Consider the following 72,089-nt stretch of genomic DNA (forward strand, 5'->3'; position numbering starts at 1 on the left):
TTGGAAGTTCATCACTAGGAACCCTCAGTGGCATTTGAAGATGGGGCGGGGCAAGGAGGCATTGGTCCCTTCCTTCTCAAACTTGGAGTAACCATCTCCCTTGCCAACCACTTGGCTGGGACAGGCCTAGGTCCTGCTCAGTGGCAGTGCCTGGCCAGGAGCTGGAGGAAGCCTCAGTCAAGGGGCTTCATGAAACTTCTTTGCTCAGGGAACTTCTCTTCCAGCTGAGCACCTGCACGTTTGTAAACTACTTTGGAACAGAGATCCCCTGCACTCCTTCTGTAGCGGGTGTAACTTTGAACAAGGTTAGCCCTGACTGGAGGTGCTATTACAGTTAAGCTACAGAGAAGGGGATTTTAATCCTGGGGAGCCTTGCAGCGACTCAGAACCCTCTCACCTTGTTTAGGCCTCACTGGGCATGGCTCAACAGTGGTGAGGGTGCTTTGTTGCCACAGTGACTTGTAAATGTTGCTGTGGTGATGCTTCTGTGAGGTGATGCTATGGTACAACCATAATGAATTTGGGATATATGTGCTGTGAGTCATAGGACCATGCTGCAGGGACCACGTTCACATCTTGCTTAGACTGGGTGACCAAGGGCACATGGCTTCCCACTTTTAGAAGGGCCAAAAGTAGCAATGATGGCAAAGCCTGATGGTTAGGATCCCCGTGCATCTATTTATCTCCCCATCTCTTTTGCCCTCAAGGGTCATCCTCGTGTGGGTCGTGGTTAGAACAGTCTTTGAGAAGCTCCAAGTGACACGGAGCCTCTACCCCATAGCTGGTGGCCATGGGCATCTTGGGCAGTCGGGGTGGGTGTCCTTCAGGGTTATTACTGGCCTGGGTAAGGTCACACTAGCGTAAGGTCTTGGGGGGCCTTAGCTGAGGGGAATTGAGATCTTTGCCCTAAAAGGCTCTGGGGTTGGGGGAAGGGTGGATGGACCTAGTTTGGAAAAAGAAACTTTCAACTTGGACATGGGGGTTCTTACTGTAGCCCTTCCATCCCTCCATGGATCCCCTCCCACGGAGCTTTTAGGGAAGGCTGATTGGACCAGAGAAGTCCAATGGTGTAACCAGCAGGGCTCACCTCTTAAAATTTCCTACATTTCAGGCCTGAGATTCAGGCTGGTCTGAAAGTCTTGGCATCTTTTGGTTAAAGGGATTTTTCCAGCCTTTCTCTGTGCTGAGCCCGGCCCGTGATTATGAAGCCCACCCTGGAGGGAGGCTAGCAGTAACATTCCCACTTTTTTTTTTTTTTTTGCGGTATGCGGGCCTCTCACTGTTGTGGCCTCTCCCGTTGCGGAGCACAGGCTCCGGACGCGCAGGCCCAGCGGCCATGGCTCACGGGCCCAGCCGCTCCGCGGCATGTGGGATCTTCCCAGACCGGGGCACGAACCCGTGTCCCCTGCATCGGCAGGCGGACTCTCAACCACTGCGCCACCAAGGAAACCCAACATTCCCACTTTACAAGTGAAGGGGGCCGAGTTGTAAAGCGGCGCCATTCCTGCCCGAGTGTTTAAGAGGGTCACAGAGCAGCCCGAGTGAGAGTTGCAGCACGCCGTCTTCACCGGGCCTGCGGTAGCCTGGGCTGCATCACCCGTAAGCACAGGCCAGGAGTTTGGGGTTTCTCCTGCTGCCATGGCAGGAGACCCTCGCGGTTGGGGTGATTCCACCATTCCGGCAAGACTAGATGGGGATCTCTCCCACCTTGGGATACCCTTGGAGAAAAGCTAAGTGTGTTCCACCCTTGAGAACACAGGTCAGGCTAGCCCAGGCCAGGGTGAGGTTCATCCCCACAACTGGCTGCCATTAAATGCTGGGAATGCTCCCAAGAGAGGCTGATCAGGGGACCAGCCTGCTGAGCAGAAGTGGGAGTGATACTTGAAGTGGTCTAGGGAGAGGAGGAGGAATGCGAGCAGCATGTGAGGGGTGTGTCCATGATTTCATCTAGAAAAACGGGCTGTGGGAGCTTAGCTCAGGTGTTAACAAAATACCAAACTCATACACCCACCCCCACCCCCGGCCGGTGATGGACACAGGGTCATCTTCGGGGAACTCTTTAACAGCACAGTGATCATTATGGAATTATTTGTGTGTTAGAAACAATGTGACTAGCAAAGCAGTTGAACTGTTTCTTTGGCTAGAGCAAAAGTGAGGAGTGATGTTAGGCTGGGGTGATTGGAGGAAAAGCCCTAAGTGGATGCTAGATTGAGCAGAGGGGCAGGAGCAACACAGGCGGAGCTGAGGTGTGAGTACTTCAGCCCTGCCCGCCGCACCCCCCCACCCCACCCCCACGAAGGGGGTTGGAGTCTTGTCTTTGAAATGTCCTTAGATGCTTGTTGCCTGGGAAGGAAGGCGTGGAGACGTGCCAGGTGGGTGACTGGTGTCACTGTGGGCCTTCTTCCTAGACAGGAAATAGGAGCAGCCCCTCGATGGCAGTGAAATGCTTTCCCCCCACGGGTGTGGAAAGAGGACAGACGGACTTGTAGCAATCTGGTTGAGTTCTTTGAAATTGCCCTTGACCCTTGTGTGTGCACCAGGAAGCCTTTCCTTTCCCTTTGCCAGGCTCCTCTTGCCTTGGTCTCCCCAGCTTCCCAGCCTCCCACCATTCTTTCCCTACCCTTTTTCTTCACCCTCGCCCCTGCTGACCCAAGTGAACATTGGTGCTATGTCTGTGTAGATGGCAGTTGGGGGCTATTTGGTCTCTTGATGACATCAGCCTTTTTTGTTGACTAGCAGCTGTTTCCATAGTCATTTGTAGCTCTGCCCTGATTGGTTGGATCTTACTGTGAGGTCACTCACCCCCCGTTGTAGCTCTGCCCTGATTGGTTGGATCTTACTGTGAGGTCACTCACCCCCCCTTTAAAAGTAAGCCACCTTGGAGAGTTAAGCAGTTAGGGAGTGATCTCACATGCCTATAGACGGATGGTGTAGATGCCTCACCTTGACCCTTGAAGGATGGATTGTGAGTGGGCTACGCGCCTCATTTTCTGCTTTCTTTGCTGGTTGTGTTCAGCTGTCCTTCCTTTGGGACGTCTTTCTGAGGGTTTTGTGCTTGCGGCGTGTGAGGCCCCTGGTCTCCAAAGGGGGGTGGTCTGTTGGTAGCAGATTGCCTTGGGCGTGGGGGTCCTGCCTGCTCCTGGTGACCTTTGTTCCCTCCTTTCCGGGTTGTCTCCCCTCCCCTAGGGGAGTGTTATGATGGAAGCAAACCTGACCGCTTTGAAGCCCCAGAAGACAGTGATCTTCCTGAGGATATGGACACGGAGCCCCCCAGAGAGTCCCCCGCCGACCAGGCGGCCCCGGACGCGTCACGCAGCCCCACCCTCCGGCTGAACAGAAAGCGCAAGGTGTCTGGCAATAGGAACCACACTGAGACCACTGTGCTCCCGGAGGACTCTCTGCTGAAAGCCAAGCGGAGACGGGTCTCCAAAGGTGAGCTCGGTTTGGCTTCGGGCCCGCAGGGCACCCTACGGAAGTCCTGGAGCGGAGCAGTGGAAAGTTCCAGTCCCACCCTGGATCCCTGGGGGGAGCCACTCACACCTCCCCACCCCCCACCCCCATCCCACCCCCCACCCCCCCAAAGCCAGGTGGCGGGGCTGGAGCCCAAAGGTGGCCAAAGGCAAATAGACCCCCTCCCGAGACTTGGTGACAAGTTCCAGCCAACACAGTGAGCACACCCCTCCCCTCCCCCACCCCTGTTAGTGATGTGTAAGACAGTTTGTTCCCCGCACCACCACCCCCACCCCGGGGGGCTTCTTCATTAATTTGTAGTTATTTCTCCATTAGCTGACTGGCCTGAGAGGGAAATGACAAACAGTTCCTCTAACCACTTAGAAGAGCCACATTATAGTGAGCTGACCAACCTGAGGTGTGCATTGAATTAACAGGGCTCCATCCCAGAAAGCAGCGCCGCTTGCTGCACCTTAGAGAACGGCGGGAGCAGAGAGCAAACCTGGCCGGCAGGGCAGGAAGGAAGTGACCCAGGAGGTTCAGCCTGCGGTCACCCCCCAGGGCAATAGCATCTCCGAAGAGAAACCTGGCAGGAAAAGGGCAGAGGCCAAAAGCAACAGCAGCTGGTTGGAGGAGTCCCTTAAATGCAGTGACAATGAACAAGGATACGCACGGGGCGGGGGGCGCTCCTGGAGGGTGGATCACCCGCCCTCTGTGGGAAACGGCCCTGGAGGGGACCTGAGCGCCATCCAAGTTGACAAGAGTAGCGTGTGGCGAGCGGGGAGTTTTCTTCATGAGGTCCTTTCAGCCTGCACACTTCCTTATGGAATGGACAGTGAGGCGGGAGCTCGACTTCCTGGGCTGCTCCTCATCACCCAGCCCGCGGCTGGGCAGGAAGGGAAGTCTTGGGTGACCCCGGGCGCTTGTCAGTGCCCTCATTCCAGCCTCAGGCTGTCCCCAGTCGCCCTGTCCCGAGCACCCAGGCCCCCCACGGGTGGGGACGGGAGCGCACGAAGGGCTGGCTTCTGCCCTCTCTTGTGGCCCCTTGAAGCGACTTGCCATTTGGCGTTTCGTGGGTTAGCCTATTTGCCGGTTGAATGTGGGATGATTAACATATTAGCGCTTTGAAAACATAATTGGTATATCTTTAAAAACTGAAGCTGCTCCAACGATCAGTGCTAACAATGGGCTTTTCTTTCCTCACCGGCTACAACTGTGTAACGCCCGCTGCTTTTCCCCCTGACAGATGTGCTGTGCATGGACGAAGAAATGGATTGGCAGCCTTCGCCCCTGCCGCAGAAATACACCGACAACAGCGAGAAACCATCCGGGAAGCGACTGTGCAAAACCAAGCATTTGATCCCTCAGGAGCCCAGGCGGGGCTTGCCGCTGCCAGGGGACTCCTAGGTGGACAATGCGGATGGCAAGGTACCTCTTGCCCCTGGCTCTCCCCCGCCCCCTGGGCCCGTGCAGGCACATCCCGCCTGCCTGCTTCTCTGCTTCTGGGGACAAAGCTTTCCTTTTCCTGAACCCCTCCCCCCAAAACGTCCCTGCCCCTTCCTAGGGGACGTGTCTCCTGGGTGGTGGTGAAGTTTCCAGCTAGTAAAAATGCAACCCCTTCCTCGCGCCCCGCCTCCCCCAGACTGAGAGGAGGAAAAGTGCTTTCCTCCACTCAGGTTTGTAACTCAGGGAGGAGGCGAACCAGGCAGGTGGAGGAAGGACAGCCTGAAATGTGTGCGCTGCCTGGTTTCGTGATAGGTGACCGTCCGGAGATTTTGAAAGCGGCCTGAGCCCAATTCCGGCTATGATCTTTCGCCGGCCAAGCAGGACCAGAAGGCCTTGGACTGTTTGCAGCAATTGTTACCAGCTTCCCAGGCCTCGCAGCTGACATGGTCAAGCTCCCCTCCAGAGACCACCCAGTCCCGCCCGATGCCACCGGAAGCGCGGAGACTTATTGTCAATAAGAACGCGGGCGAGACCCTCCTACAGCAGGCCTCCCGGCTTGGCTACGAGGTGAGCATCCTTGTGGGTGCCCCGGATCAGGATCCACCGGCTGCTGCTCCTTGGGTGGGGGACACACTGGCTGGGGATGGGGGGCGGGTCTCAGAGCCCAGCCCCCTCCACGTGGTGGGCTGGGCTGGGTGTTCCAGCAGGGTGTTTGCGTTGGCTCCCGCTCACACTGCGGGCTCTTTGGTGGCTTGTTCAGTCGTGGTGTGAAAAGAAAGGCAGGCCTCTCTGATGTTCCGTTCCCGTTCAGGCAGGCAGGCTGCTTCGGCCAGTCTGGCTCTCTTATCTCTGATATAAAATCTGACCTAACCCAGGGCTTGGCGACCAGGGGAATTTTAATGAGCCCTTTTGGATTCTGAATAGCAAGAAGGAGAGTAGGAGAGTAGTTATTAGCTCTACTAACTTGTGCTGTTTGGGGCAGAGTGATGCCCCTGTGGGGTAGCGGGTGGGAAGTGTCTGTGCAGAGTAGGGGTGGGAGTGGGGCAGACCTGAGCAGTCTCTTTCTGAGAGGGCACGGGAGCCGAGGGCTGATGGGCGGGGAGCAGGGCTTGAGCCTTGCACAAAACTCCCTGTCCACACTGCTGTATCCCAACCCAGCACGGCTGATGACAGTGATGGCCTCTATTGCTAGAGCAACATAGAAAGATAGCTGATATCTGCCTAAGCCCGTGTGATCTGTAGTAACTCCTTTCACCCTTTTAACATGTTCACTTGGGAGTAACGCGTACTAGCCCACTCTCGGATGAGGAAACTGAGCCTCAGAGGGGTTAGCTGATACCCGTACAGGTAGCAATCCAGCAGTGCTCCAGAGCCCACCACGCTCCTCAGCAAGACTGGCTCACACTGGAATTGCCCTTTTTACAGTTCAAAACCTCTGTGAGACAGATGACTCTCCATGCCCTGTGCAGTTCCCCCACCATACTTGTCAGTAGCAATTGTGATGTAATAGCCCACAGGGCAAAGGCATTTTTCTGTGCTGGCATCAGCCCTCTGGGAGTTGAATGGTGACAGTAAAACACGGTTCAGCAGGCTGAGCGTGGAGGTGTGGCTGAGCACTGGGGTGGCAGGACCCAGGCTGGCCCGGAGCCCTGGCGCCCACACCCTCAGCCAGCTCTGTGCCCCTGTCCCCCGTCTCCCGTCGTGTCCCCCCACCCCGGTCCATAGTGCCGTGAGCCCTTGGAAGTGTGCCTGCCTTGGCCTTAAGGCATGACTGTGGGTGGGAAGTTGGAAGCACTAGGGCTATGCTTAGTTTGGGGTGTTTTGTTGTTGTTGTTGTGGGTTGAATGTGCTGTTGTTTATATCTACACGTCTCTTGGAGACCTCTCCATTAGCTAGAGAGCACTTTCTGGTAGTTAGCGCAGTTACTTGCAGGTGAAGTCCAAGGAGCACCCAGTTGGTTTCCCAAGAGCTGAGAGCGGGCGCCTAGGAGGACAGAGCAGATGTTGCACATAGTGTTGAGCTAGACACCCCCGTGGTTGAGAAGATAGTCTCCTTGCTTCCAGCAAACGCTGGAGGTGGGGGGGAGACCCCTAACCCCAACTTTTGGGTTAGGGTTGAGAAAGTAGACTCCCGCTTCCAGCAAATGCTGGAGATGGGGGGGCGGGGTGCTGCTGCACCCGCCGTGGAGGGCGGGGCTCCGAGCCCCACCTGTGAACTTGGCATCATTTCCAGCAGCCTCCCTTTGGGACCAGAGAGGTCAAAAGACCCTCGTTGGTCCTCTAAGACAGTTTCCATTTTGGTTTGGTGGCTCTGAGGCCTGGACCAAGGGGCACTTGATCCATCCTTTTTTAGGTTACCTGGCCTTTGATTGCACAGGAAGCCTTGGGAATGTTTACGGTGGGATTTGTTTTTTTCTTCAAATGTAAATTTCAATATGTAGATTCCACACATCACCAGTGTTGATGCTGAACATTGTGACAAGTAGATGAACGCTTTCAACTTTGAATCCAACTTTCTGGGATTTCTCTGGGCAGAATTTTAAATGTTGGGATGAAGGCCCAGTTGGGAGATGTGGCAGCTTCAACCTTTTCAAATTGAAGGACAGTTTGCTTAAGCAGATAAGGGTGTGGTTTGGGAGGGTTTTCCTGAAGTTTTGTCTTCAGCATTCTTGGTTATTTTCTTCTGCTTAGCCAAAGATACCATGTGCAGTATAAAGGCTGTCTGAGCTTTATGTCATGATAATGTGGTTCTAGAAGTTTAGAAACACACTCTGGCTTCAGATCCGAGTTAAATAGATCACTTGCGTGGCCAAAGACCTCAAACCTTTCCCTCCTGGGAAAAAGGCTTCTATTTCTTAGGCTAAAACGCTAGTGTGCAACCACATGCTTGTGCCTTTAGCGGTGATGGTTAAATTTTCTATGAATTGAATAAGTCATGTTTTTTAAAAAGTTAATGAGGCATTTAATTAACTCACAACGTCGGGCTTATGGCCTTTATGGTTACATTTTGCGGGTAGTGGCATTCGGCTTATAGCCGCTGAACAGAGAGCTGTCCGACAAAAGCAGTTTGACTTTGCTCTGGAATGGCTGGGCTGCCCTTCAGACACTCCCGTTTATTTCTAGCGGAGAAAATAAACCAAGGAATGTGTTGCGTCGACAGACTCGCCCCGCCTCTTCACCTTTCAGTTAGAGAAAGTGCTGGTGGCGACGGTTGCCATCCATTTAGAGGCCATCACCCTCTTAGCTAGGAGAGTGTAGTTAGCCCACTTGACCCCCAACAGAGAAGGCCTGTGGGGTGCTCGTCACAGCTGGATTGCATCCCTCTAACTGGGGCCCTCTTGGGCCTTTTGAATCTTCCCAGCTGACCAGGTACCAAAGACCTGAGTTTTAGGTCTAGTACTTCATGTTAATTGAACTTGGGGTTTAATATTTCTGGGCCTCAGTTTCCAAGTGTTGAATGAGGATAGTACTACCTTCCTTTCCTGGTAGCTCCTGGGTTCCTGTGGGTGACAGAAGACGTCCTCATCTGGGTAATGAGAAGCACTGTGTAAACAGTGGGATCAACGTGGTTGAGTTAGGACAGCCCGTGGCAAAAAGTCTGACCTGGCCGTGGGGCTACTGCTGCCTTTGCTGCCATCTTCCAGGAGAAGAGAGTTGACTTACCCACCAGCTTGGACGGCCTTTCATTTCTAGGTACCCTTGAATCTGCCCTAGTAGTGATGAAGGTTTCCAGGTGAAGGCCATGATTGTCACAGCAAATAAACCCTGGGTTGAGTAAATTGATGTGTGCACAGCAGTTGGTGGCGTTCAGACCTGATCCCAGAGCCACGTGACAGGGCCTCTCCGTGGCTGGCGCACACAACTCATTAGCTTGCAGCCGTCCACTCAAGTCTGGCTAGTGAGGGCCTGCTAAAAGAGCAGCAGCTTCATGCGGTATCCTGGATACCAGGGCTCGGGGCAGGTGGCCTGGGAGCCCAGAGGATTGTGGGCTTTCTGGCAGGTTGGGATGTAAACGGAGAAATGCATTCGTGGGCGTGCCTTTTCTCTTCCTCCTCTTGTTTTGGAAGGGAGCTGCTGCAGTGACCTGAAGTAACAGGGCACCAATGGCCAGGTTTACCAGCATGCCCCATTAGGTTCACGTGGTAAGCAAATGGAACATTCTAGTTCGCTCCCAAGTGAGTGGTCACCTTTGATTGGCGTGTCCTCCAAAGGGCATAAAAGGTTTTACAGAACCCATCTCGCACTTATGGGCGGCTAGAATGACCCCCGTTTTAGGTTTAACAGATGAGTTACCTGAGAGATGTCACAAGGAGGCCTGTGCTGACCCCATCCCATCCCCCCTTACCCAGCAGACCATGTGTTGGGCCACATGCACGTTCTGCCTACTCCCAGCTCTCAGAACCTGACGGCTCTCTGCTGGGCACGACTTACCCAGTATAAACAGTATAATGTGTTTTCTGGTGGCAAATGCTTTCGATGTGTCTGAAAACTTTCTTAAGGTAATAAAACATTGAATAAGTTCCTGCTCTGCTTACTGGGAGTGGTTCATATTAATATTTTAACAAGCCAAAGAAATAAGGTTAATAACAGTGATTCTAATGCACAGTGTTGACACAGAACATCTCCGGGGGCGGGGGTGAATGTTTTATTTGATTCTTGAAATGTGGAGGTTGCAGCCTGTGGTGTATCAGGTTCCTGTCATTAACTTGAGTAAATATGAGAATATTAGACTGATTCTGCCCCGAGAGGGTGGAGTGAGGCAAAATAGAGGGTGGGGTTATTGGAGGCATTTTGTGTCATTCCTCGAGGATGGAGGGAGAGAGCTTCTCTTTAACTCTACTTAACGTACAGACAAGAGCATCTGAGGCCCAGGTTCTGATTTGGGGTCTTAACAGGGGGCGCGAGGATGTAGCTGACCTGTGTGTCCCTGCTTCTCTAAGCTGGGGAATGTTCTCTGGCTGATTTAAGCTCTCTTTAAGTGTTGGTCATCCATACTTTTATCTAAACTTGTGTTATCGTCCACTGCCACTGACTGAACAGACCCATCAAGTGAGAATGGTCTGTGCTTGGCAATGTGTCATCTAAGATGTTAGCAGCTGTGACACTTCTGTACTGGTCACGTCGGCCCCTGGGCTGAGGGCTTTCATCGCTATCCGAATGCGTCCTCTCAGCAGCCCTGTGGAAGCTTGGAGAAGTTCAAGGGTAACTTGCCCATGGCCAGGCCACTGGTGCAGCAGAGCCTTAGACAACACTGTCTGCATCTCCAAGCCCTTCTCACACACTCTCACCCCCGACCAGGATGCCTGCCGCCTGCCCGCGCTATGGTGGGCTTTTGGCCCCAAGGATGTATGCCTTTGAAAGTGGGCACCGCCAAGCTATGGGGAGGTCACCCTTACAAGGTTCACTGTATGGTTGACTGATGGTATCTCCTCTCCTCTCCTCTCCCCGTAGGAAGTGGTCTTGTACTGCCTGGAGAACAAGATTTGTGATGTGAACCACCGCGACAACGCGGGTTACTGTGCCCTGCACGAGGCTTGTGCAAGAGGTTGGCTCAACATCGTACGACACCTCCTTGAATATGGCGCCGATGTCAACTGCAGTGCCCAGGATGGAACCGGGTCAGTGGCGGTCTTGCTCTTGGCCTGGCCCTGCTGGGGCATAGGCAGTGGTTCTCAGGGTGTGCGGGGAACCCCAGAAGGAAAGATGGAGAGTGAGTGCCATGTAAGCACACTGGTGGTGGAGTCCTCTAGAATGGAATCGGACAGATCTTTCTGGCAAATTTACATAGAACTTTAAAACTCTGTGACACTCTTATGGACAGAGGTCCCTGAAAATGTTGAGCCTGCATGAATAATCAGGGGTGTTCTCTTTTAAGACCCTGGACTCTTCACCAGCGTCTGTTGAATCTCACTCTTGAACATATATGTGAGTTGAAAGTTGCAGGAGTACAGACAGGTCCAGTGGCAACTGGCTTGATAGGACCTGCCGTGTCCACCCACATCCCCGGGCCTGGCCCCCACTCTGTCCTTGACCTCGGTTTATTGGCCAGAGGCCCAGGTCTGAGTCAGCCCAAGCATCTTCCTGGTTGTACCTGGGATGCCACCACGAGGCAGGGCACTGGGGCTTTCCTGACGGTCATAACATTAGCAAAACTGTAAGGTATTTGGTGGTTCGTGGTTTCCAAATCGCATCCTTTCTGGATGGGACTGCGGACAGTGTTCCTGACCCCAGCGGACACGGGCAGGAGGACTCTGTATCCTCCTGAGAACTCGCCCTGCCTGTCGACTGCTTCTGGGCGAGAGGGTTGATCACTCATCTCCAAGTTGGTTTCAGGAGAGGTTCCACTTTGCCCCCAGTTTCTTTGACAAACTGCACTTTTTGGGTTTTGTTTGTAATGGTATAACAATGGCTTGTCGTATCTGCTTCCGTGATGCTGGGATTCTTCCCCCCACCCCTCCGTACGTTACCTTCTTACAGTCTGTCACTATTTAAGTTCATTGGAAACGTTTTCATCTAGGCCTGAGTTCCTCCTTGGGCCATGCATTAAGAGAGATTTGCATTGAAGAATTAGGCCTGAGATGGTCCCTTCACCTGTCCCGTAAATGGTTATGTGTTGAAATAACAGAGTAATTTGTCACAGCGACCGTACACTCACCTCCTCGGTGAAATAGCGCGCCTACGAGGCTTGGCCGCACACGCTCGATATTGCCCCGTGTCCTTAGAAGCAAGCGTCGCGTGCACGGGTGTAATCCCCCGCACCTCTCCTAGGCCTCTCCACGATGCTGTCAAGAATGATCATCTCGAAATTGTCCGCTTGCTCCTCTCCTACGGTGCTGTTCCTACCCTGGCTACGTACTCAGGTAGAACCATCAAGAAAGTGAACCACAGCGAACTTCTGGAGAAGTTCTTAACAGGTAGGGCAGAGGTCAAGACACGGTCTTGTTCAAGCATCTAGACGGTGACTTCACAGCCTTTCACCTGGGTTCCCCCTACCCCCACCCCCCCGTTTACTCTAAGTGACCCTTTACTGGGAAAAGCGGCCCAATGTTAGTCTGTCAAAGAAGAGATACATACTTTGAGTTTCGCGAGGTGGGGGGCTGGAAAACTCTTAGCTAGCCAGGCTAGCTTTTGTTTGGCAGGCTGGGGCGGTGAGGCGGGCAGTACCTCAGGAAGGCGGGTGGACGCGTGGGGAGGTTTCAGTCAGATACCTGGAGGCGTGTGCAGTGGGACTTGTCAGGAGGTGACACCAGCCCCAGCGTGAGATGTTCCCGAACTCCAGCAGCATTTGCCTCTTACCAGCAGGCGTTATCTTGTTTCTCTCTCTCTCTCTCTCTCTCTCCCCCTCTCTCTCCACACTGTTGAAATAACCTGCAGGCTCCTGACGACGGTAACCCCGGTTGCTCTTCGGAGTTCTCTGGCAGCTGTGTGTGTGGTGAGCAGCCTTGTTCGTTTCAGTTGGGCTTGTGGGGGTGGGGGTGGGGGTGGGGGTGGTGCTGTGAGCAGGGCTTGCTTGGGAAAGAATTTTTCCAGGGTCCTTTTTGGAGAACAGCTGGAATCTTGCTCCAGCTTACTGACCTCTCTCTTGTTTGCCCCCCCGGTTAGAACCAGATGATGAAAGTGGTTACGATGTTTTAGCAAATCCCCCAGGACCGGAGGACCAGGATGACAGCAACGAGGCCTATGGTGACCTATTGGAATCTGAATTTTCCGAAGACCCCGTTTTGCCGTGTTATAACGTCCAGGTGTCCGTCGCTCAGGGGTGAGCGTGGCCAGCGTGTGGTCGAGAGCCAGCCCAGCTGCTCTGTGGGGTGGCAGGAGTTAGAAATCCCCTTCAGCAGATGAGGGTGGATGGGTTGGGGGGTGAGTGAATTCCTCACCAAGTGTCCACCGACCTCACATAATGCAGTGGAACTTTTCCAGAAAAGTTTGGGGGATGGGAGGGCTCCCCAGCCAACTGCCCTCATTGGAACACACCCCTAGAGCCCAAAGGACACGGGAGTCAGCGACTGCAATTGCACAGTTTCAGTCACTAAACTCTTGGGGAAGGGATCCTCCCCAAACGGCTACCATAGGGGCCTTCCAAGGCGCGTGAGGTCCACGGGACAATACTGATGTGTACCCTCTTCTCGTATAAGATTAGAGAAAGCCGTATGTGGCACCTGGGATCTTATGTGTCTTCAGATTTGCTTAGATCGAGTCTTGTCCCCACAGTCGGGCCACTGTGCCCCATGACCAACCCTTCGGAGTGAACACATCAGGAAACCTTGCTCTGCTGTGTGTTGACCCCGGTGCTTAAGGAGTAGCATCCTCCTTGGACTCTGAGGCTGGGACCGTGTCTGCCTTTGTGGTGACATTGTATTCGGGATAGAGATGATAAAGCGTGGCAGGGTATCAGGAAGGATTGTACCACCTCCCTTCTCGAAAAAGCCTCACTCCCGGCAGCATTGAGGGGCGGGTTGGAGGTGTGGGAAAGGCAAGGAAAGCCAGGTGACCTCGAGTGTTTCTCATGCTCTCTCCGTGAGGGCCGGAGGAGAGGAGAGGTCAAAGAGGTGTTTGCCATCTCCCTTGGGTTGGCATACAGACTGGTTTTCCCCAGTGACTAGAACGGGGTGCACTTACTTGGAGAGGGGTGACCTGAGTTGTGGCCAGAGCCAAGGCAGCACTGGGGTGGCCTGCAACGAGGCTGGTTCAGGGGCGCTGCTCCTGCTTTTGTCTAAGTTGGCTGATCTGCCCTAGGTGGTCTCTTAACACATGCACATGAGTCCAGAGTTCCCCCGCTAGAAGTAGATCTTCTGGGCTTCCCTGGTGGCACAGTGGTTAAGAATCCGCCTGCCATTTCAGGGGACACAGGTTCGAGCCCTGGTCCGGGAAGATCCCACATGCCACGGAGCAACTAAGCCCGTGCGCCACAGCTAATGAGCCTGCACTCTAGAGCCCGCGAGCCACAACTAGAGAAAGCCCGTGCACAGCAACAGGCCCAATGCAGCCAAAAATAAATAAATAAATAAAATTAAAAAAAAAAAAAAGTAGTAGATCTTCTAAGGACAGTGAGAAGTGGGGTGGGGGTGGGGTAATCAAAGTGGAAGTAGCAGGCCCTTTCACCGCCAGGAGACGGGTAGTTTATAGTTGGGAGCGCCTCTAATTTTGCCGGAAACTCAAACCACTGTCCTTTCTCTGGTGTAGGCGTCGTAACTGGCTGTTGCTCTCAGACCTGCTCAAGAAACTGCAAATGTCCTCCTGCATAGTCCGCTGCAATTTTCCAAATGTGGAAATTGTCACCATCGCGGAGGCCGAGTTCTACCGGCAAGTGTCAGCAAGTCTCTTATTCTGTTGCCCCAAAGACCTGGAGTCCTTTAATCCGGAAAGTAAGGAGCTCTTAGATGTGGTGGAGTTCACGAACGAGCTTCAGACTCTGCTGGGCTCATCCGTGGAGTGGATCCTCCCCAGAGACCTGGACTCAGACGACGCCTGGTGAGCTCGCCGGGGCCCGCCGTGTACAGTGTGTCATGGTGTTAATCCTTGTGCATATGTGTCCTAATACGACTATTTCTGTAAAGAAAGGACACGATGAGACACGACTCCAGTCGGAAGGACTTTGAAACATGTTTTTTTCTTTTTAAACTTTTAAGTCAGTTTTTATGAAGTTGTTAATAAAGTTTCTTTACTTTTCAATGTACACATGCTTCGGAATATGTTTGTTTTTACTCGGAACAATTGTTTCTTTTCTTTTTTAAGGAGAAAAAAAAAAAGGCAAAGGAGCTCCACACTTTGACTTAATTTCATACAAAGCTCCGACGACAGAGGCCATAACTGTTGAGAGTTGCTTTGGGGGCAAATTAAACCAGTAAAATTTTAAACTCTTCCTCCATATTAAAGGGATTGAATAAATTGGCCACTTTGGTGCACCTGTGTCCTGCGAATTGTCCAGTTGGAGATGGAGGTTTAGGAAGTGAGTTTCAGTCTTGTTTAAGTCTCTTCCCATCAGACTGGTGTCGTGATTTCCTACACACCATGTTACTTCCTGTCTACCTTTCCTTGGTGTTGTTCATGCCTGGATTATCTCCTGTACCTGCTCAAACCTTGGTCCATTCTCATTTGTACCATGGAAGTTTGTCATGCTGGATACTGTCAGAACTAATTTTACTTAAGTTTGTGTTAAGGTGCAAAGCACACGTTTTGTATATTTTCTGTTTTTTGTGTTTGTCTATATTTTATGGTTTAGCTTCAAGAAATATTATGGGAAGGGAAATAGCAAGATGTAAAGAGCAAAAAAGTCATCATTCTCTTTCAATTGTTAGAACATCTATCTGCAATCATAATTATGATGCACTGTGGTATGTGTTAAAATAGTAAATACATGTAACGTCCCGTAGGAGCAGCAAACTCTGGTGTTGGTGAGGGTGTGTCATGGAAGTAATCACAAAGCAGGTGACTGTTGGTTGGGGTCCTGAAACATTAGTGTGCCTTCCCTGTGTCCAGTAGTGGTCTGGAGGGGTCAGGAAGCCTGCCTTTGAATTTGAGGGAACAGAGGGTTTGAGGTCCTCTCTCTTCTATTGCTCTAGTACACTGCATAGCAGCAGTATACTGGGTTTACAGTTGACGTTTAAATCGCTGATTGATCATTAAGATTGGGATGTATCTTTGGAAATGAAAATAGGAAGAATGGTATGCTTTTTTTTTTTTCTTTTTTTTCCTATATCTGAAAAGGTATGTAGTACTTTGCTGAGTGGTTGGGAATAAAGTTTGCAGTATTCAGTGTATTCAGTTTTAGTATCTAAATAGAATTAAACTGTTGCTGTAAAGTGGAATAGCACTTTGTTATTGACAAGTTTTAGAATGCATCTGTTCGTCAATTACCTGTTTGGGAAGATTGTAGTTAATGATTTTGAGAATGTGGCTATAAACCTCCAACTGACTCAAGAAAAGCAAATAAGTCAAGATTGACAAATGTATAGGCTCTTCATCTTTTGTGTGTGGGGGTTTTTTTTTTTCCTTTTAGTTATTTGTCAAGGTATAAAGAATTCTATCACACTTAAGACAAGTTAAGTAAACGTCACGGGGTGTATTCTGACATGGCATGGAGCAGATCACATGGCCTAGATCTTAAAGGTGATTTTATGTTTAAACTTTCATGAAAACATATGTGATTGAAACACATTAATATATTGATACAGAGGGCAGTTAATTTTTGTCTTTTTTTGTGTGTGTGTGTGGTACTGTTGTGGCCTCTCCCGTTGCGGAGCACAGGCTCTGGACGCGCAGGCTCAGCGGCCATAGCTCACGGACCTAGCCGCTCCGTGGCATGTGGGATCTTCCCGGACCGGGGCACGAACCCATGTCCCCTGCATTGGCAGGCGGACTCTCAACCACTGCGCCACCAGGGAAGCCCTAATTTTTGCCTTTTGATACATGTGAGCACAGCTTTCATTTTGCTGAAAGAATATGACCAGTTTTCAGTTTGGGATTCTACCATTTAGGAAAGATAGTCCACTTAATTTTAGAAATAAGAGATTTAATATATAATACCTAATAATACTTTTATGTATTTTTTTACTGAAAACATTTATTGTAATACTGTGAAGAAACTATGCCATTCTAGTCTTCAAGACTTAAATGAATCAAGTGTTTATTAGCTGTTGTAGTTTTTAAACTAATAAAAGTCAGTACATCAGCAATTTGTAAATACAGTTTTTGAAATAATGCCTTAACAACTTTACAGTGGTTATAATGACTGTATTTAGGCCTAAAGTTAGTTAATAATTTGACATGAAGGCTTTTTAATAGTTTGATGGTGCAGATCAGGGATAGGTAAACTCTGGCTGGTGGGCCAGATCCAGCCCGTCGCCTGGCTTTGTAAAGGTAGTTTTTCTGGAACATAGTCGCACCCATTGTTTACGTGGTAGTTATGGCTCCTTTCACCCTACACCAGTGGGGCCGAGTAGTTGCAACAGAAACTGTATAGCCCACATATCTGGAAATGTTTAAATTTAGATTTTAAAAATTGAAAACTTCTTTGAGCCTATACAGGGCAAGTCCATTGACCCCTGAGGTATAAAACAGGAACTTGGGTGCGGAAGCCAAATGGCCTAGGTTCAAATTCCCTTTCTCCCATTTCATAGCTAGTGACCATGGGCAAATCACTTAACCTCTATGCCTCATTATGAGGTTTAAATGCACTTATTTGTATAAATAGTGCCTGGCACATACTAAGCTCTGTGTAAGTGATTGCTGTTGTTTCTGCTTGGAGCTTTAATAAGTTATTGTTAATAGAAAAATGACACTAATGATTTTCCTTATAGAGTAACAAAGGCACTTTGAGTCTTTTACATTTTCAGGAATGTAATAAGACTTTTTTCATTGACAGTCAGTGTTCCCTGTTACCAAAATTTACTTTATGAATATAAAGAATTGAATATCTTCAAGACAGTACTTTTGCTTAAATGTCAAACCATTATTTTCCCAAGGCACATCAAACTGGCTCTGCATAGTCCAGGCCTCTAAAGCTTGTGTGCACACCCTAGGTAGCATGTGAGATACATTTTGTAAATATAGTTTTTTAAATAATGCTTGAGACTTCCCTGGCGGTCCAGCAGTTAACACTATGTGCTCCCAATGTAGGGGGCTTGGGTTCGATCCCTGCTCAAGGAACTAGATCCCACGTGCCTGCCATAACTAAGAGCCCACATGCCACAACTAAAAGATCCGGCATGCTGCAACTAAAGACCCGGCACAGCCAAACAAACAAACAAGCAAATAAATAAATAAATCTTTATAAAAAAATAAGTAAAATAAAATAATGCCTTAGGAGTTAGGAAAAGAAAATATTAGAACATTTTTACCTTTGTATTATTTTTAAAAATCTGTGTAGTTTATCATGTACATAAATTATATGTATGGAACTTTGTGTATATAATTTGTTAATAAATAAGATGCATATTAAAAAGTTTTCTTATGATTTGCCCAGTCAGGTGTTTGGAGGCCATTGGAGGACAGGATGATGAAATATAGGGCCTCAGCAAAGATAGAATTTAGAACCAATTCCCTGACTTAGAAGATAAGGAAAATAATTCATAGACTGTAATTGAGTTGTCCAACTTTACATAAGTGTTCAGAAACAGGAAATGCAGTGGCTAGAATCTAATCACTGACCGAGCAGAATCTGGGTCACTCACTGGACTCGTAAACCAGAAGTGACTGTTGAAGTTCTCAGGTTGATGCTCCTGGCATATATGCTTGATCTGTGTGTGTGTGTGTAAATCTCTGACATAAGAAGCCATACTCAGGCACACCCTGTTTCCTTATTCAAGCATCTTAATTTCATCCCATTAAATCTTTGAAGTATCAGACTACCAGAAGGCATGAAGAAACCTGGGCTGAGAGTCTTCATTCCAGGAGACGTGATCTTGACTGCATGGCTGGTTTGAGGCGCATCACTCTGAACTGCAACCCGCTCATTGGTGACCTGGGTGCAAGTGCTTTGGCAGAATCTCTTAGTGAGGATTTATGGCTTAGAGGGAAATTCTAAAATTGAAAATATTGAATTTTTAATATGCTTAGCTTTTGGCATGATACTATTGTGATAGGATGTTTTAAAGCCTCATTTTACTGATAGCTTTTATTTTGCTTTTCAACTTTCTCTAAGAGTTGCATATATCCTTTACAGAAAATACAGAGTTACAAGAGAACCTATAATTTTAATACCCAGATATAATCACTGTTCATTTTGGCGTATATACTTTCAGTCTTTTTTTCTTCTACAAATATATATGTACACTTAGGGATTACAAAAATAGAATTGTAGTATACTTGCTATTTCACATTCCTGCTTTTTTCACTTAAAGATGTATCATGTAGTATTGCGTCGTATTGATGTCCCATAGTTTAATCAATTCTTTGCAATTCTATTTAGACAGTTTGCTTTTCCCTGTCAGAAACAATGTGAATACGTTGTATATACATCTCTGTGTCCATCGGGATTACTTCTGTAGAATAAGGTACTACAAGTGGAATGACTAAGTGTGACCTATTTTTAAGACATTTGATACACATGGCCAAATTACCACCCAGAAAGGCTATGCCAATTTGTAGTCCACCCCAACAGTAGATGGGAAGCCTGCCTCTCACAAACACTGGCCTGTAGCACTTGTAAAAAAATGTGAAACTACAAAAATGAGTACCTGTCCATTTTCTATGCAAGTGGGATTACTCCAAATTTTATAACTTTTTTCAATTAATTTAGTATGAGCATTTTAGCAAGTCAGTAAATTTGCATCTCCTACATCATTTTTTGTGATTGTTCAGTATTCCATTATATGAATATGCCACAGTGCACATAGCTTATCCATTCTTGTATATAAGCTTTGTCCAGTTTTTCAGTTACAAATAGTACTCTGATATATATCCTTACCTATATCTCTGACTATTTCTTTTGGTTAAATTCTTAGAAAGAGAGTTGTTGGATCCAAAGGGTATAGACATTATTTAAAGGCTTTTCTTACAGAATCTTGGCTTCATCTGATAGGAGAATAACCACATTTTGTTTTATTTTGTATTCATCTGATTGACTGGTGAGGTTTACTGGCTGTTTGTATTAATTTGGCTATTTGGTTAATTATACCCTGTGTCCATTCTTCTGTAGTGAGAGTTTGTAAGGGTTGTATCATATCCTGTCAGATCCGTATGTCTGACTTGCTATTTCTATGTGTCATGGGGGTGTTGAAAGACTCCAGTTATTTTAATGTGATGGTCCACACAACACTTAAACAAAAGACTCATGATAGTTTCCTTTCATGTAATAGTTTTTAATCCCTGTGCTTTAGTGATGATCCCTTTGGTTTAAATGAGTAGGTTGTTCAGCCCCAGAACTACTAGAATTCATGATCAGTTTTTCTGGGTTTTGTCTGACCTTTTACTGCGAGGGTTCTTGACCATCCTACTTTCATGATAGGTTTTTAGTATGTATTCTCTATTCACACATTGTTGAAAGTTTTTATTATTTGTATCCTCTTAGATTTGTCTTTTTTTCCTCTAAAACTAACAGTTATTACATTTCTTCTCTTTTGTTTTCCCCTTTGAACTAGTTTCAAGTGTGATTTGGAGCTGAAGATCATGATCAAAAGAATGCAGTGCATTTCTGAGCTCCACCAGGTTTTGCTTGTGAGGTTTACATGCCCCTGCCGCCCTTGCTAATTATGAACTGAGATTCATTTTGTGATGCTTTTTGCTCATAGGTTATATACAGTTATTCTTCAGTTCTGTAATTGTAAAATACGTTGTATGATTTATTGGTACTAAAGCCAGGGTTATCACTGCACATCCAAGAAGAGGTTTTTAAATTGGATTATGCATTATGTGTGTGCATATATGTTTCTGTTTTTTTCCATACCCAAAATTACAAACCTGCCATGACTTGTCTTGTGCAGGACTCTTCCACACGTGAGAAAATGAGAGTTGTCTATATGTTAAATCTGTAGAGTTAGCAAGTGACGTTTGTCTTTCATCGAAAGCACTTGACCTGCAGCAGTGCGGCCTCACCAGTGAAGGAGCAAAGGCTTTACTAAAGGCCCCTGAAACCAACAGAACTCTGCTCGTTCTGGATATAAGAAAAAATCTGCTTGTTGGTATGTGGTCACTTTTTTTAAATTGATGAACACATAGCAAAACAAAAACAATTTGTTCAGGTATTGACAGTTTTTTAAAACTTAATGTGTTTAACTTTCCTCATCATATACAGTTGGCCCGTGAACAACGTGGGGTTAGGGGTGTCGACCCCTACACAGTTGAAGATCTGGGTATAAGTTTATAGTCAGTGGTTCCACATCTGTGGATTCAACCAACCTTGGATCATGTAGGACGATAGTACATATGTATTGAAAACTATGCGTGTGTCAGTGGACCCGCGAGGTTCAAACCCATGTTGTTCAAGCTTCAACTGTACTTTTCTAGTGTTGCACTTCCCTTATGTTTTTAGCAGCTACTGTACTAACTAAAGTGAATTATACTTGTCAATTTTTCTTATCTCTACTCTGAATAGAGGTGAACCTAGATACTAAGCCTGCTTCCACCAAGAGCATTCTTTCTTTCCTGTGCAGCCTCTGAATTCTTGCCAGGAGTACTTTATTCATTTGTCAGATTCACAAGTAATTTTGTAATCATCTTCTGTGTGCCAGATACGGGTTTAGGGACTAGGGATAAAGCAGTGAACCAGACAGACAAAAGTCTTGCCCTCATGGAACTTACATTCTAGTGAAGGACATCAGATAGAAATGAGTAAACAGATAAGTCATATAATTTTAGAGAGTAGGAAGTGCAAAACTATCTTAATGTAAGGAGAGTGAGGGAGAGCAGGTAGGACTCCATTGGATAGGTTTGTTAGGGGACAGCTTCACTGGAGAAGTGGCATTTGAACGGAGACCTGAATGAAGAGAGGAGCAAGCCATGGAAGATGTGGAGTAAGCACATTCCAGGACAAGGAGGCAATGAGTATGTAGGCATGTAGGTGGGTGGAGTATTTAAGGAAAAGCAAGGAGGCCAATCTGGGCAGAGTACTGAGTGAAGAAGAGTGTGGTATGACATGAGGTCAAGGAGCTAGCCAGGGGTCTGCTCTTGTAAAGTCTTGAAGGCCAGAGTAAAGATGTGGATTATTCTAAATGAGTAGAGGGGTTTGAACTGGAAAAAGGCATGATCCAAATCGTATCTGAATAAGGTGACCTGGTATAGAGAAGGGACTTGGGAGGATAAAGAAGAGGAACAGGGGGCTTCCCTGGTGCCGCAGTGGTTGAGAATCCACCTGCCGATGCAGGGGACGCGGGTTCGTGCCCCGGTCCAGGAAGATCCCACATGCCGCGGAGGGACTGGGCCCATGAGCCATGGCCGCTGAGCCTGCGCGTCCGGAGCCTGTGCTCCGCAACGAGAGAGGCCACAACAGTGAGAGGCCCGTGTACAGCAAAAAAAAAAAAAAAAGGAAGAGGAACAGGGAGACCAGTTAGGAGACTATCACAGTGCTCCAAATAAGAGATGTTTATGGCCTAGGTTAGGTTGGAAGTTTGCAGCAAATGAAAAGTGGTTGAATTCAGGTTGTGTTTTGAGGGTGTAGCTCTCAAGACCTGCAGATAGATGTGAGGTATGAAGGAAATAGTAACAAGGAGACAAGTCGTTGATGATTATGTGTGCAACTGGGTAGTATCACTTAGAAGAAGGGAGCTGATGGGAGGAGCAGCTTTTGAGGGAATATCAGGACTTGGTTTGTTATCTTGGATGCCCTGGTTTGATATCTTAGATGCTCTTTAGGTATCTAAGCGTCTGGACGGTGCTCAGACTGTACTTTGTATCCAAAGGTATCCAAAGCCACTTCAGATGCAAAATGTTTCAAGTTGACCTTTGCTGCTGCCAAAATAGTAGCCACTGTGGGCAGTCTGCAAGATGGCATCTTAGGTTTCTGAGGAAGAAATTAGAATACACAAAGGGGGAAATAAGTGTATAATTATATAATGTAGATTTCATATTTAAATGTCTGGGAAAAGCAATAATTAGTTGCCTTTTGGTTTTAAATGGAAATAGCCACTCATTGGAAAATAATTACTCTAATTTCAATTCATTTTACTTTAGATCATTCTGTGATGAAAACAGTTACCAAACAAGTTCTCCAGATAGAAGGAGTGCCAAGTCAGAGGTATATAGCATGTTTCAGTTCTCTTGGAAGAATTTCTCTTTAATGGCTTGGTTTTCTTTCTTTCTTAAAAGAAAATTATCAAGGTACTTTCTGCCATCTTAAAACTAAGATTTGAGTCAAATCAAATGGCTTTTCTGTTTTTGAAAATGTTGTGTGATGCTTTAATTTAGGTTCCCAGATATGCAGATTGAAAACCTTTTAACTTTTTATTTTCTGTAACATATTATCGTTAGTCACAAATAGTCTTTTTTTTTTTTTGGTGATAAGAATGAATAGCAGGAGCAGCATTTGTGAAACCAAATCTAATATGAAACTGACTCTTTCTTGTGAGTAAATTTGAATATTGAAACAGCAAAACAATAAGGTTTAATAAAAAGCAAAATAAATTTTTTATGTTTATGATCTGCCAATTTCCCAGAAAGGGTTTTGTGGTGACTTTAGTTATATACCAGATACATTAAAATCACCAGTGGACAACACATCTTTTATTCAGGTGCCCTCTGAAAGTTTTAAAAATTTGTTGACTTCGTAACAATGAACGGTCCACTTTAAAATGGTTAAAATTATAAATTTTCTGTTTTGTGTCGTTTACCACAATTTTTAAAAAATGTGTTGTTTGAAGATTTTTGGGTTTTATAAAGGTATTAGCATAAAAATGAAAAATTTAAAAGACCACCTCTAATCCCATTATCCTATCAAGCAATATTTACATTTTAATTTTCTCTTCCTGCTGTCTATAAACATAATTCCACATAGCTTCAATATAATTTGCCATTCTTATCTTTTCATACTAAATTTAAATTCTGTGATTCATAGTTATACTTTTTAACATTGCATTCACATGGTTTCATTGAGTAGGTCAATTTTTTAAATTGGTGAAAAATTGGAAATAACCTCAAATAAACTATTGTAAACATCTTCATAAATACAGCTTTTTTTTTTTCTACTTCAAGTTGTATGTTTTTGATTCTCTATTAATCAACTTGCTTGGACAATAGTGTATTAAATAAGTTGTTAAGAGTGTTTATGAAGTCAAAAAAAAGCTTATGATCGTCTGCCAATTGTTATTTCAAGAGTGATATTTTATTTTTTTTAAGGTGAAAATTACTTGCTTTTATTTATTGTTAAAACAACTTTATGAAATGATTTGCAATGCAAAATGTGGAAAACTGCTTTGAATAACTGGGAAAATAGCTACAGCATGGGAAAACGTATGTAAACAAACTTCACTGCCACCAAACTAGAATCTACTAATTTATCTCAGATGGCATCACAGAGTAGCAATGGCAGCTTCTGGTAAACGGAGAAACAGCAGCAAAGTCCTGCAGTGAAGCTGTGATTAATTACCAAACTGAACTGTTCACTCCACTAATCCTACAACTTCCCTACATTTATCTGTCTATACATTCCTACTTACTACAGGACAAACACCCACCGAAGTGGTTCCAAAAAACAAATGAGATAGAAATTCACAATTATAAAACAAATCCAATAGAAGGCAGTGGAGGAAACTGGGAACTACTGCAAAGTTTTACTGTCTAGTCCAGGTGATGAAAACAAAGTTTTTCTTTCAAGGCTGACCACTGTCAGGAATGAAATTAAGTATCAAAACTCTCCTCACTTCTCTAGGAGTGATTCTAGCTCTTCTTGCAAAGAGCTGAGCTGCTCCTTTTCTCGGTCTTCCTTTTGTTTCAGTTCATCCAGCACAGCCTGAAATCTGTTCTTGAGAGCCAGGTTCTCCACTTTCATGATGAGATCCTCCTGTCGCTTTGCCCTGTCCTGGGTCTCTTGGAGCTTGCCTTTCATGTTATCAATCTGTTTCTGAATTCCCATAACCAGCTGATTAGTTCCCTCGTTTTCTTGGTGGTGTTCATCTGACTCATTTAGCTTGTGCTGTAGCTGCCTTTCCAGATCTTCCTCAGTGTCAATGATGTTTATATCTTCTTCATCTTGATGCTGTGTCTCATCTTCATCTTCACTGCTGCTGCTGAGGTCATTGAATATCTCCCGAAGCTCATCATGTTCTAATGAGTCATGGCCCTGCCTGTGGCCAGACATTCCTGGGGAAGAGATATCAAGGCCTTGACTTTCTGCTTCTTTTGTTTCATCTTCAGCAATTATTTCCCAACGGGTACTGACAGCTTCAGCATCTGTGCTCAGCAACCGCTTTACTTCTTTTTCCACATCTGGAGACTCAATATATTTCTTCTTTGCTGTCTTACGGAACCTTCTCTTTCTGACATTTTTTAGAGGCAGAGTAATTCCATGGTTCCATATAAACTTTTTCTCTTTGTCCTTATCCTTTTTCTTGCTTGCTTTGGGATCAGCAGTGGCAACTGGTTCCTCAACAGGAGGATAGAGATCACCATCAGCTGTACAGACAAGCATCTGAGAGATATCAGCTGTCTTGTAAAAGGTTTTTTTATCAATGGTTTTCAAACTTTCCATAACACATGGCAGATCTACCAATTTTGACGCCAATGGGACCTGGTCCACTCTGACAATTCCATGACGCCCATCAGGGTGTAACTCAATTGTCAGTCTGTCCTTCAGGTTGACATGACCAGACTGTATCGCCCGCCTCACAGTAGAGGCATACTCCGGAGGTAGGCGTAAGATAAACTGGCTCTCTACTTCGTGAGGAGCATCATCTTTGCTCTTACTCATCTTTACTTCTTTGTGACTCAGTTTTTCTCTAATAACCACTTGTTGCACTAAAAAATTTCAGCTATTTCAACAGAAAGACCAGTTCTTTATAAATTGACGTCTTTAATTACAAAGAGTTCTAGGTAGAAGAGCAACTAAGCGTCTATTCGGAATTAAGTTCCAAGTCTTTCTAAATATGCTGTGACAATACCAGTCGTTAATGACGCATTGCCTTACTCAGGTCCATTTAAATCTGTTAGCTGCAATGCCAAGTTCCAACCTCTAGATAGAGGTTGTCCTGCCGCTGCAGGACAACGCAGGGAAAGCAAATGGCGGCTCCTACGGAATGATTTTCGGCACAGAAAGTAAGGCTCAGCAGATACTCCCAATCCACAAACTCTCCCGGAACAAAGATACGCAAAAAGCGGGGCGTAGTGAGCTCTCTTCGCCTCGGGTACTTACAATCCAGTGACGGTTATAAGTCCAGTTTCTCCGGACAGGCGCGAGCGGGAAACGAAGCCACTCAGAGAAAGGCGGCCGGGAGCCGAGAGTCTCCTTCCGAATTCCTTTGTTCTTCCCGGCACTTGGCAAAGCGATCCGCTGATTATCGGTGAAACGGCTGAGGACGGGCAACGCGAAATCTCGCCAAGAACCGCAGCTCCGAACGCCAGATTCTGCAACTCCGCAGCTCAGGCGGCCTCCGTCCGTTACAGCAGACCTAGCCGAGAAAAAACAGCTGCGTCACCACGCGAGACCGGCAGCTGCTGTGAGTCGCAACACGCCTCGGGCGGAAGTGCGAGCTGCCCCAGCGCGCGCAGGCACAACGTGCGATTAAGCTATCCGGCGTCTTGTCGTCTCGCGAGAACTTAGCCTTAAAGGGATGAAGACTTTCGCCAAGAGCTGTTGGTTTAAAAGTATTTAGAGGAAACGGTTCTAAGAAGGACATGGATTCTCCCGCGCGCCTCCGCTACCCCCTCCGCTAAAGAGAGTGATATTTTAATAATCAAATAGTACATTCAAAGAAGTTAAGATTTGTGATATCACACTAATTAGATATTATTATTAAAAATTTATATCCTATGTAAAGCAATCTTAAAATAGGTGCATTGACTTTTGCTATGATATTAGAAATGGAAGGATATATAAATAAAACATGTATATGTACGACGTATTTGGAATTCTGTAAAATTAGTACAGAATAATAGGGCATCATGGAATGAGAACAGTTAAACATTTTTTTTTAGTTAGCATGATTAAACAAAGTGGAAATGTAACTGCAGTATACAAGCTCATTGAGCTCTTTTAAGAGTAATTTTATTTCTTGGGCTTTTTTTTTTGTATTTGCCTCAGTTATTTGGAGACATAGAGGTAAGCCAAATCAGTATCTGGGTATATACCTAGATCCAGGGGAGTATAGGGGTGAAATAATGGTGTGAATTGTGTCACATTTATATTGTACTTATGTATGCCTAATAAAAGATGGGAACTTTTATTAGAAATTTTTTAATCTCCTAACAAGAAAAGTGTAATTTTAAAAAATTTTAATACATATATATATATATATATATATATATATATATATATATATATTTGTGTGTGTGTGTGCGTGTGTGGTACGCGGGCCTCTCACTTTTGTGGCCTCTCCCGTTGCGGAGCACAGGCTCAGCGGCCATGGCTCACGGGCCCAGTCGCTCCGCAGCATGTGGGATCTTCCCGGACCGGGGCACGAACCCGTGTCCCCTGCATCGGCAGGTGGACTCTCAACCACTGCGCCACCAGGGAAGCCCTCCTATATATTTTTAAGAGGCATGTAAATCACAGAGGATCGTGTGGTGATTATCAATAAGCTACACTCTATGAAATATTTGTCCTATATTACCGAATACACTCCATTTTACCCTGCATCCTAATGCTGCTAAAATATAGTAGAAAGCAGCAGCATAGCACAGGGAGATCAGCTTGGTGCTTTGCGATGACCTAGAGGGGTGGGATAGGGAGGGTGGGAGGGAGGCTCAAGAGGGTGGGATATGGGGACATGTGTATGCATATGGCTGATTCGCTTTGTTATGTAACAGAAACTAACACAGAATTGTGAAGCAATTATACTCCAATCAAGATCTATTAAAATAAATAAATAAAATAACATAAAATATAGTAGCTTTGAAGGATAAATATAACCATTTTAACCTATGATGTTTGTTTTCAGTAAATTCAAATTAAATATTTAAATGTGAATTTTAATATATGGCTTGTTCTAAGTAAAATATTAACACGTAGGTCTAGTTTTTGCAACCAAATGTTTCCTATAAAGATACTTGCCTCTTTACTACTGAAATATAGGGTAAGTCTCCACATTTCACTCTTTCATCCAGTGGGTTTCATTTGTTTTTTTGTGCGTTTTCTATATGAAATCAAAGGGGCAGTGAAGGTTGACAGGCTTATAGGAGGGTAAAATTGACTCACCTACCCCCCAGCAACTTGCAGCCTTATAACTTGTATTGTTTTTACATAGAAAAATTCATCTTAAATTTAACTTTTGGTCTACTTCTGAAGATTCTGTTTGGCAGAAGTCATGGGTGTATCTGTGTTTCTGTGTCCTTGAGATTCAGAAATGCCAAAGGTGTTCTAAGATTCAGGAAACTTGAGTGTTTCTGCATGATACATAAAATGTATCATACTTTGGGATTTTTTTTAAACTTTTATTTTTGCATTTCTGCACATCTCAATACTTTTGTTTTAGTTAAAATAACTTGTTACTGTAGAGAACTTATGTTTTTTAAAAATGCTGGCTTATGGAAAACCTTTGTACAAAACCGATCCTCTTTTTAATGGGCTTGGCATCGTTGTCAAGTGCCTTTTTGATTCCTTTCGACGTGTGCACGTGTGACATTTGCTCTGTAGACCTTTGGTGCATCTTGATTCCTTCTTTTCATGCTTTGTCAAACGTAGTCTTGGCCGCAAAGAAGCCTGTAAGTAATGGAAGGAAATACTCTGCTGGTAAAGAATGTTACCCTCCTGAAGCGCTACCACCTGGAGTGTCTGGTTTCCGGCCATTGTGTCCTGCAGAAAGTGCAAAAAGCAACAGGTAACCTGTTTGCATTCCCTGTCTTTTTCAGTCATTTAGAGTTCTTTATTTTGGAACTTGTATTATGTGGGTGGTCTCTGGTATTTTGTGTAGAGGAAAAAAGGTAACTCACACATGGCTTCTGCCTAATGAGCCCTCTAAGGAAGAAAAATTAAAAGTAATTGGGAGTTTCAAGTTGTTTCTCAAGTGTCACAACAGAGGTAACTCCGTGGGAGTCTTGAGGAGACTAAAATGATCACCAATTGTGCATGTGAGAGAAGTTTGATTAAAGGCAGGTGTAGTTGAGCGAAGCCCTACAGCACAGAAGTAGGAATTTGGATACGTATGAATGGGAAAAAAGACATTTTAGGCATGGGAAATAGTTTAATGCAGAATGGATGAAAAATGTGCATTAGACCTATTCTAAATCAACTGGCTTATTAACTCAGTAAATCAGATTTAGTGAGTCAAACTAGCATTAGCTGATTTCTTATCCAGGGGATAGCTGTTCATAGTAATTTTTGTCACAGAACAGTAAATAAAATGGTTGAATTATAGCTTTAGGCTTGCTAAGTGAAATAGATGGCTCTAGATGATCTTCAGGTGACTTACTTGGTAGTAATCAGGAAATTGGGGATTAACAATTGCTTAAGAAAACAAAGAGAATTGATTTTAAATAGTACTTGAAGTAGTTACTGTGTAAAATATCTGTTCAGTTGCTCATGTTAAATGGATGTTTCTAATCCCCACTGGACAACCGACTACTTTTTTGCAAATGGTAATGTGAATTGCTGTTGCATAAACTATAGTGTTGAATCCCCAGTGTTTGCACTTGAGTTTCACAGCTCTGTGGTTTCCTGTCTTCTTCCTGAGACACTTAATCGCAGGTCCATCCTCCTCACACAGGGGGGTAAATTAGAGAACGATTAATATCACCATTTAAAGAAGTGAGACTGAAATCTCAACCATCCTGAACATAGGAGCTGAAGGGGCCTCTCAGCAGTTCAGAGAGTGATTACCAAGCCAGTAGGCTGAATTCTGTTCTGTTTTCTCCGTAGCAGAGCCCTCCAGGTCCTTGTTTTGAGCTTATTTATTTTTATACACAATTCTGTATGGATACTGTTCATACTACTAAATAGTTGTATTAACTGGGTTTAACTGGTGATGTATTTACATGAAGATCTAACTTCGTTTTGTTGCTATCTTTTTAGGGGCTTTCTATTCATCAAAGCTCGTGATGTATGTAATCAGTTGGTGGTGTGTAGCTATCATATTTATGATATATAGGGCTTGAATTGGGAAAGGTGGATGGTCATTCTTCTTGCTTTTTAAACTGACAGAGCCTTACATGAAGCATTTCCCTCTCTGAAATAAATCCATGTAAAACATGTTTGGTCGCTCTCCCAATGCAACTGTGTAGTTGTGTGGATTTGGCGCACAACTGGCAGCCTTGTGGTTATGTCTGTAAACAAGGAAGCCTGTTTTCCAGTCCGCAAATCAGCTGTTACCCAGTGAGACGAACTTGACTGCCATTTCTGACCCCTCACATGGAGCTGTCATACTCAAGAATGTTCACATGTTTTCAAGAAACGTTGTTTGCGGGCTATATGTACAAATTCCTGATCTGAAAGCCAATATAAAGCAACATCTCCCAAACCTCTGCTCTCTCACCAAGACCACACACATTCCCTCGCTTATGGCCTCGTGGCAAGCGAATACTGTCAGTATCAGACTCTCCTTCCCAGTGGTCTTGGGAGACTGCATAGTTGCTCTGTGAAAGGCACCACTGCTGAGGTTGAGAGAAGAGCATCTTGGGTGTCAGTCCTGGCCTTGCATTCCCAGAGAGAGGGGTGTGCACCTCGTTCTCCTGTTAGGGTTTTCCTATGCTGCAGGGTTTGCTGCTTGTTGTCAAAATGATGTCCTAGTGACTTGTCTTCTGCGTGGTTTATAATCCCAGCACAGTTCTTTATGATCTGTAGACTTTTATGGGGTTGTGGCAAGGTCAGTTTTTAAATGTTTGGAAATGTCCTATTGAACAACATTGCAGTGGCAGTGAAGCTTGCTGGGAGAATTGTTGCCGTAGTTTTGGCTTAAGGGTGGTGAGAAGATGAAATTTTTGATGGGTCAGTTTTAGTTGTGTATGTGTATGTGATTTATTTTTTTAAATTCTAATGTCTATTATTCACAGCTTAGATATGTTGACTTCCTGATTATTCATCAGTCCCTTTACTGATGTATTTTCCTCTGAAAAACTACATTTTCTTCCAGACTGTTTTTGTCTGATGGTGAAGAATAAATTTTTCATTTGCAGTATAAAGTTGATCTGAGAAAAAATGTTTACCTTGGATCTTCACTTGGCTTCTGTGAAAGAAACTTAATAAAATAATATGGGCAATTCCCATTACTAATCCTAACCACGTACAACAGAGGTCTGTACAGTAACATAGCAAAAATAAGTTCCTGTACTTTTACTTAGTCATTGCCTGTTTTACACTAAAGAGCAGTGAGAGACATTTATAAAGAATGATACCTCAGATCACTTTTGTTAAATGTCCTCTAATATTTGGATATTTGGTATCTGGCTTGTGTTGTCTTTTATACAATCTTGTCTTCTTTCTTTGCACTTTAGTTTAACAACTCTGTGGTTTCCTATCTTCTTCTTGTGACACTCAGGTCCATCAGAATTTCCTGTGACTGTGACAGTAGAGAGTCCTTCCAACTCAGAAATCGAAGAGGTCGATGATTCCTCAGAACGTGTTCAGGAAGAGCCAGAGAAAATCTATTTGAAACAAGAAGTATTGCAGGTACAAAGTTATCACTTTAAAGCTATAGAGAAGATTATTTTTCAAACGGAAGGCTGATTGCAACACAGCACAGCTTGTGTGAGGGTTCTGTTTTCTCCTCCCATCTGCGTTGTATCCCCTTGAATGGTTCCTTAAGCTTAGACCAAGGTGAATGGTGGACATTTGAACTCTAAGAAACTAAAATCAAAACATGTCGTTAGTAATATATTTTCCTTTGCTTAGAAGCTTAGTATTTTAGATTTAGGGAGAAGCTTAGTGATCATAAGATAAGGAAATTGAGTTCTGAATGAATACAGTCAGCTGATTCAGTGCTCTTGTTTTACAGATGAGAAAATAGACAGTTCTAGTTGAACTCTCTTTTTATAAGAGGAAAATATGGCCTCATTTTAAATAAAAGTAAAGTTGAAAAAAGTTTTGATGTTGATATTCTCCTTTCCTAAAATCAAAAATATCAAGAAGCTACATTCTATTGCCAAATAAACCTGACCTCTAATGTCATTCCATACTTTTGTTTGTATGGACAGAAAAGAAAAATTGATTTTTATAAGAAATTTTTGCACCTCAAAATTAATATATTTATTTTATTTCAACTTTAATGCAGAGCTGAACATTTCTAGTAAATAAAGGAACACCATTTGGGGGGGACCTTGTCTTTGTGCTACAAAGTCCATGTTTAATTTTTTAAAATTATTTAATATGATTTTCTCTTCGTATGAAACATGACACTTGACAGGTTTCAGAACTAATTATCCCATTATTGTAGGACTAGGGGAACTACTCTTTGATTTTCAAAAGAGAAAGTTAGATTTTTATTTTTTAATTAAAATTAATGATAATATAGAGAAATTTTAAGAAAAGAACTTAGAAAATTATGAAATGTTAGAGTAGGAGAAATCTATAGTTCATGTAGAGTTACTCCCTTTCGTTTTATAAATGCGCACCTACAATTTGTAGAACGTAAGTGGTTTATTAGTAAATGGCAGAGTATGACTAGACCCTAGAGCATCTAACCCGCATTCCTTGTTATTTTAGATGTGGTATATTCATTTCCTTCACGAATAGACCATGAGATTGTATTTGTAAAAGCAGTAATAGACAGTGGGGAAGTCCAAGAAGTTTAAACACTGGGACCACAGAATAGCAGATTCAGAATGCACTGAGAACCCTTTTAGCTCTTCTCTGTTTTGACAAGACACTACAATGATGGTATCAAAGTGTTTAAGTATATATGCACACAACTATCAAGAGATTTCAACATAGTTTTGAAAGAAGACAGGTGGAAGAGTGTGAAACGGAAGCAGTAGAACAGAGGAAAAGCATCACCTAGAATATGCACAGGGACCACGTGCAACTGAGGAGGATTCTGACCCCACCTGAAAAAGTAGCCCCATGCTCAGGTGCGCATGTAGGAGAGAGGGTGGAGTTAGTTAAAAGTGTGACCAATAGGGGAGCTCATTGAAGGGATGTGTTTGGAGGAGTGGACTCCCTGCCCCGCCCTAACCCTCCTGAAATGAGATGATTTCATTTTGAAGACAGTGAAACTGGCGAGAACTGGGGCAGCTACTGTGAGTTTTTACACCCTAGAAAACTGTTTTTGGGGGAGATCCTGTTACAGTTACTCCCCGCTTCTTCCTGCATAAGAAGCCAATCAATCGTTGACTTCAGGGAGCTTTCTGCGCTCATTCTTAAATAGAAAATAACTGTCATTTGCCTGTTAGTTGAGTAAAGCTTACAACATGAGAGAGGGGGAAAGAGTGCAAACATATCCTAGTAGGACCAGGGACAATTTAGGGCACAGAATAATTTAAGAAAAAACCCTAATTAGCATCCTGAGAGAGGTTTAAAAAGAGCTAGCAACTATAAAATAAGACTAGGGTATTAATGAAAAGGAGAATGGTCAGAAAGCAAGAGAGGTCTCCTGGAAATGAAAATATGGTTGCTGAAATAAATTCAGTAGGAATTTAAAAAATTTCTCAGTATATAAAAAAGAAAGACCCAATGGAAAATGTGATAGAAATATGTTAGAGAGGCTGCATCTGGGAGATCCCACATGTTACTATTAGAAAGTCCAGACCCAGAAAAAAAATGGAGGGAAGCTGTCAAAGGGCAACAAAATTCCCCACAGCTGAAAGTAGACATCAGGCCTCAGATTGAAAATAGTTATGCAAGATGAGTAAGAATAGACTCATACCTAGGCACCCTTCATTGTGAAACTTTCAAATACTTAAAAAACTAAATTAAAATAGAATAAAATACTGAGAGGATACATCCATTCCAGAGAGAAAAATACTGGTCACCTAAAAAAAAAGGTTACAATCTGACTTTATCATACTTGTCATGAGCACCATGGATCCTGGAAGGCATTAGAAAGATACCTCCAAAGTTTTTCAGGCACATAATTTTCACCCTAGGGGTTTGTATCCAGCCAAACTATCAGTCATAAGTGGAGGCTGAAGAAGATATTTTGTACCCAAAGAAATTTGAAAAATTGACCTCCTGTGCTACACCTTAAGCTATTTATAGACATAATCCAGCAAAATGAGGCAATAAACCAAGAAGGAAGGTAATAGGGGATTCAGTACAGATTGCAGCTAGTCTAGAGTGGAGAGGCTTCTATTGATTGTGTGATTGAGAGCTTAGAAACACCTTGAGGCATATCGTACTTACTAGGTGTTAGGCACTGTTGGAAGGGAGGAGGGAGAGGAAGAGGAGAAGGAACTTGAACTCCAGAGGAGAAAAGGCTATACGGACATAAAGCTGAAGCACACTGAACTATGGTTGATTTTTAACCTACTATTGGTGAGGAAGGGAAGAATCCACTTCAACTTGACACTATAGATGTCCCCCTTTTCAGTGACACACAGGGGTAATGACCACCTATCTAATTTGTTGTCCAAACCGGAACTTGTCCAAACTCCTTACACTTCAATAGTGTAAGGAGGCACTCTAATGCTGTAACATCAGGACAACAGGTATAAACTGGAACAGCCCAAGGCGGCTTGGGGTATGTGGTCACCCTGCACAAGGGCAGTGACACTGGCACAGTATGGAACGAGGTATAGTCTATACACAGAGACACAGTACATATGCAGTGGGCAATATTAATTTCATTGTAATAATGGCAATACTGTCTTGGTTTGCAGCTTTTATTGCCAACTTGCATGTAATCACAAATAACTAAAGTAAACTATACTTAGTATGTATTAGTATTAACTTGGTATGTACTGAAATGTATTGTGTACTAGTATGTACTTAGCATATATTAGGCTCTAAGTGTTTTTGCATATATTAACTCATTTAATCCTCTGAATAGCCTTATGAGGTTGGTGCTAATATCATTCCCACTTTTGAGAGCAGGAAGCTAAGTCAGGGAAGGAACTTGCCCAGGCTGTACCTAATTTAAGGTTGGATCGAGGCTTTGAGTTTAGGCTCTCTGCCTGTTCTCTTAAACCTTACTCCGTACTGACTCTCAAGTAACAGAAGACTTAACTGCACATAGAACAGAATATAAATTTCAACTTTGACAACGTAACAGCTGGGTTTGGAAGGTAGACAGGAGGTAGAAAAAAGGGAAGATGGTAAGAATGTCCTCATTTTACAAAGCGTGATGTTGAGAGAGCTTCTAGTTGATCAACAATGTAGGTTTTTAAGTATATGACTACAAGTCAAAGAGATCATGAGCAGTGGAATAACTCATGATGACATAACTTTACTGAGCAGTGTGGACATAGGAAAGAGTGTAGAGGAACTAAACCCTTACTTATTAGTAAGTTAGAAAGTGAACAGATAACGCCTCCAATTTAGTGAGAAAATAGTCATGTAAGAGTATTACTTGGACATGGAGAAGAATTCAAAATAACAATAGTTGGACCTCCCTGATGACGCAGTGGTTAAGAAACTGCCTGCCAAGGCAGGGGACACGGGTTCGAGCCCTGGTCCGGGAAGATCCCACATGCCACGGAGCAGCGAAGCCCGTGCACCAGAACTACGGAGCCTGTGCTCTAGAGCCCGTGAGCCACAACTACTGAGCCCATGTGCCACAACTACTGAAGCCTGCGCGCCTAGATCCTGTGCTTCATAACAAGAGAAGCCACCGCAATGAAGAGTAGCCCCCACTCGCCGCAACTAGAGAAAACCTGCACGCAGCAACGAAGACCCAATACAGCCAAAAGTAAATAATAATAATAAAATAATAAAAAATAACAATATTTGATGTAAACCTCATAAAAAAGGAAATCCATACAGCCAGTAAACACAGAAAAGTGTACGACTTCATGAAGTAATAAGTGAAAAGTGAGTCAAAACCAAGGAAACTACATGTCAATCAGATTGACAAATACATAAATAAAAAGTCTGGTAGTATCAGGTATTGTAGACCTGAAGTACTATGGGAATCTTCTACCCTCTTTATACTGGAGTATAAATCGACACAACTACTTTGGAAAGCATTTAGCACTCTCCATCAACTGAAGGTATATAAATAGCCTGTGAGCCAGCAGCCCTCACCCCCGCCCTGTGTAAATGCACCAGAATAACGGGTACAGCAGGATTCCTGTCCATGATTTGCATTAGCACAAACTGAAAACAAACCAAATGTCCATTAAGAGTCAAAAATTAAATAAATGATGTGTATTTGTACAGTGGGAAAACTATCCAGCAATAAAATTGAATGAACTAGAGCTACAGGCAGCAATGTGGATGAATTTTTTAAACCAATGTTGAGAGAAAGAAATAAGATAGAAAAGACTTCATATACTATGATCCTGTACATAAAGTTAGATGTTGACACAACTAAACTCTTTTGTTAGGGATGCATGCAGGTTAAAGGAAATGACTGTCAAGAAGTGAGGTTGGTGTTTAACCGGGAAGAGGGAAGGAGCTTGTGATGAGAAAAGGATATGGGGGGTTTTTGCGATGCTGACAAGTATCAATACTTTCAGCTTCGAGTAGTGCTTATGTAAGTATTCTCTTTTTCTTTGTCACATTGACAGTTTTGTTCTGTGCACTTCTCAGTACACATATCGTATTTTACAATTAAAAACTGCATAAAGAATCGGTCGCTTCTTGAGTGCTGGATGTGGGAGTGGGATGAGACCGTTTCATTTGAAGCCCTTCACTACTGTTTGCATTCGCATGTTCATTCATTCAGCATTAATTGCACATATTCTATGTACCAAGCACTCTTCTAATTTTATATGTGTTTTAACTCATGTAATTCTCACAAGAGCTCTGTAATATGGGAGCTTATCTCCATTTTATAGATGAGGAAGTTGAGGCCTAGAGTTATACAACTTGTCCAAGGTTATGTAGCTAATGGGTAGTGCCAGGCCCATTTGCCTCAGAGAATCTGAATATTTACAATATAATCTAAAAGAGAAATTTAATGACTAATTATAAGCAAAAAAATTGCACATTAAAGAAGATGACAAGTTTTCATCTATCCAGTTAGAGAAAAACACACAGTCTGTCTTTCACACACGTACATCTTATATGTACGTGTGTGGCAGGGATTTTCCTTATTAAGCAATTATTTATTGACCGTCTACGTTGTGCTAGGCACAGGTGCTGGGGATAAACACTTAATAAAATACACCCCCTATCTTCAAATAACTTGCACTCTAAGTGAGGAAGTAAGCCAACAGTTATAGTAGAGGTTATATACCAAGTGATACATCGCTGATGGCAGTGTAAAATCTCAGAAATCTTTTGGAAAGAAGTCTGGAGATAGGTAGCTCAGAGCCTTAAAAATGTTCATTTGCTTTGATCTCAAACTCATTTTTATGGATTTATTGTAAGAATGTTATTCTCAATATGGAAAAAAGCCTTCATGCATAAAAACGGTTATTTTGTCTGATAATACTGAAAAGTTGGAAAGAATTTAAATGTGTAAAATGGTTAACCAGTAAACCCACTCAGTGGAATATTTTGTAGCCCGCACAAAAAAATCAAGGTTATGAATCCCCTGATTATATGAGAAATGATTGATTTCAATGTTAAATGGAGAAAAGTTGAACATAAAATTTGATATCCAATATGATGGGAGCTTTGCCCCAGAAAAATCACCCTAGCCGGTGTACAGAAGGGTGGAATGGAGAGCAGATGGAAGGAAGGAAAATTATTCCAAAGCCTTATCATTAGTCTTACTTAAGTAATAGAATATCAAGCAATTTTACTTTCTAACTTTTTTGGTTCCATATGTCCATGTAAGGGACATGAATTCTGAATACTTTGTAGGAGGAGGGTACACTTTTTCACAAAAATTGAACACTGTGTTCTAATTCCCTCCATTAGAGGGAGAAACTGTTGCATGTAATTGCACTTTGATGTGCTATTTAGAACCAGTCAGGAATTTTAGTCTACTTTCCTCTGACCGTGCTGAGGGTTTTTTGTTTTTTTGTTTATTTGTTTAGAATTTCTTTGAAATCAGTTTTAGAAGATTGACTAAACCATTATATTAAAAGTAGAGGAATTTTGCAATTTTTTCCCCTTTTTCCCCATTGAAAACTTGACTGGCTTTAGTAATGAAACATTAAAGAATTTGAAGTTCTTAGACTGTCAATTTTTTAAACATGTTCTGAATATAAAAATATATGTTCATTGAGCAAATGTTTGAAAACAATGAATAACTTCTTGAAGGAAATAAAAGCCACCTCTGCATGTACACACACCTAATCTGTTCTTTTGTCTTAAAAAAGTATCCGAAATATTTTGCCATGTCACTAACTACTCTTCTACATCAGAGAATTTGATTAAGCTTATGCATCATCTCCCAGGAAAAACGCACAGATATATTTTGAATGTAGCACTCCTGAAGCCCATTCATGAACTCTGGTTGAGACCTCTTGTCATTCTTAGTGGCTTCATAGAGCATTCCTTCAGACGATGAGCTGTTTTTATTTAAACCAGTCCCAATTCGGAGGCTCTTAGCTTTCTTCTAGGGTTTGGTTATCAACAATCTTATGACATCATGTTGGTAGATAAATCTTTGCCCACATCTTTGATTTCCTTAGGGTAAACTCCTGATGTAGGATTGTTGTTAGGTACCAAAAGCTACTCTCCAGAAAGTGATACCAGCTCCTCTCCCAATGATGGCAGGTAATAGAGTTCCTCATTCTTTAAGTGATTGTTCAAAGCAGTTAACATGTATAAATATACCTTACTGTTTTCATAAGTATAGGTATTATGATTGTTTATCACTGCATAAGAAACCACCCCAAAACAGTGGCCTAAAACAATGACAATCATTTATTTTGTTCACGAACCTGGAGGTTGAGTAGAATATTAATTCTTTTACTACACTCTTACTGACTGAAAACAATACCTATTTGACTAGCTCAGAGTTCTGTAGGTCAGAAGTCCAGGCACAGCGTGACTGGGCTTCCTGCTCAGATACACACGGGAACATGTGGGTTCCCTCCTGAGAGTGTTAAAGCACGTGAAATTTAAGTGTAAGATATTGAGCCCCAAACGTTGGATGTTCACCATAGTTTGTGTGGGCCACAGAGCTGAAATCAAGATGTCAGTCTGGCTGTGTTAGCGTCCAGAGGCTCTGGGAAAGAATGCCTACAGGCTTCTTCCGGCTTGTTGGCATAATTCAGATTCTGGAGTTGCAGGACAGAGGTCCCCATTTCCTTGCTGGCTGTCAGTCGGGGGAGAGTTTCAGCTCCTAGAGGCCTCTCGCTTGCCTTCTCTGCCGCAGCATTGGACTTCTTCAGAGCCAGCAATGGAGAGTCTCCCTCTTGTCCATTTTGTACTTCAATTCAGGAAGAGTTCAGGTCCTTTTCGTGGGGTGCCTGAGTAGGCCACATCCACCTAAAGTAATCTCCCTATCTTAAAAGATCAACTGATTTTGAACCTTAATTCCATGTGCAAAATCCCTTCACTACAGCACCTACATTTAGAGTTTGATTGGATAAGTGGAAGGTTTGTGTACTTCAGTAAGTGGTCATCTTGGAGGCTCTGTCAGAATTCTGCCTATTGCAAGCAGTGTCCCCACTTCAAGGACCGAAGTGTCTTAGCTCCTAAAACTCCTAAGATAGTTTATCAGTGTTCATTTTATTTCAGTGACCTTGGTGAAGGGAAGACTACCACCGCCGTGAGCAGGAATGGCAGCCAGCTTCCTGAGTCCACAGTGTGGCTCTGCTACTTAGTGGTGTGACCTTGGCTGTGCTGCTCTACTTACTCTACTTCTCTGCCTCTGTTTCCCTCATCTGTAAAATAACATGGAGTTAGTGATCGTTCTTTCCTCGTAGGGTTTTTTGTTTTATAAATTTATTTTTGGCCGCGTTGGGTCTTCGTTGCTGCTCGCCAGCTTTCTCCAGTTGCGTCGAGCGGGGGGCTACTCTTCGTTGCGGTGCGGTGGCTTCTCTTATTGCGGAGCACAGGCTCTAGGTGCGCAGGCTTCAGGAGTTGTGGCACGTGGGTTCTAGAGCGTAGGCTCGGTAGTCGTGACGCACAGGCTTAGTTGCTCTGCGGCATGTGGGTTCTTCCTGGACTAGGGCTCGAACCCGTGTCCCCTGCACTGGCAGGCGGATTCTTAACCACTGTGCCAGTAGGGAAGCCCCCTCTTAGGGTTTTGATGATTCGATTATTTAATACCCAGGGAACTCCAGGAACAGTGCTTGACTGTAAATTGCTTTAAAAGTGATTACTTTTTTAAAACATGCTTTTGAATCTGCAATTATGCAATTCAGGTATGCTAAGCAGGTTCGTTAATAGGACTTCCTGCTATAAAGAGACCCACAAATAAAAATAGAATTTTTCTTTCTTGGTCGTAACTTCTTATTTCTGACTTACTATGTTATATGCATATGCCTTTTATGGTGGGCTGCCACAAATTTATGTTGGAAAGAGTGGAATTTAAATAAATCTTTGCAAATTTGATAGATTTTGATCATTCATTTCACTGGCATGGTATAATATGACCAGTAGCAGACTAAAATCTGAGTTCACTTCTGGCTCTGCCCCTAAATCCTGATGAGACCAATAGCTGGAAAGGCTTTTGGATATTATACTATGAATTACTTATAATATTGACTCTGTTTGTTTAGGAAACCCTGGAGGAGTGCCTAAAGCAGTTAAAGGAGGAAAGAGTAATAAGACTGAAGGCTGATAGACGAGTCAGTGAGGTAAACACGTTTCATCTGCTTTTGAGAGTGTTTTGGTTTTATTTTGATTTGATTTTAAGCCATATACACATATTTTGTAAGCTTTAAAACTGTAATATGTTGCAAATCGGTGGTATCATATGGACTTTTGCACTTACTGGTATTTAGTGATCATATGATCTATATTCCAGAAAGCATGTTTTTAAAGATGTGAAAATCTGGTTTTGTGTATGTGTGTGTGTGTGTGTGCTTTTATATGACATTAGCTTATTTCCTGTTCATGATTCTTTGATTCAAGAAGGCACTTTCTGTGCATGTATTGTATATACAGTAACATAAAAGACATGATGAGACTCTCCTGGCAATGAATTAGGAAAGTGAATCATTTAAATAAATTTAAGATATTGGAAAACTTCTAAGAATGCAATGAAAGATAAAAATATATACTATGAGAATTACATTAGGTAATGTGCATGAAAGCAGGGCATAATCTAAAAAGTTCTATCTAAATATAATTTATCACAGGGTGAGTGTAGGGAGGAATTTTTAAAAGTGCATCCAGTGGATTGGCAGACACTCATTCAATAAATGTTGAGTACCTGCTCATGTAAGGCAAAAGGGGCATCATGAACATTAACGGCCTTTCTGAGAAATACGAGAGTTGAGCTTACAGGGGGTTTTAAGTGCGTAGATGCTGAGCGGAAGGGGAAGAGTGCACGGGGGTGAATATGTTCAAGAAGCCAAAGAAAATATTGGTGATCGTACATTTAATAAATTGGGTTGGGTATGATTTAGGACTTTTAAACGTAAGCATTAGATATTTTACTCACTAAAGTTAATTCTTAACATTCATCAGAGTTGTAATATGTTTTGTTCAAATCAGATTCTATAATTCACTTTCTAATTTAAGGGAAACTTAAAGCAGGTAATTTTCTAATGTGGAATGAGGCTCCATTATGAATTGAACCAGTTAGAAATGTGATCTTTTGTGAAAGATCATTAATAAAACGGTAACTTGGGTTTATTTATATACCACCTAAGTGTTATATAGGAAACTTTGTTGGGTGCCTGTGGGCTTTGGTTATTATGTGATATGGTCTCTGTCTTTACTGGCGGAGGGTTACATTAATTATAAAATAATTACATTTTGAGTGTTTTAGTTTTGTTCCTTGAAACTAGGCAAGACTACTTTTTCTTTGTTTGTTGTTTTTTGGGTTTTTTTTTGCGGTATGTGAGCCTCTTACTGTTGTGGCCTCTCCCGTTGCGGAGCACAGACTCCGGACGCACAGGCTCAGCGGCCATGGCTCACGGGCCCAGCCGCTACGCAGCATGTGGGATCTTCCCAGAGTGGGGCACGAACCCGTGTCCCCTGCATCGGCAGGTGGACTCGCAACCACTGCGCCACCAGGGAAGCCCAAGGCAAGACTACTTTTGATGACAATGAGAAAAAATCATGTCAGACGTTTTCAGTCTTCTTGTATAGCTGGAACATGAAAATGCCCAGTTAAGAAACACAACTTTCTCTTTGTCTGAAGCCCTTCATGCCCACTCATTGACAAGCATGATCCTGGATGATGAAGGTGTTTGGGGCAGCACTGAGAATTCTTTTCAGAAGTTCCATGCTTTCCTGGTTATCCTTAAAGATGCTGGGTTAGTTCATTTCTCTTCATGGCATTCTTCTCTTTGCGACTCTAATGGTAGTTTGCTGAGGAACTGGAGCAATTTTCATCACTTACGTGGCTATATTTAGCCAAATTTAGTGTAATTATAGGTAATATAGTTGACATTTTAAAATGAGGAATTAAATTTTTTAAGAAATGCAAATAGGGAAGCCTGCTTTGGTAGAGTGGGGAGCCCATTATAAAAGAGTAACCTGTAGACAGAGTAATTAGTGGGTATAGTTGTTTTGTAAAGACTAAATTAAAGGCAGTTTTCATTGAAAATAGTCGGGAATGCATAAGAATTTTCCTATCTTTCACTTCTTTTGCTTGTTTGATAAGTTTGAATTAAAGTTATCTTTGCCTTAGACATAAAAATGATTATTAATCTGCAGGGGAGATATAGGTCAGTGGTTCTCAACCGGGAGCAATTTTGCTGAAAGAGGGAAGTGGAGATTGATAGTTGATGGAGTGGTGTTTTGTCAGTGAATGAATTGGTGTTGGTGTTGGGAAGGAAGGAACAAACACATTCTTGGAAACTGGAGGAAAGGTGGTAAAGAAGTGTAGGAATGGAGGTGTGACAGGCAGTGGACAGGGTGCATGGAACATATTGAAGCTTCTAGTGAGACAGTGGGATGTCTCCTAGAGGATGAATCTGGAAATGGCTGAGGATTTGGGGGAGAGAGAGGCTTGTAGTCTGGAGTAGGATGTTAGCTTTTAAGATTTTAGAAGTAGGGCTTCCCTGGTGGCGGGGTGGTTGAGAGTCCGCCTGCCGATGCAGGGGCTATGGTTTGTGCCCAGGTCTGGGAGGATCCCGCATGGCGCGGAGCGGCTGGGCCCGTGACCATAAGCCGCTGAGCCTGCGCGTCCGGAGCCTGTGCTCCGCAATGGGAGAGGCCACAGGAGTGAGAGGCCCGTGTACCGCAAAAAAAAAAAAAAAAAAAAAAAAAGATTTTAGAAGTATTTCATGATTGTAAGTCTGGGGAAATCTAAACTGCTCTTCTGTGATTATAATAACCTTTGTCTTTTCTCCTTTCCTCCTCTCGTCTAGGCTTGGGCAGTTGGCCACAATGGCTGGTATAGATCAGTCAGATTTTCATTTACTAGGTCGTCCCCAGATGAATTCTCCTGTTAGTAGTCCACCTAAAGAAGAAAAGAAGGCACTTGAAGAAGGAAAATCAGAATCAAAACAGGGTGCCCCATAACAAATGCAAAATAGCCAAGTAAATGGACAGAACAGCACTTAATGATTCTAAGAGTGATTAGCAAAAAGGAAATGACCAAGTCAGCGAGAAAACAATAACGATCAGTCTCTAATAATTCACATGCTCGGGAGCTAGAAGACTCTGGAGTCCTTTCCAAATCTGAGATTAGTAAATGTGGGCCCATTTCATGATACTGTACTTTTGTAAATAAGGAGACTGGAAGTTCTTGAGAAAATTTATGAGTTAAAGCAAACTATCCTTAATGAAGAAAGAAGACATTAGAGAAAATATTCCAGATTTTAAATTGTATAAATGTCTGTTCTGTTCATATTTTATCTAGGTTTCTATTTGTATGCAGTCAGCTTACAATGAAGGAACACTAATGAAGGTACACATACTGATATAATTTTTAAAATAAGTAGTCCAGACATAGCTAATAGGTAACATATTAGAGTGAATCACCTGGTTATGGGAATGGGAGGGGAAAACCTGTCAGCTTTTCCTCCAGCCTTACTTGGAGCCCCCATCAGCCCATCTCAGAGTGGTCTTGGGAACTGACAGCTTGAGAACACAGTCTGGTCACAAACTATATACGGTTTACATGTGCCTGGAGGATAGAAAAGACATTAATTATCCTACAGAATAGGGTTTTATTTTTAGTGAGGGAAAGGAAATGGGTAATAACTACCCCAATCACCAAAGTCTGAAAACGTAGCGGACATAGCCTTGGATATAGCTAGGTTAAGCTGAGAATCACTTGGCAAGATATAATTAGAAAAAAAACTGGCTTTGAAATCTTCTGATTCATCAATTGACTGTGTTAATAATAAGATTACAGAGTAACATTGAAGTTTTGAACTCTACTTTTTAATGGTTGGCTTTGTTCATCACTGAATTTTTGTCTTGTCTTTTGTCTTCCCCTCCACTTTCAGAAAATTACAGGTGATGCTAGGATTCCTTTGCCTCTCGACTCCTTCCGTGTCCCAGCGTCTACTCAGGAGGCCTTAGAAACTTCCAAAGACAACCTGGGGGTCCCAGTCACAGAGCAGCGGCAGGAGTCTTTTGAAAATTTCATTGCTAGAACATGTTCTCCTTCAGCAGACGTCATTTCTGGAACTGGAATTCAAAGAAAAGAAGAGGAATTATCTAGAAATAGCAGGTCTTCTTCAGAGAAAATGAGCAAAGCAGGTGAATAGACCAAAAACTACTCTGCTAAGAAACAACCTGGGAAGGACCTGCATTCCTGCTCTGACTCACCTGTAAAGCAGAAAAGCAAAGGAATTGGGCAAAATAATTCTTTGGTTAATAAACCAATTAAAAGTGAGTCTTCGAAAAAACACATTTCTGTTAAGAAAGAGAGTAGAATAGTGACTGTGTCATCAAAGACAACTAAAAGGGGGCTTCCCTGGTGGCGCAGTGGTTGAGAGTCCGCCTGCCGATGCAGGGGACACGGGTTCGTGCCCCTATCCCGGAGGATCCCACGTGCCGCGGCCAGCCATGGCCGCGGAGCCTGTGTGTCCGGAGCCTGTGCTCCGCAACGGGAGAGGCCGCAGCAGTGAGAGGCCCGCGTACAGCAAAAAAAAAAAAAAAAAAAAGACAACTAAAAGTAAACTCAGTGTACTAGAACAGTCTGAAAGTGATACTCTTGGATCTGATTGTGAATTTCAAGAAAGCATCCATACTCTATCACACCTAACGTAGGTCTAAATCTTTTAAAATTATGTTTTTGCCTTCAAATTTTCATAAATTACTTATGTTATTATTATAGCATATGGTGTTTTCAGTTACTTGACTGGAAGCCATTAGAGAAAGATTTTTTTATCTATACTTTTTTATTATAATAAAAGTTTGGGTGTACTTTTCCTTGTAACACTTTGCACCATTCATTCAGCTAGTGTTTACTGAGGGCTTCATATGTACAGTACTTTTCTGGGTGCTGTTGCTTTCAGCAGTGAACAAAATAAAGCCTTTACTCTCCTGGAACTAGCACTCTGTGGTGGGAGAAAACATAAACAACAAAGCAGGCTAAGGGTTAAAAAGAGATGGGAATAATAAATGGAATAGTTTTACCATTTGGTTAAACATCAAACTATTATATAAATCACACGGCCAGAAGCCATTGACATATTTTAATTCATAATAACCAGAGAGCCTCAAACATTTACCAAGGCACTTAACCGTGTTCATGGATTACAGCAACGCTCTGAGGTAGGGAACTCTTACCATCCCCATTTTATAGATGAACAGTCTGAGGAGACATTATGTGAGTTGCCCAGAATTACACAGCTATAAGTAAGTGGGAAGTTGCAATGTGACCCGAACCCATGCTCTTTTTTTTTTTTTTAAATGTATGGACTTTATTATCTTTCATTTGTTTCTGATTTATGTGAATTTTTTCTTTAAAGATTTTTTCTGATGTCAACCATTTTTAAAGTGTTTATTGCATTTGTTACAGTATTGCTTCTGTTTTATATTTTGTTTTTTTGGCCTCAAGGCATGTGGGATCTTAGCTCCCCGACCAGGGATTGAACCCTCACCCCCTCCACTGGAAGGCAAGAGTCTTAACCACTGGACCACCAGGGAAGTTCCCCTTATGTGACTATTTTTCTGGCAATTTTTTTAAATTTTATTTTTTATTGACATACACTTGAATGACAGTGTTGTGTTAATTACTGCTGTACAGGAAAGTGACTCAGTTACACATTTATGTACATTCTTTTTCATATTCTTTTCCATTACAGTTTATCACAGGATATAGAATATAGTTCCCTGTGCTCTACAGTAGGAACTTTTTGGGTTTTTTTTAAATACATGCACTTTTTAAAAATAAATGCATGTATGTATTTATTTTTGGCTGTGTTTGGCCTTTGTTGCTGCACGTGGGCTTCCTCTAGTTGAGGTGCACATGCTTCTCATTGTGGTGGCTTCTCTTGTTGCAGAGCACGGGCTCTAGGTGCCTGGACTTCAGTAGTTGTGACATCCGGCTTAGTTGCTCTCTGGCATGTGGGATCTTCCCGGACCAGGGCTTGAACCCATGTCCCCTGCATTGGCAGGCGTATTCTTAACCACTGCGCCACCAGGGAAGTCCCATGTAGGACCTTTTTGTTTATCCATCCTGTATATACACCAGTTTGCATCTGCTAATCCCAAACTCCCAATCCAACCCTCTCCCACCCCCTCCTCCTTGGCAACCGCCAGTCTATTCTCTATGTCCCTGTTTATGTTTCTGTTCACACATAGGCTGTAACCAGGCTCTTAATTACTTTGTTATCCTGTTCCCTTGTTAAGAAGGGTTTAAGGAAGGCACTGAGAGAGAAGCCAGTGACCACTAGAAGTGCAAAAACAGTGGGGCTGTCAGAAAGCACACCTGTCTCCTTCCCCCATCGTGAGCAGAATTTTTAAATGGCAGAGTATGTAAGAGTATGTGATGACACATCTCTGGATTAAATTACGTCTCCCTGGTAAAACATGTACACGTAAGTCTTTAGTTCAATCAGAGTGAAAGGTGAGATCAGAGAAAAGCTGGAGTGTCAGATTTCTTGTAGAAGGTCCTGCCTGATTGTTACTAAGAGGGCTACTACAGTACTAGTTAGTTCATTAGTCATGGGTTGAGTGTTAGAGGAGTGAAACAATTGAGCAAGATGTAGTGTTGGCCCTCTAGCAGTGGAGTCAGAGGGGAAGACGCACAGCAGATGTCTCATCCTGCACGTGACCTGCTGTGACGGGCATATTCAGGGCGTTTAGTCAGTGTTTGTGGAAGAAGAGGGGGAGCCGTGAGGCAAAGAAAAGTCATCAAAAGGGGCAGTCCCTAAGCTAAGTCTTAAAGGACTCGTGAGAAACTGGTGAGTCAGCCGGTGAAAGGCAAGGATACTCAAGGCAGAGTGGACAGCGGAAGTCCAGAGCCTTGAGTGTGCGAGGGGTGTGTTACAGAGCCACAGGCACAGGCTCTGGAGAATCAGTGCAGTGTCCCCAGGCAGCGGCAAGTGCCCCTAAAGGAGGCAGCGAGGAGGAGGGGAGCAGGTCTTAAGCATCCATGTGCGTGGAGCTGGTTTCCTCAGAAAATAGCTAAGAATGGAAAGGACAAGTTCAGGTGGCATTTTAGACCACTGACGTCAGTATGGGTGAGGAATCTGAAGAAGCCTGGAGATAATTATGCCCCACTCTTCTGAGGAGCAGTGCTTTATATTTTCAAGTGGGATTTTCACGCTGCCACCTCCTCTCCTGTCCCTACTGAAAGGTTTATAGGCTGGCAGAAGGGAGAACCTGGCTTAAGTAAAGTTAAGCAGGTTCCTTTACTGTACAGCTTCTCGGGGCTGCTGTAGGCTAATGTTCATTCTGGATCGTCACAGCAGGCGTATGGTACACAGCCATCCTCAAAGCTATTTGACCCTAGAGTCCTTTTTTAATAGAATGTCTAACAACTGGTTCCACCGAAGAGCAATTTCGTAACTTCTAGACCAGGTAATAGCAAGAAGAAAGGGGTCTGAAATAAGGTATAGATGAAGGGAGGAAATAAGTTCTAATTGTATTTAGGAAATTACCAGCAAGACTTGACCTTGGGAAGTAAGGAAGAAGTAGGAGGCGGAGGCTGAACCCCCATCTGTGTGACTAAGGTTGGGTGGTGGTATCATTGAGTTTGGAAATAGGGGATAAAGAACTGAAGTGGGGAAAAGACTTTAGTTCTGGACATGTAGAATTTTGAAGCACCTGTAGAATTCAGAAGACAAACTGGTAGATAACTGGACATGCACGTGAAGACATGGAAAGATAAAAATTTGAATGTCCTCAGCACATATCAGCAGTCATTAAAATCATGAAAATGGATGAGATGTCAGAGAATTGTGAGTCCTGACAACGTTTAAGTGATAAGCAGAGAAAGAATTCTGGGAAGGAGAGAGGTGACAGAGATTCAAGAAGGAGGAAGGAGATGCCAGCGTCGTCCTTCAGAGACTGTGAGTGTCCATTGGATTTGGGCAGTTAGGTCCCCAGTGACCTGAGAGCAGTGCAGGGAAGTGGTGGACAAAAAGCCAGATGGCAATAAACTGAGGGCGTAGGGCTGCCTGTCGGGGCCAGGCGGGGCTAGTGAGGGCAGTGGGAATAGGCTGCTCTCAAGGAGTTTGGATGAAAAGAGAAAATAATTAGCAAAAAAGAATTTTTTAGAATGAGAAGGACTTCTATTTTACATGTTGAAATGAAGGAACCAATAAAGGAGATCCTGAAGATGTAGATAATAATTTAGAGAATTGGGGAAACATGGACATATGAATAAGAAAAAAACCTTGCACAGTATATAAAAATCACTTGTATCGAGCTGGATGGATACTGGTAAGTTTGGGAGGAAATAAAGGTAAGAAGAGATAGAAGTTAAAGAAGTTTATACTGATAGCCTCAGTTTTCTTCGACAAAGATTTTTCAGAGACACATATATACACATACATAATTACCGTTCGAAAATTCTTTCATAGTTACATGTTTTATTAATCACGCCTGAGAAAAGTCACTGATTTTCATTTTGTACAGCATTATCTTGTAAGGACAAGATACACTGACAACTTCCATGCTTTTTGCATATCAGAGCTGACACTCAAAGTATCTGCATAATTGAATTTTCACTTCTTATTTGTAATAAGTTTATCCTTAGGAGGATACTTTCATAGTGTTTGATCACAGATGAGTTTGGGCATTGCTATCACTCAATAATGTGAAGCATCTGTCAGGTTCTCTCCTACACTATATATTCATATTTTGTCCGTTAAGCAAATATTTATTGGCGGCCTGTGGGAATAAGATACACCTAGGTCCTCTTTCCTTGGTATATTCACAAAAGCCTCTGAAACTAAATTTCCAAGTCAGGCCATACTAAGGCCTGGCATAATAAGTTTTCATTGTTAACAGTTTTTTTGTGTTTGTGGGGGTTTTTTGTTTTTATTTTTTTGAAGCAAGGATAAGACACTGTCTTAACTCAGTAGTTGTCCATTCATTAATAAGTCAAAGAAGACATTGATGAAGCATGGTATTTTGAATATCCTTTCCACAGAATAGGTAATGGGCCATCCTGAAACTCTGGTGAGATGCTTATCATTTTCAGATTTTGGAGTGGCTGAGAAAACCCTATTACACCTTGAATTATCACTAGAAACATGAATTCAGCCAAATAAAAACAGTGCCTCTGCCTACTGAGGTGGTCAATTTCCATCTCAACAAAAGTGACCATTTCTCCTTTAGATTAAAATCAAGAAAATCCCCTCTGTCCAGGATGCAATAATGGGGTGCACGAAAGAGGAAAACTGAAGCTATTCCCTCTTTACACCTGAACAGTGAATTCATTCTGATATCAAATATTTGTTATGATTCTGTTATGACCAGGTGCTTTATTGTTTAGAGATCAAGTTACTGTTCATTCTTGGTAAGTAAGAAAAATCCACGTTTTAGGACTCTGAATAGTAACTTTATATGTATTATATATATATATATTAAAAATAAATATGTATATTATATGTAATATATATTCCACCTATTCAACAAAATTGTAACTTTCATCATCTCTTACGAATGATGAACTGTATTCACTCTTTGGAAAGGGCTTATAGGGAATTAAAGTCTCCATATACTTTTTATATAAGACCGTGGAAACCAAATTCTCAACTGGGAGCAAACTTAGGTTTTGCTATGAAGGTTTATGCTTGCCTGGCCTTAGAGGGGTAGGCCAGGAACTCAAGTTTTTTTCCTCTAAGTTACTTTCATTGATGCCACCCTGAAAAAATTTGGAGGGAGTATTTTTGAAATAGCTTTATCTCAGTAACCCTTTAAAAAGGCTTCAGGGTATGGGGAACATAACTGTCAAAATGTTCAAGCAACTCTTGTTGATTTAAGTGTAATGGATCAGGAGCAATACAGGAAGGAGCTGGGTACAAAAGACAAAAGGCGTGAGGCTATTTCATGTATTGTTTTGGGCTTATTGTACAAAACAGAGAAAGTCTCATACACTCGCGCAGCCAAGGTCCCCTACTGTTCTCTCCTTTTAGTAGAAATAAAAGAGAGCTCGTTTCTCAATAGCAGCATTCTATCCTTAAGTGGGTACACAGTGATATTCTGATGGTCTCTGGAGCAGAGAATAATTCCGTGGCAGCTCTGACCTCCAGTCACCGGGTTCTCTGTAACTTAGTCTTTCATGGCCAAGGACTATAATCATTATTTCGATTTATATTTAGCATCTCAAAATGGAAAGGATTCCATGGACAACAAAACAGGAAGTGATTTCATGAAGTGTTTTAGTATGGATAAAACAATAAACTATAAAAATACAAATCATCAGTAAAGCTTTTTCTTTCCGGAGAACTATATTCAGAAATTAATGTAAGCCTCTAAGGTGCGCATGTGTGTTTTTTCACCCATGATCATGTTTGTATGTGTGCGCATTCCACTGCTACAGGAGACATGCAAAATGATATCAGATTTGCTACTATATGCAGTACTGGTTTCTCCCAAGAACTGTGTGCTCGCAGGGTTCGTTCAGGAAGGTGAGTGTCCTACCACCTCATCACAGTCATATCTCATCACCTTCGGCAGGAACAGTTGACACTTTAACCTCACATGCAGGCTTATTAAATTAGTATTACTCATCAGAACTTGCTTACTAATAAAACAAGCTGAATTAGCCACTGCAGAATCATATTTGGAAATTCAATGAAAATCTTACCTTTTTAATAAAGGCCCAGAAATATTATTTCAGAGCAGGTGGTACAGAAAACTGTGGTCAAATTTGACATTCATTAATCATTGAAGTGTGGAACGTGACAGGTGAAAATTGATATTGATTTCCTTCCTCTAATATTTGGAAGAGTTCTAACACGTAAATCAAATGAGATAACAAGACATATCAAGTCTCACTCATTTCTATGATCACATCCTCCCCACATATCACTCCTTCGCCTGCCATGTTTTGAATAATTCAATGCCCATAGTCTTTCCAGTCCAGTGTATTATAAGACACACTCAAGCTGGGTTTCAATCATATTAGACTGAAAGCTGAACATTTTAGGAAGGATTATTTAAAACCAAATGCGTCTTGAGCCCAACAGCCTATGAAACCAAACAATCCTGGGAGTTCAGTTGGATTCAGAAAATTCAGTAATCCTATTTGATGTATGTTCACCATATCAATATTAACAACCTTCCACTGGATTTCAGCACTGATTTGAGAGCTGAGTTACTACTGGTCTTGTATTTTACCTAGTTGTGAAAGCACTGAGAGAGTTGTTCTTGGGTTGGACTTGACCTGCCTCTGGGAATGCTCTCTGTTATATCCATATTGAAAAGCTTTATTCAAGTGCCATTTCTCTGCCTGCCTTCTCTTCACTTGCACCCCTTGGGAAAACGAAAGATGCTCAAATATAGATGTGAACACTGCAGGTGCTCTGCTTGGCAATGGTGTCTTTCAGCTTCCCAATAAAAAATTATATTGCTGACCACCCATTTGACTGAAAAGTGACTCATTTTACTGACAGATATCTGGATTGAGATGCCAAAAGAAATAGGTCATTTCAAATTTCCTTTTTAAGTCATAGCTTTGTGTTGCAACACTACTTGTTCAAAACTTAGATCATGAAGGTTCCTTCCTATGACCTCCAAATAATTAAAATGTTCTTCAATACGCTATATAAAAAGCAAGCAGAGGGGCTTCCCTGGTGGCACAGTGGTTGGGAGTCCGCCTGCCGATGCAGGGGACACGGGTTCGTGCCCCGGTCCGGGAGGATCCCACATGCCGCGGAGCGGCTGGGCCCGTGGGCCATGGCCACTGGGCCTGCGCGTCCGGAGCCTGTGCTCCGCAACGGGAGAGGCCGCAGCAGTGAGAGGCCCGCGTACCGCAACAACGACAACAACAAAATAAATAAAATAAAGCAAGCAGAATATTCCTAATTATCAATCTTTCTCTTGAGTCATATAGTTCTTGTAATTTCAAGGAAGAGAAACTCAAATGTAAAGTGTTACAATAGCCAAGCATACCAGCACTATTATCTAACCATTCAGCAATTTTCTCTGCCAAGTCACTCTGAACCTTAGACTACTGAGGATGTCTTCTTAATTAATTTTTAAGGTTCTCCTCTTTTGAATTAAAAAATGGTCACAATTTTATAAGTAAAATTAAAGAAAAATACCAAAGAGAACATCTGAGATGTTTCCATTAGGCATTATATATATATACATAAATTTAATAGATATACATATATACATGCACTGGGATACATCTCCATCTTCTGTGTCAGTCGGACATAGGTCCATTTTCTTAGGAATAGGGAACTCCTTTCACAGTGGAAGTGAGGAAATTGGCTGGACCATCCTTCTTGAAAATAATTCTGTGAAGCCGCCATTCCTTCTAGCAATCTACTACTCCATCAGTGTGTAGTTCATCAAATTCAGGTCTTCTGAAGCCAGGCTAGAAATACAAAGTGAGGTGGACGACTAAGGTAACTGACCAAAAAGGAGGAAAGGAAGAGGAGCAAAACAATTTCCCAATTTCATTCTTTCCCATATTCTCTGTGCTTGACAAGGGAAAAAATATTCGGGTCTCAGTGCCTCTCATTCTTAGCCATTGTTAGTTCAAAGTCTGAGAAAAAAAAAAAAGGTAAAAACGAAAATATGGAGTCCAGAATTCCCTTAGCTCTCTTGCATGCAATATCACAACTTAAAAGGCCTTCCAAAATGGAGGGATAAACTTTTAAAAATATAGCCCAATCTTTTCAATCTAAACAAGTAAACACTAAAAATATATTTTAGAAATCCAGCAAACACACTAACCACAGTCAAAGCAAAGGAAGGCTTATGGCTTACCAAATGACAGTGGCTGTCTACAAGAGAGAGAAAGAGAATAGTCCAAAATTCTATATGACCTGGCAGAGCTAGGAGGGTGCCCTGGTTAGGGTCTTTCATATACAGTTATTCAAGCTCAGACTTGATCATCTGTCAGGGATGCTACAGTAGGGAGAGATTTGCCATAACTGTGAGACTCAGCAAGATCACTTCCAACTCTAAAACCTACAACTTTAATTTAATCACCAACACCAGCCATCATTAAGAGCGACCTCAAATAACTCCAAATCTCTTCATCTACTCACATATTCTTTACACAGTCAACAGACCTCGAGTGATTACTACATGCCAGACACAGTTCTAAGACCCAGAATAAGGGATAAGAAAGGTAGCAACCTCTGTCACTGGGGGGCTTGAGTTCTTTGGGAAGAAGTTCATCTAAATACAAAGAGACACCAAAGATAATATTTGGTTTGATTATTATTCTGTGAAAGAAGTAAGGTAATCTGTTAAATTGGGACTGAGTTAGGCTAGTAGGACAATCAAGGAAAAAATATCTTTAAGAGATGAGTGCCAAAGAATAGAAAGGAATCAGTTATGGAAAATTTTTCTGGAAATAATATTTCCAAAACATGGGAACAGCGAATACAAAGTCCCTGAGGCAAGATGAAGCTTAACTACAATCAAGGAGCAAAAAGAAGCTAAAAGGTTAGGTCAGGAGATAACCACACAGATTTACACCAGCTGGTCCCTAACTTCAAGTCTACGTGGGTATATTCTTCAGGTGAGTTACATATATATCATCCAAAAAACACAAAAAAAATGGACTCCAAAATTACCCTGGAAATTCTGAGTGAGATTCTTTACAAAGGCACAACCATATTAAAGATCACAGCCATCATTCTCCAAACTCCACTCTGGGCATCACTTGCAGGCATTTAACGGGGGTGTTTCATATCCTCTCTAAAATATTGGGCAGGAAGAACAAACACCCTAGCATGTCTGCACTGTGCACCTAGTGTCTCACAATTGAAAAGTAGCCGGAGCTCACCCTGCTGATGGCTTTGCTGGGTTTTTTAACCATTTATTAAGAGTCCCACCTCTTTTAAGAACTGGGATATATTTTTTGAGGAAATAAACTACAGGAAAATTCAACTGACAGAGATCATACTGTAGTTGACTTTTCTGTTCTTTGTTACATTTATTCGTTGAGACAAACGTCTGTTCTTAGCCTTTCTTTAATGGCTCTGTTAAATAGAACGGACACAGTAGACTGCACATACTTAAAAACACAATTTAAATTCTGAAATATGCATATACCCATGGAACTGCCAACACAATCAAGAAAAGGAACATATCCATCACTTGCAAGTGTTTATGCCTCATTCATAAAGCCCCTTTTTTCCCCTCACATTCCAGCCCTCCACATCCCCAAGTGAGCACTCATATGCTTTCTTTCATTAGAGACGTGTTTGCATTTTTCTAGAAATTTAGATAAAGGGATTCACACACTGAGGACTCTTTTATCTGGCTTCTTTCACTCAATGTAATTATTTGGAGAGTAATTCATGTTTTGGTGGGTGTCAATAGTTTATCACTTTGTTTTGCTGAATAGTGTTTCAGTGTATGGGTATACCACAGTATATTTATTCATTCTCTTGTTGATGGGTGCTCGAGGTTGTTTCAATTCTGTCTATTAGAAATAAAGATGCTATGATGATCCATGTACAAGTCTTTGTGTGCACATACGCTTTCATTTTTCTTGCGTAAATATCCGGGTGCAGAAAGGCTGGGTCATACGGTAGGTGTACGTTCAACTTATGAAGAAACGGCCAAACTGCGGACTGAAGTGACTGCACTCTTGCCCTCCCACTAGCATGTAAAAGCCGCGCAGTTCCTACACTGCCTCACCAGTACTTGGTGTGCTTGGACTTTTCTAATTTTAGCCATTCAGTAGGTGTGTAGTGGTATCTCCTGGGGCGTTCATTTCCATAGAGCTAATAATGGATTACATTGAGCAACGTCATGTGCTTATTTGCGTCCGTACACCTCCTTGGCAGGATCTCTTTTTAAATATTCTTACCCATATTGTTAATTAAAAATTTTTTTTCTAATTACTGAGTTTTGAGAGTTCTCTACGTGTTAGAGGCACAAGTCTTTTCAGGTGTATAATTTGTAAATATTTTCTTCCAACCTGTGGCTTTTCTTTTATTAATAATGGCTTCCAAAGATGAAACCCAATTTATTACTTTTTTTCTTTTATGGATCTTGTTTTTGGTGTCATCTCTAGGAAATCTTTGCTTAACCCAAGGTCAAAAAGATTGTGTCCAAGTTTTAGAGATTTATGTTTTGATCTACATTTAGTTAATTCTTTATATGGTGTGAAGTAGGGATCAAAGGTCATACTTTTGCATATGGTGAACTAGGCACTATATCCATGTACGACATGCTTCCAGCACCATTTGTCAAGAAGACTATCCTTTCTCCTCAAAATTGGCTTTGCACCTCTGTTGAAAAATCAATTGTCCTTATATGTGTGGATATGTTCCTGGGATCTACATTCTATTTGATTGACCTATTATATCTGACTCTTGGTTATAATATATTCTTTCACTGATTTCTTTTCACTTGCTCATGTAAATAGTCTCCCAGTGATATAGCCTTACCATATGACTGGACATACCTAGATATACCTGAAATGCATTTGATAAATTGATGGAACTTGCACTCAAACTAGGGTTACTTTCCAAAAACTCTTAAAATGTTGAGGTGTAAAAACGATGTACTCTACAGCCTTCCTGCCTCAACCAAGTGTATGTTAACACATCCCCACACAAGCTATTTTGCATGTGTATGGGGCTGTAGAGTCTGGGGAGTATGAGAGTGGTATGTGCTGTCTATCCCAAAAGATCATCATAGGAGGCAAAGGAAACATTAAGGAAGTAGATAAGAATAGTCAAATGCCGAATGTTAACATATTTCTCATGCGTTTTTAATATTTACATTGAGATAAAGAAGTAAATTATTATAAAATAAAATACAAAACTTTAGAGAATATTTCAAAATGCTCTTTTTTGCCAGATGCAACAAGATACTAGGAATAGAGGGATTTTCTGGAACCGGCTTATCTTTCCTTTTCTTATCACCATCGAGTGATGGGCTTGTATTTTATTCAGTGTATTGTACATGTGGGTGTGAAGAAGATGGAAGTTGTCTCAAAAAGAGAAATGAGCAAAGAATATATGTCGTCAACTTGTCTAAAACACTTTTTCATGTTCTGACTCATTTTTCTTTGTATTGGCATTTCAAGGCATTTTGTTTTTTAGTGACTATTAAAAAACCTTGATAATTTCAGTGAAATCCCATGAAGATAATATAAACAACAGTCATGGAAAATGAAAAGATGATAATAGCAACCAGCACTGTGCTATTTCTTGTCAGTGTTCTTTACTATTTAGAATAGTAACAAATCCCATATTAATTTGACTTTTTGAACTTCGGCCTTTACTTTGGTGGAAGAAATTCCTTACACTTTGCTTATTATCTGTTTGCAATTAAAAACAATTAATGACCATACTTTGATATGATCATCTTAGAGTTGTATAGAGGGAGGATAGTTATGCAACTATTTATATATCTATGGGTTCAAGGAAGTTTAAAGGCTTGATATTTGAATCCTGTGGAAAGTAGCCTCCTTTCCCAGAGGGAAATGAACATATACATGTACTTAATGTAGTTTAAACTAAAGCAACACCTGTTCGTAGAGGCACCTTCTATTCCAGGTATGTTTAGGTATAGGGAAGGGGAACAAGAGCTATAAAACATAATTCTTGTGTATAAGAAGTTTACAGGGGCTTCCCTGGTGGCACAGTGGTTGAGAGTCCGCCTGCTGATGCAGGGGACACGGGTTTGTGCCCCGGTCCGGGAGGATCCCACATGCCGCGGAGCGGCTGGGCCCGCGAGCCATGGCCGCTGAGCCTGCATGTCTGGAACCTGTGCTGCGCGTCTGGAGCCTGTGCTCCGCAACAGGAGAGGCCACAACAGTGAGAGGCCCGCGTACCACAAAAAAGAAAAAGAAAAAAAAAAGTTTACAGTTTAGGGGGGTTGAGGGCACTCAATGACTCAATGCGGATGAGCCTGATGCAAGTTACGAAAAGGTCACCCTTGAATAAACTCTGCTTTAGGAAAGACCAGCCTACTCTTATTCTGTTAAACTCTTTAATGTGGTGCTCAATATACCTGAATATCAATGTCAAAGGCCACTTTAGAAATGTTTCCAGGGGTGCTAACAGCCAACAAGTTAATATGATTCCTATACACTTGACACAACTCACCAGAGGTCTTGAATTCGGTGAGCATATTGGCCTCCTTTAAGAAAGATCACCCGTTAAACTTCGAATGCTAAGTGCTAAGAGAATGAAGTAAGTAATAAGTGATATTCAGGTTCAGAGGCGGAAGAGAAAAGACGTCTCACCTTGAGTAGAACATTTTGTTGGATTCTCCAAAGTGGCAAACAATAAGGAGAACACTCAATAACTAAGACTGAATAAGTTGAGAAATAAGATGAAAGCCTAAGATGGAGGTCAAAATGTCCCCTAGATTTAAGGATACATTTAGGCTGAAAGGGAAACTATTGAAAAAGATGTAGAAAGTGCTAAATATTTCACAAAAAATTATTAGAACAAAAAATGTATTAGAATAAACTTAGCAAAGTTTGTTTGCAGAATATGAAATCAACATACACACATCACTTGCATTTCTGTACATTAACAATGAACAATCTGAAAAAGAAATTAGGAGAACAATTCCATTTACAATACCATCTAAAAGGATAAAATACTTAGCAATAAGCTTAACCAAAGACATGAAACACTTGTACACTGAAAACTACAGCAGTATTGAGAGAAATTAAGGAAGACATAAATAAATGGAAAGACATCCCATGTTCATGAACTATTGTTAAAATGTCCATGTTACACAAAGCTATCTACAGATTTAATGCAATGCCTATCAAAATCCCCTGTTTTTGCAGAAATAGAAGAAACCACTCCAAAATTGATATGTAACCACAAAGGACCCTCAATAACGAAAGCAAACTTGAAGACCTCACACTTTCTTTTGAAATGAAGTTTTCTTGTTATTGTGGGTTAAAAATCCAGTCCTAAGTCTCCATAAATTATCCTCCTAAATTTATATTTTGGTTCATTCTCAGTGACAGGGCTTTCAGTGCCTGAGTGGTATTGAGGGCCCCTTCAATATCTGTAGCTTGGACTCCTGTCACTGACATGGTGTGGGTATCTCACAGCCTTGGCTGTTTTTACCAGTTTATCAAGTCCCAGATGAACCATGCTCAGAAGGGCCCCACACTTGCTTGGTTTCATGCTCTGATATTGCTGTCTTAATATTCTTAATGATTTTATCTTTGAACTTACGTTCTGTAAGTAAAGTTTATGGGACAATAAAATATACGCATGAGCAGAGGAGACGTGTGCAATATGTGTGTCTGCCACCATTCCTGCTGCCCCATTCACATCTAGTTTTCACCCTGCTTGTGGTGTGCTTTCCATGACATGCTTATTTGGTACCCATTTGGAGTCTTGCTGTGTTCCACCAGAATTCTGTGCTACTGGTCACATCCAAGACTAAGTGAAGGTGTTAACAGATGTGGAGGCCATGCTTTCCATTTGAATCTGAACTTACTTCTAACACAGAAAGAAAGTGTTGTTTTTTAAGAAACAAGAATGTCCAAGGAATCTTATCATATCCTTTCTTACTCGTGTTACTTCCCAATATTAGCCAAACAGTCTGCTGAAAAAGATGACATGTATGAAAAAGAGAAGAGAGAACAACCCACAGAACCCATTTAGGACTCATCCTAATCTAGTATGATGTCATCTTATCTTGATTCTATCTGAAAAAAGAATTTACTTGGGCACATTCACAGGTTCCAGGTGAACATGAATTTGGGGAGGACACTATGCACCCCAGTGCAAATACTTTCAACAAGACTTTTTCTTTGCAGTTTGAACAAGAGGCACTATATTTTCATTTTGCACTGGAGCCCACACATTATGTCACTTGTTACTGTTAGAGCCCATGTTGGAAAATGGGGCTTCATGACATAGCCAAGTGAGTCTGTCAACTGAATTCTAGAGTTATCCAGACTTACCCACTTTGTTGCAGCAAGTTGGTTCCAGGCAAAGCCAGGTGAGAGGGGCATGTCCACAGTGGAGCAGAGAACTTCTGTCTCTCTATCACCAGACTCACTCCCAAGATGAAGGAAAGAAGAGCTTAGCAAAGCATGGCCAGTTATTCTTCCCAACTTTGCCCGTCAGGTAGGTCACCTCACCTAGCCAGTGTCAGTGAACATAAGAGCAGGGAGGTTAAAAGTTACACTAATCAAATTCCCTTCACATGCTGGTACCCGTAAGAATGAGAAGGGAAACTGTCACTAATGCTCCCCTGGTGTTTTCAATCTCTTAACCCACTCAACGATGCTTTTAAGCCTATAGTTAATGGAATATGGCTCTCCCTTCAGGAAAGAATAGACCTTTATCAGGACAGTCCTGCTCACACTTTTATGGGGCTACTCGTTTGAGTGGCCTCCAGGAACTGCTGGTGGATGCCTTAGAGTTTCATCCCAGAAGTCTCTGATATGGGTGAGAAATTGCATTAATTCAAATGAACTCCAAGGCTACTCATATCCAATGATCAGAAACAACTTTTTGTTCTACCAGCCATCCACAACATAGCTAACCATAGACATTTGATGAGGTCAAATGACAAACTAAGATTAAATACATAAAAGCATCCAGGAATACAATTCAGAAATCATAGAAATGTTGCAAATTTGTAAGTACACCTTTGCCAGTATCAAATTCTTCACAGACGAATTAAAAGGGCACACATGACACGCTCTTATGAATTAAGGTTCCAAAGTATTAAATCCCAATTTTGAAATCAAGTTTCCTTGTTACTCTGGGTTAAAAATCCAAAGTCCTAAATGTCCATAAACAATCCTCCCAAATGTACATTTGGTTCATTCTCAGTGACAGGGCTTTCATTGCCTGAATGGGACTGAGGGCTCCTTTAGTATCTGTAGCTTGGACTTCTGTCACTGACACGGGTGTGGGTCTCTCAGGGCCTTGGCTGTTTTATCAGTTTATCAACCCTCTCATGAACCATGCTTTTAAAGAGTCTAAAGAGTTACTAAGATACAATTTGATTTTACAGCACTATCCCCAACATTTAAAAACAATCTCAAAAGCAAGCCAATCCCCCACTCTTAGAAGAGTGAAACTAGGCACATTTTTGTTCCCGGAATCCAGTAAAGACTTTGATCAAAGAACATAGCGGAAACTCAATGGCATTTGAGAGAAAGAGAAAGTCTCTTTGGTTTTAGCCTCACTAGAATGTCCATTAGTCTATGCCATTTAACTGAAATTTCTGACCTGCGAACTTCGAACCAGGAGGAAACTTTTAGCTTGACATTGATTTGTCACTATGAATTTGCCATGTGCAGTGCACAGCCCTGAGCATCTGTCACACATGGACTCTTGCGTTATCCTTCCTCTTTGATGACCTTGTTGTTTACACTGCAGTACTGAGCTGTTTATGGGTTCTGTCGAGTGACATTACACCTCCAGGTCTGAGGCGTAGATTTGACAGTCCTATGCCGCCATGGCCATTTTCACTGCCTCCTGCTATGGAACTACATAGACCAAAGGCGGCTGCCTTTAGGACAACATTTCTTTCTCCAATATAATTGACAAATCCAGTGTCAGCTTGGGTCCACATGTGAAGGGCGTCACTTGAGCCTACGGTAGACCATATGTGTCAGTGCCGACAAGTTCTATAAAACATGTTTTCCTTATAATTGAGTCTTTGTCTCAGTCAAGCCTGCTTGGGAAAAACTGTACCTGAAGAGTAAGGCAAGGTGGACGGCTGCCTGAGACTTTCCTGCCCTGTAAACTCCTGCACACTCTCAAGTCAAGTGCCAGGTAAAGGTCTGTGTATACTAAAGACCCTCCAGGTGCCTTATTCATTCCGCTCCAGGTATTGCTCAGTCACCTGCAACTCCCTAATGCCCCTTTTCTTTATATCGGACCTTTACTTAAGTGGCTCGAAAGAAACAGCCACTCTCCCACACCATAAGCTGCAGCCATCAGCCAAAATCAAAGTATCTTATGGCTGGTGTAGTGGGTTGGATGGTGGCCCCCAAAAGGATATATCCATGTCCTAAGCCTTGACTGTTACCTCATTTGAAAAAAAAAAGGGTTTTGCAAACGTCATTAAGGATCTTGAGATGGGATTTCCATCCTATATTAGCTGGATGGGTCCTAAATAGAATGACAATTGTCCTTAATATACAAGAAGGGCAGAGGGATATTTGAGACACACAAAAGAGAAGATACAGACACAGAAAGGGGGTGATGTGAAGACACAGACCAAAACTGAGTGACGTGGCCTCAAGCCAAGGAAGCTGGCAACCACCAGAAGCTGAAAGAGGCAAGGGATAGAATCTCCCCTAGAGCATCAGTAGGGAGAGCAGCCTTGCTGACACCTTGACAGCACACTTCTGGCCTCTACAACTGTGAGATCGTAAATTTCTATTGTGTTCAGCCTCCAAGTTTATTAGTCTCCCAGCAAGCACGGCACATTTATACAGCATGCATTAAACGTTTTCTAAGCTTCAGCAGTTTACTGCACAAACCTAAATATTTTCAAACAGTCAAAGGTTTCAACATCCCACCATACATTAAAGACCAAGGCAGTAGACTACCTTCCTTGGCAGTAACAAAAGATTTTCCACATGGACATTTTCCTCTCCAAAATGTCTGCTCCTTTCTTTTTATTTCTCAGTGTTCCCAGGTAATGCACCAAGTGTCAGGAACTTCTAATTACCTTTCAGCAAGTACAATGCCTTAATTCCATTTGGTTTGGAATAAATTAGGAAATAAGAGAAAAGAGAAAAGATGGAGGGCCGAATATTCCTGTTACTCTTGATAACCCTGGCTTGAGAATCCAGTTTGAATGAAATGATCACATAACTGAACCGCAGAATTGGGCAGATTTACTAACTAGTAATACACAGAATGAGAGAAACAGAAGACACTCACACTCTCAAGGGAGAGAACAGAATTAGTCAAGGCAAGCATGCTCACTTCATTCTTTTCAAGCTTTCTATATAAGTCACTTGATCACCCTGGGGCAGAGTCAGTAAAGAAGCAGCGCTGATAGGACCCTACGAGCTCTCTTGACAGGACTGAAACATCAGGAGCAGGAAAGCAACATTCCCTCACTCCCCACCACCGCCACCCCCAGCAGTAAAAATATGATCATCCACATAGACAATGTAAAGAAATCAGAAACTACGCTAACTCTGATTCACTCTTAGTATACCAACAGCTAATCGGGAGCCTTGTGAAAAAACATCTTGATTACTTGCTAATAAAACTCCTTAGGGGCCTGGGGGAAGATGGTGGAAGAGTAAAACACGGAGATCACCTTCCTCCCCACAGATACACCAGAAATACATCTACACGTGGAACAGCTCCTACAGACCACATACTGAACGCTGGCAGAAGACCTCAGACCCCCCAAAAGGCAAGAAACTCCCCATGCACTCTGGGTAGGGCAAAAGAAAAAAGAATAAACAGAGACAAAAGGATAGGGACGAGACCTGCACCAGTGGGAGGGAGCTGTGAGGCAGGAAAGGTTTCCACACACTAGGAAGCCCCTTCGAGGGCAGAGACTGCAGGTGGCAGAGGGGGAAAGCTTGGGAGTAGCGGAGGAGAGCACAGCAACAGGGGTGCGGAGGGCAAAGCGGAGAGATTCCCGCACAGAGGATGGGTGCCGACCGGCACTCACCAGCCCGGGAGGCTTGTCTGCTCGGCCACCGGCGCGGGCGGGGCTGTGAGCTGAGGCTCGGGTTTCAGGTTTCTGTCGGGAGCACAGGGAGAGGACTGGGGTTGGCAGCCTGAACACAGCCTGAAGGGGTAAGTGCACCACGGCTGGCCGGGAGGGAGTCCGGGAAAAAGTCTGGACCTGCCGAAGAGGCAAGAGACTTTTTCTTCCTTCTTTGTCTCCTGGTGCACGAGGAGAGGGGATTAAGAGCGCTGCTTAAAGGAGCTCCAGAGACGGGCGCGAGCCGCGGCTAAAAGCGCGGACCCCAGAGGCAGGCGTGGGATGCTGGGGCTGCTGCTGCCACCGCCAAGAGGCCTGTGTGCGAGCGCAGGTCACTGTCCACACTCCCTTTCCGGGGAGGCTGTGCAGCCCGCCACTGCCGGGGTCCCGGGATCCAGGGACAGCTTCCCCGGGAGAGTGCACGGCACACCTCGGGCTGGTGCAACATCACGCCGGCCTCTGCCGCCGCAGGCTCGCCCCGCACTCCGTACCCCTCCCTCCCCCAGGCCTGAGTGAGTCAGAGTCCCCGAAGCAGCTGTTCCTTTAACCCCATCCTGTCTGAGCGAAGAACAGATGCCCTCCGGCGACCTACATGCAGAGGCGGGGCCAAATCCAAAGCTGAGCCCCGGGAGCTGTGCAAAGAAAGAAGAGAAAGGAAAATCCCTCCCAGCAGCCTCAGAAGCAGCGGATTAAAGCTCCACAATCAACTTGTATCCTGCATCTGTGGAATACATGAATAGACAAGGAATCAGCCCAACTTGAGGAGGTGGACTTTGAGAGCAAGATTTATGATTTTCTCCTCTTTTCCTCTTTTTGAACAACACAATAAGTGAAATGAAAAATACTCTAGATTGCATCAATAGCAGAATAACTGAGGCAGAAGAATGGATAAGTGACCTGGAAGATAAAATAGTGGAAATAACTACTGCAGAGCAGAAGAAAGAAAAAAGAATGAAAAGAACTGAGGACAGTCTCAGAGACCCCTGGGACAACACTAAATGCACCAACATTCGAATTATAGGAGTTCCAGAAGAAGAAGAGAAAAAGAAAGGGACTGAGAAAATATTTGAAGAGATTATAGTTGAAAACTTCCCTAATATGGGAAAGGAAATAGTTAATCAAGTCCAGGAAGCACAGAGCGTCCCATACAGGAAAAATCCAAGGAGAAACACGTCAAGACACATATTAATCAAACTGTCAAAAATTAAATACAAAGAAAACCTATTAAAAGCAGCAAGGGAAAAACAACAAATAACACACAAGGGAATCCCCATAACGTTAACAGCTGATCTTTCAGCAGAAACTCTGCAAGCAAGAGGGGACTGGCAGGACATATTTAAAATGATGAAGGAGAAAAACCTACAACCAAGATTACTCTACCCAGCAAGGAGCTCATTCAGATTTGATGGAGAAATTAAAACCTTTACAGACAAGCAAAAGCTGAGAGGGTTCAGTACCACCAAACCAGCTTTACAACAAATGCTAAAGGAATTTCTCTAGGCAAGAAACACAAGAGAAGGAAAAGAACTACAATAACGAACCCAAAACAATTAAGAAAATGGGAATAGGAACACACATATCGATAATTACCTTAAATGTAAATGGACTAAATGCTCCCACCAAAAGACACAGATTGGCTGAATAGATACAAAAACAAGACCCATATATATGATGTCTACAAGAGACCCACTTCAGACCTAGAGACACATACAGACTGAAAGTAAGGGGATGGAAAAAGATATTCCATGCAAATCGAAATCAAAAGAAAGCTGGAGTAGCAGTTCTCATATCAGTCAAAATAGACTTTAAAATAAAGACTATTAGAAGACACAAAGAAGGACACTACCTAATGATCAAGGGATCGATCCAAGAAGGAGATATAACAATTGTAAATATTTAGGCACCCAACATAGGAGCACCTCAATACATAAGGCAAATACTAACAGCCATAAAAGGGGAAATCGACAGTAGCACATTCATAGTAGGGGACTTTAACACCCCACTTTCACCAATGGACAGATCATCCAAAATGAAAATAAATAAGGAAACACAAGCTTTAAATGATACATTAAACAAGATGGACTTAATTGATATTTATAGGACATTCCATCCAAAAACAACAGAATACACATTTTTCTCAAGTGCTCATGGAACATTCTGCAGGATAGATCATATCTTGGGTCACAAATCAAGCCTTGGTAAATTTAAGAAAATTGAAATTGTATCAAGTATCTTTTCTGACCACAACGCTATGAGACTAGATATCAATTACAGGAAAAGATCTGTAAAAAATACAAACACATGGAGGCTAAACAATACACTACTTAATAATGAAGTGATCATTGAAGAAATCAAAGAGGAAATCAAAAAATACCTAGAAACAAATGACAATGGAGACACCACAACCCAAAACCTAGGAGAGGCAGCAAAAGCAGTTCTAAGAGGGAAGTTTATAGCAATACAATCCTACCTTAAGAAACAGGAAACATGTCGAATAAACAACCTAAACTTGCACCTAAAGCAATTAGAGAAAGACGAACAACAACAACAAAAAAAACCCAAAGTTAGCAGAAGGAAAGAAATCATAAAAATCAGATCAGAAATAAATGAAAAAGAAATGAAGGAAACGATAGCAAAGATCAATAAAACTAAAAGCTGGTTCTTTGAGAAGATAAACAAAATTGATAAACCATTAGCCAGACTCATCAAGAAAAAAAGGGAGAAGACTCAAATCAATAGAATTAGAAATGAAAAAGGAAAAGTAACCACTGACACTGCAGAAATACAAAAGATCAGGAGAGATTACTACAAGCAACTCTATGCCAATAAAATGGACAACCTGGAAGAAATGGACAAATTCTTAGAAATGCACAACCTGCCAAGACTGAATCAGGAAGAAATAGAAAATATGAACAGACCAATCACAAGCACTGAAATTGAAACTGTGATTAAAAATCTTCCAACAAACAAAAACCCAGGACCAGATGGCTTCACAGGTGAATTCTATCAAACATTTAGAGAAGAGCTAACACCTATCCTTCTGAAACTCTTCCAAAATATAGCAGAAGGAGGAACACTCCCAAACTCATTCTACAAGGCCACCATCACCCTGATACCAAAACCAGACAAGGATGTCACAAAGAAAGAAAACTACAGGCCAATAACACTGATGAACATAGATGCAAAAATCCTCAACAAAATACTAGCAAACAGAATCCAACAGCACATTAAAAGGATCATACACCATGATCAAGTGGGGTTTATTCCAGGAATGCAAGCATTCTTCAATATACGCAAATCAATCAACGTGATATACCATATTAACAAATGGAAGGAGAAAAACCATATGATCATCTCAATAGATGCAGAGAAAGCTTTTGACAAAATTCAACAACCATTTATGATAAAAAAACCTGCAGAAAGTAGGCATAGAGGGAACTTTCCTCAACATAATAAAGGCCATATATGACAAACCCACAGCCAACATTGTCCTCAATGGTGAAAAACTGAAAGCATTTCCACTAAGATCAGGAACAAGACAAGGTTGCCCACTCTCACCAATCTTATTCAACATAGTTTTGAAAGTTTTAGCCACAGTAATCAGAGAAGAAAAGGAAATAAAAGGAATCCAAATCGGAAAAGAAGAAGTAAAGCTGTTACTGTTTGCAGATGACATGATACTATACATAGAGAATCCTAAAGATGCTACCAGAAAACTACTAGAGCTAATCAATGAATTTGGTAAAGTAGCAGGATACAAAATTAATGCACAGAAATCTCTGGCATTCCTATACACTAATGATGAAAAATCTGAAAGTGAAATCAAGAAAACACTCCCATTTACCACTGCAACAAAAAGAATAAAATTTCTAGGAATAAACCTACCTAAGGAGACAAAAGACCTGTATGCAGAAAATTATAAGACACTGATGAAAGAAATTAAAGATGATACAAATAGATGGAGAGATGTACCATGTTCTTGGATGGCAAGAATCAACATTGTGAAAATGACTCTACTACCCAAAGCAATCTACAGATTCAATGCAATCCCTATCAAACTACCACTGGCATTTTTCACAGAACTAGAGCAACAAATATCACAATTTGTATGGAAACACAAAAGACCCCGAATAGCCAAGGCAATCTTGAGAACGTAAAACGGAGCTGGAGGAATCAGGCTCCCTGACTTCAGACTATACTACAAAGCTACAGTAATCAAGACAGTATGGTACTGGCAGAAAAACAGAAAGATAGATCAATGGAACAGGATAGAAAGCCCAGAGATAAACCCACACACATATGGTCACCTTATCTTTGATAAAGGAGGCAGGAATGTACAGTGGAGAAAGGACAGCCTCTTCAATAAGTGGTGCTGGGAAAACTGGACAGGGACATGTAAAAGTATGAGATTCGATCCCTCCCTAACACCATACATAATAGTAAGCTCAAAATGGATTAAAGATCTAAATGTAAGGCCAGAAACTATCAAACTCTTAGAGGAAAACATAGGCAGAACACTCTATGACATAAATCACAGCAAGATCCTTTTTGACCCACCTCCTAGAGAAATGGAAATCAAAACAAAAATAAACAAATGGGACCTAATGAAACTTCAAAGGTTTTGCACAGCAAAGGAAACCATAAACAAGACCAAAAGACAACCCACAGAATGGGAGAAAATATTTGCAAATGAAGCAACGCACAAAGGATTAATCTCCAAAATGTATAAGCAGCTCATGCAGCTCAATAACAAAAAAACAAACAACCCAATCCAAAAATGGGCAGAAGACCTAAATAGACATTTCTCCACAGAAGATATACAGACTGCCAACAAACACATGAAAGAATGCTCAACATCATTAATCATTAGAGAAATGCAACTCAAAACTACAATGAGATATCATCTCACACCAGTCAGAATGGCCATCATCAAGAAATCTAGAAACAATAAATGCTGGAGAGGGTGTGGAGAAAAGGGAACACTCTTGCACTGCTGGTGGGAATGTGAATTGGTACAGCCACTATGGAGAACAATATGGAGGTTCCTTAAAAAACTACAAATAGAACTACCATATGACCCAGCAATCCCATTACTGGGTATATACCCTGAGAAAACCATAATTCAAAAAGAGTGATGTACCAAAATGTTCATTGCAGCTCTATTTACAATAGCCCGGAGATGGAAACAAGCTAAGTGTCTATCATCAGATGAATGGAAAAAGAAGATGTGGCACATATATACAATGGAATATTACTCAGCCATAAAAAGAAATGAAATTGAGTTATTTGTAGTGAGGTGGATGGACCTAGAGTCTGTCATACAGAGTGAAGTAAGTCAGAAAGAGAAAGACAAATACCGTATGCTAACACATATATATAGAATTTAAGAAAAAAAATGTGATGAAGAACCTAGGGGTAAGACAGGAATAAAGACACAGACCTGGGGCTTCCCTGGTGGCGCAGTGGTTGAGAGTCTGCCTGCCGATGCAGGGGACACGGGTTCGTGCCCAGGTCTAGGAAGATCCCACATGCCGCGGAGCGGCTGGGACCGTGAGCCATGGCGGCTGAGCCGGCGCGTCCGGAGCCTGTGCTCCGCAACATGAGAGGCCACAACAGTGAGAGTCCCGCGTACTGCAAAAAAAAAAAAAAAAAAAAGACACAGACCTTCTAGAGAATGGACTTGAGGATATGGGGAGGGGGAAGGGTAAGCTGTGATACACTACCAAATATAAGGTCGCTAGCTAGTGGGAAGCAGCCGCATAGCACAGGGAGATCAGCTCGGGGCTTTGTGACCACCTGGAGGGGTGGGATAGGGAGGGTGGGAGGGAGGGAGACGCAAGAGGGAAGAGATATGGGAACATATGTTTATGTATAACTGATTCACTTTGTTATAAAACAGAAACTAACACACCATTGTAAAGCAATTATACTCCAATTAATATGTAAAAAAAAATGTCATGAAGAACCTAGGGGTAAGACAGGAATAAAGACACAGACCTATTTGAGAATGGACTTGAGGATATGGGGAAGGGGAAGGGGAAGCTGTGACAAAGCGAGAAAGTGGCATGGACATATATACACTACCAAACGTAAAATAGATAGCTAGTGGGAAGCAGCCACGTGGCACAGAGACATCAGCTCGGTGCTCTGTGACCACCTAGAGGGGTGGGATAGGGAGGGTGGGAGGGAGGGAGACGCAAGAGGGAAGAGATATGGGAACATGTGTGTATGTATGACTGATTCGCTTTGTTATAAATCAGAAACTAACACACCATTGTAAAGCAATTATATTCCAATAAAGATGTAAAAAAATATATAAATGGTTTAAAACAGCACGTAAATATCTATGTATTGCTAGGAAAGAGATAATTTAATGATGAGCTTTCTTTATTAGTCATATTTTATACTGTTAGAAGAATGAGACTGTCAACTGAATTCTGTTCCCCCAAAATTCATATATTCAAGCTCTAAGAAAGTGATGGTATTTGGAGATGGGGCCTTTGGCAGGTAATTGGATTAAATGATGTCATGAGGATTAGGCTCTATTAGTGCCCCTATAAGAAGAAACCAGAGAATTTTTTCTGTCTCTCTCCAACATGTGAGGACACAGTGAAAAGACAGTTGTCTGCAAGCCAGCAAGAGAGCCCTCACCAGGCAATGAATTGGCCAGCACCGTGATCTTAGACTTCCAAGCCTCTAGAACTGTGAGTTGTTAAAGTCACTAAGCCTATAGTATTATGTTATGGCAGCTTGAGCTATAAGAGTACTAAATGGAAGAGACATGGAGGAACCCTAAATGCATATTGCTAAATGAAAGATGCCAAACTGAAATGGATACATGCTGTATGATTTCAGCTATAGGACATCCTGGAAAACGGAGGGCACTTAAGATATTCTGTATGACACTGTAATGGTCAATGCTTGTCATACATTCGTCAAAACCCATAGGATATACAACAGAGTAAACTGTAATGTAAACTATGGATATTAGTTAAAAATAATGTATGAACATTGGCTCATCAATTGTAAAAAAATGCCCCACACTAATGCAAGACGTTAATAATAGGGGAAAGTGTGGTTTGGGGAATAGATGTGAGGGGGTGTATGGGAACTCAATACTCTGCTCAAAAATTCTCTTTAAACTTAAAACTACTGTAAATATAGTCTACCAATTTATTTAAACAAAATAAATCTAAGTTGCCTCATCATATTGTGAGGTTAGTAACCATCTTATAGTTTTTCTATATTCTATTTCTATTTCTAAAGACCTACTTCTTTAATGTTCATTTCTATCTTCTTTTATCCTTGTAAAAAATATATCAAATGTTTTGTATTATTTCACCTCCCAGCCTATTATCTTTTTAGTTATATGTCTTTCACAAACATTCATTAGAAACTACATTAGATATCCTTGACTTATTACACTCTATGCCCATTACTATTTTCACCACCTCCCTCGTAATGCTTGAACCTTGGCTATGACCCATTGTCACCTCTGGACAAATAGTTTCTGCTCTATTTTCTGTCTTCTGTCCTTCTGGGCCACTTCTATCTACCATCATTACCCAAAGAACTGACTTTACAGATTCTATATGCCAGTGTGTAAGACTTGCAGTGTTTTAAGAAGTATCCCAACTTCATGATGGTGATTTGGGGTCATTACTAAAGCACTCGGGATCATACATATTCTTTTAAGGTAGTTTTACAGGACAACGCACATTGGTATTTTTCTCCTATTAACAGAGTAGGAAATTGTGGGTTGATGTGCAGTTATTTTGATTAAGAAAGCAAGATATGAACACTGCTTCTTTGCTGGGGTACTTGGCACTGCTCTTTCTCGTGCTGGGACATATTTTGCGCCTTTACAGCCTTGCATCTAGGCGTACTGATCAGACTAATGTTTGGCTTTATTGGATACGTTGACCAGTCTGATTGATATTCTGGTACATACAGGGTACTTGGTCATGGTTGCTCACCTCTGAACCTCAGCTTCATCATCTGCAAAGTTCAACTAATAGCATATCCGCTTTGTGGGGTTTTTAGGGATTTGGCAAGCGTCATAGTGCCTGGTACATGCTAGAGACTCAGGTGATGCAGTAATTACTCAAATGTGCATTTTCAGTGGATCCTTCCCACCTGGACAGGGTGACTTAGCCTTGGGAGAGTAAGAGCAGGACAAACAGCAAGGGCAGCATGGGCCAAAGGAAGGAGGTGAAAACTGACATGCAGGGAGCCCTCTTGCTGGTATCACCAGAGGGCCCATAGTGAGCCAGGATGTGGGGAGAGACTGGCCGCTCAGTAAGACCAGGCCAAGAAAGGCCGTGTGAGGGGGCTTAGCTTTTACCTTGTGGTAGAGGCCATCCAAAGGAGAAAGTGGAAGATGGGTAGGTATAGACTTCTCCCTTAGGAATTGTCCTCAGGGTCTGTTTATCTCCTGGCAGGGTGCGTTCAACGAGTTGGCCTCACCAGCACATTCTAGAGAGGACTGGCCAGGTCTGACCTTCTGGAGATACAGCCCTGACCTCCTGGCCACCTCACTGAGGAGAGGGCTCATGGGGGAATCAGCTTCACTCTGCATCTGTCCACCAGTCCTGCACCCTGGACTCCAGGACCACTCACTTGCAAGAGGCACATCCAGCTGCCAGAGGAAGTGACATTTCCTGACTCATCTGGCTAAGAATGAGCAGAGTATCGCTGACCATTCCAGGGGAGTAGATGCCACAGAAGATCAGGATGCGGACAAGCCACAGAAGATCAGAAGGAACAAAGGTCAGTCCACGTGGGAGTTCACATGGGTGCCTCACAGTCCCCAACAGGCCCTCAAGTTTCCCTTCCAGCCCAACACACACTCCACCTGCCCACAGTCACCTGTGCCACCATCACAGAGCCCCACAGAGCTCCAAACATCCTCAAACACACAAACTCCCTACTTATGAGCAAATGCCTGACTGTGTGCCCAGAACCCTCCTGCTCCAATATACATGCACTACAAACCCCAATAAAACCACAGCCACAGTCTTGAATACAAAAATCACACCCCCAACGGCCCCTGATAATCAAACACCTAAATCCTCATACCCCACAAAAATCCACCCAACCCCATATAACCCCTCAATGCAAACACACAAACCCTTCAACAATAGCCAAATATATTCAAACCAAACTCACAGACTTCTTAATATAGGACACAACCCCCCAAATCCAAGTAGAACACATACAGTCCGCACACAGATGTCAACATCCACGTATGTACAATGCCTCAGAAGCTGAGACAAACACAAAATACCATTAGAGAGACACAATGTTTCCAACCTTCTCCTAAA

At 42.5% G+C, this 72,089-nt stretch overlaps 1 protein-coding gene and 1 pseudogene across 2 annotated transcripts; one reads left to right on the forward strand and one right to left on the reverse strand.

The window, feature by feature from the left end:
* Positions 1-14,735: 14,735 nt before the first annotated feature.
* LOC308611439 (centrosomal protein of 78 kDa-like) lies at positions 14,736-44,774 on the forward strand (annotated as a pseudogene). Its single transcript has 14 exons — positions 14,736-14,844; positions 15,895-16,004; positions 18,235-18,409; positions 20,402-20,515; positions 22,503-22,566; positions 25,499-25,577; positions 25,682-26,037; positions 30,961-31,080; positions 40,131-40,208; positions 41,671-41,837; positions 42,897-43,068; positions 43,391-43,438; positions 43,977-44,458; positions 44,667-44,774. The product of its transcript is annotated as a centrosomal protein of 78 kDa-like (transcript).
* Positions 23,319-25,404, reverse strand: LOC308611442 (transcription initiation factor TFIID subunit 7-like). Its single transcript, XM_081260217.1, has one exon. The coding sequence runs from the start codon at positions 25,231-25,233 to the stop codon at positions 24,184-24,186; it is 1,050 nt and encodes a 349-aa protein (XP_081116343.1). The 5' UTR covers positions 25,234-25,404; the 3' UTR covers positions 23,319-24,183.
* Positions 44,775-72,089: the final 27,315 nt, after the last annotated feature.

This window comes from Mesoplodon bidens (assembly GCF_964165515.1).
Source record: "Mesoplodon bidens genome assembly, contig: HAP1_SCAFFOLD_864, whole genome shotgun sequence".
NCBI classification, from domain to species: Eukaryota; Metazoa; Chordata; class Mammalia; order Artiodactyla; family Ziphiidae; genus Mesoplodon; species Mesoplodon bidens.

Bases quoted from the DNA above. Each gene is read 5' to 3' on its own strand.
- LOC308611442 (XM_081260217.1), bottom strand. From the start codon at position 25,233: ATGAGTAAGAGCAAAGATGATGCTCCTCACGAAGTAGAGAGCCAGTTT.